The sequence below is a fragment of the Passer domesticus genome, chromosome 3, assembly GCF_036417665.1.
Source record: "Passer domesticus isolate bPasDom1 chromosome 3, bPasDom1.hap1, whole genome shotgun sequence".
Classification (NCBI taxonomy): Eukaryota; Metazoa; Chordata; class Aves; order Passeriformes; family Passeridae; genus Passer; species Passer domesticus.
This window is the reverse complement of record NC_087476.1, coordinates 18,814,048-18,886,136: the sequence shown is the minus strand read 5'-3', so window position 1 is coordinate 18,886,136 and position 72,089 is coordinate 18,814,048. Positions and strand designations below refer to the sequence as shown.

The 72,089-nt window shown below is 37.6% G+C and overlaps 2 long non-coding RNA genes across 3 annotated transcripts; one reads left to right on the top strand and one right to left on the bottom strand.

Annotated features, from left to right (window-relative positions):
* Positions 1 to 4,245: 4,245 nt before the first annotated feature.
* On the bottom strand, positions 4,246 to 13,911 carry LOC135296100 (uncharacterized). The gene is made up of 3 exons (XR_010358147.1): positions 13,696 to 13,911; positions 12,258 to 12,355; positions 4,246 to 5,704 (listed from the first exon to the last, which is right to left on the bottom strand). It is a non-coding gene; the product is annotated as an uncharacterized LOC135296100 (long non-coding RNA).
* A 20,496-nt stretch (positions 13,912 to 34,407) lies between these two features.
* Positions 34,408 to 61,583, top strand: LOC135296098 (uncharacterized). 2 transcript variants are annotated; one of them, XR_010358144.1, is made up of 3 exons: positions 34,408 to 34,479; positions 60,446 to 60,578; positions 61,450 to 61,583. It is a non-coding gene; the product is annotated as an uncharacterized LOC135296098 (long non-coding RNA). The 2 variants fall into 2 exon arrangements; XR_010358145.1 differs by lacking the exon at positions 34,408 to 34,479 and adding an exon at positions 35,258 to 35,402.
* The last annotated feature ends 10,506 nt before the right edge of the window (positions 61,584 to 72,089 follow it).

The following is a 72,089-nucleotide window of genomic DNA, read 5'->3' as shown; positions in this document are numbered from 1 at the left end:
GATTCAGGAAATATTCTACTTTTAATTATGGTTTAATTGGTTAAGAAAAACATTCTAACTTTTAAAAGTTATATTAATTAAATTTTCAATTGGTGCAGGTTTTAGAGAAGGCCCATTATTAAAGAGCAAGTAGATTAAAAGGAAAAGCACTTGATCAAAACTGATCATGCCACCACAGGCATATGAGTTACCAGCCATCAGTGGTATTACAGTAATTTGCCATGTGCTCTCTCCCAACTGTATCTAATTAGCATTTTATTTCAGTATTCACTGTAAGTTATTATGACATAGCTTAAATGAAATGAATACTTTTCACACTGCAACAGCAAACTAAAAATACACATGCAGTAGATTATGGCTCAGCTGAGGTCCTGAAGCTCATTGCTCTATGGTAACCTCACCATTTTCAACATGTCCAACATTAACATGCCTCAGCGTGTTCCCTTTTTCACTTCTTCCTCCTCCTTCCTTAGACAGAATTTCAGGATTGGTAAGAAGAAAGAGGAGAGAAATAACAGACTGGCCATATGACCAGGATTTCCAGACACCCTGGTTAGTGGGATCTGGACATGCTTTGTGGAGCTGATCTATACAATTGCTAACCATCTGTGTAGTATGTGCATGCTAGATTGGATTTGCACATATGTAGCAAGTTCAGTGCATGGCACACAGCCCATATTTCCCTCTGAGATTCCCTGGATGTGTGCCCATCCCTTAATTCTGTACACCTCAAACAACTCACTCTATTCTCCTTTCTAGTGGCATACAGAAACTTAGGAAAGTTGTCCTATAAAGTAAAAAAGGTTTTAAGAGAACAGCAGCCATCAAACACATTTTTGAACTTCCTCAATAGCACTACATTAGTCAACAACATTAGCTGCAAATTATTTATTACAAACAATAGCAACCTATTGTATATATACATACAACAGCATGAGAACAAATACCAAACACACTTCATCACAATGAGCGTTTACATAACATGGCTCAGGTTCTCAGTGTTATGTCACTAACGTGCCTCTTTCTGTAGCCCCTTGAGTGCCTCTGGCTTTGCAGAGCACATCCTGCTAAGCAGCACTGGTATGGCCCTAGGACATGTGCAGTCTGGCCTCCTGCAGCCACTGCTCAATCGAGTAGGCTGGAGTCAAGCGAAATAACAGCCCTCAGCATGGTCGGCGGAGGGGGCAAGCACAAGCACAAAGAATTAATCATGCAAGCCAATCTAAATCGTACAAATTCTGTCAAGCAAATATCTATAACATATTCTGTCACTGAGACTGTCAAAATGTGCTAAATCCTCAGTTTAAGTGAAAATAGTGCAAATATTCTAAATTACAGCAATTATGGCAATATGCACCAACAGAAGATCTTGCCTTACCCTACAAGGATTTTAAAAATTCCATGCCACAAAAGGGTTCAGAACACATACTTTCTGCTTTGTACTCTTTCCTCCATTCACCAAACTTAATTTTTCTGCATGTTAGAAAGTCTCTTATTTTCTGCCCAGGAGTAAAAGCTGCACCTGTCCTGCTCTTGGCTGGACTGTCAGTGCAGCGCTAACTTTATCAGCTCTGGGAAAAAGATTTGTTACTTAACTCGTACCCTAAGGCTCTGCAAATGATCTGTAACAAGTCATTGTCATTTCTTCTTCTGCTGCTGATTCTGAAGTATTTTCACTATTTGCAATTTTCATCAATTTCTTAATTTATGTATTTTCTGTAATTAACTCAAGTATCCATCACAGCTATATAATTATATATTAAACAAAACCCAGATTAATTTGATCATGAATTTCCTGTACCAGAAGAATATTTAAGTGTTTTTGGCAAAGCTGAAGCAATTAAACTTATTTCACAGTGCATGGTTCCCTACTTCAAAGCAATTTAGGTCAAAATAATAAATAATAGTTTACACCATTTTCAATGGAACCACAATGGTTAGTTTCAGCAACTCGTTAAACAGCTAGGGGGAAAAAAACTCCAAAAGATTTTAAGGTGGCAAATTCTCCAATGAAAAACAAGCAAAATTTTTCTAGAATCCAAGTTTGAACTACCTATAAATTCAAAGTCAAGAGATCAGGTTATAACCCTCTCTCTGAAATGAACTTTTTATGCCTATAAATAAATAAATAAGGAATTTATTTTCAAGCTCTGCTTTACTACTATCTGAAAAATGGCATATAAAAATTCTTTATCATTTACAGAGATTAATTAGCAAGTATTAGTGGCAGAGGTGCTAATAAAATGGCACTTTTTTGTGATCACAGCTGTTCTCAACCTGCCACTATTTTGGCATTGTAAAACAAAAACCATGGTATTGTCCTTTCTTGAATTTTGAGAGTACACAGAAATGAATTAACATCCAAACTGGATTTCTGAATGGCATACATTTTTTAAAAATCCCTAAGGAGTAAAGTAACCAGTTATTGCCAATTCAAAATAGGACCTGCTTCCTCTGAAGCTGGTAAGACCTAGAGTGTCACCAGGTCAGAAGCTTGTAAGAAGCTGAAGATGCAGATGAATAAAAGCAGAAGCAGCTTAACACCACAAATACCATTTTGAGTTTACTGTGGAAGTATAGCAAAATCAGATGTGTTTGTTCAGCAAGAATAAGGTCAAGCAAACACACAATTATATGAACATCTTGTGTAATGTCCTTATGGTTAAACCCTCTCCCTTTTATTCCATAAATATACTGGTTACAGCCTGTCTGTACAGAACAGGCTCAGGTGTAACCCCTCTGAGACAGGGGCACAGCATGCAAAACCCACAGGTTAAAAGAAAAGCATGCATATGTATGATGCTGAGAATGGGGAGGAAAGAAAATTAATGAAAGTTGATCTGATACAAGGCAAGCATGAAATGAAAGGACATACAACACATGGAAAGGGGATGGATACGTGAGTACACCAAACAGAAAAAAAAGTTCCGTGCATTAAAATGGAGAGTATGGTAAAATTAACACTCCCCCACTCACTTGTATTAGAAAGATTATTTTCTTCAAAAGGAATTACAATTGTCAACAGGTTATAGGATATCACTTTACTTCAACAAAACTGGAATAATTAAAAACAGGCTCTTTTGTGAATCAACTGAAAAATGGATAAAATACCTGAACTCGGAGGATACCCAAACAGAAGATGCACTAACAAGTTAGGAAAAAAAACCCTCTCATGCTCTTTATCACTTCATCTTTAACAAAGTCCATCTGTACAAGAGCTCTCATTTCTCTGCTAAAGAGAAATACAATGATTATACAATGATTAGAAGCAATCACACCAGCAGAAATCCCACAATAAATCAGGATGATGATTCAGCATTTTCTCAGCTCACTTGAATGAGTAGGAATTAATTTTCAAGAGCACTGGAGAGATTAGCATACTTCTACATTTTATTCAATTGCCTTTTGTTTTCTATATAAACTGCCTTTATTTATCCATTGTTCACAGGCAGGACACTATTTTTTTTACACATAGCAATGAACACTTCAGAGCTCTCTGACGGAAAACTGAAAGACTATGGTTTAATGTGAAGCAAGAATTGACCTTTAAGTCCTACTTTGTTCTATTTTCATATAAATTGATCAGAATCTAGGGAGAAATTAATCATTTTTCATTTCACTGTCCTGTCCAAAGTCTCTGTATCATACACAAATCTACAAAGTTCATGAAAATAAAAAAACAATGAAACAATGAAATAAAATATTTGCTAAAGTTATGAGGGAATTCACAGATACAACTGAGCTTCTTTATCTGTTTTGAAAATGTACCTATTCTGGAAATAAAGACTTTCATACCCTCATATTAAAGAAGTATCTCTACCTGCAGTTCTCCACAACTCAATGGCAACTTGACGTAGGTTTCAAGACGAAAACAAATCAACAATGTACTTTTAGAAAAACCAACTATGATAAATTGGAACAAATCCTCTACCAGTGTTCACTTTCAAGATATTTCTAGAATAGAAAGTATCACGCATAGACTCCAGATTCTCTCTTTTAGTTATTTCCAAGTGCCATTTAATGTTAACATTATAAAATGCATAAGGAAGTTGAAAGGAGATGAGATGTTCAACTTTTTCAACTGAAAGCTATTTTCTGTTTTGGTATAAAACTTCAGAATTCTACCTCTGGTTATACTGATAAAAGTACAAACTATGCAAGCAAGTATTTGCTAGTAGTCACAATTTTTGAGAATTAAGAGCTTTCTTTTTTAATAATTTCCATTGGTCTTTTAATTTACAAATATTTGTAAATTATTAAAAAACTAAAAATTATTAATTTTTACAAATATTTTGTAAAAAATAATGATTTTTTTACACAAACTATTTTTGCAGAACAGTACAGGAAAAAAATTACAGCTCTTTCAATTAATCTGACATTGTCATTCTAGGGGTGGGGTGACAGCAAAAATTTTCTATTTAGACATTTTAATTTTTTTTCATTGGAATTAAAAACCCCAGAGCCTGTATTTCTTTTAACCTGCAGATTGTGCTATATATCTTGTCTGTAGGTGATCATGCAGGTGGGAACACATGAGTCAAGCTTGTTGATATTAGTTACATGCAGCTATTAGTTTGATCAGCATACTATTTACAGAATAAAAGATATGGATTGTCCATCAGCTTCTGTACAGCCATACTGTGAGCCAACCCCACTGCACACTGAAAACATATAAATCAACGAAAAACTTCTCTGCATATGCAAGAGTCACATTCTGGTAAAGAGTAAAACCAGGTATGAAAATATTCTACTTTACCACATTCCTATATTCTGTTTTGTGGTTCATTGAAGTAATGGCCTTGTACATAAAAAACCCACATACAACAGCAAGGCGACTGGAGCTTTTATTAGGAAAACTTACAAAAGTTTATTATATTTGAGGAATTGGTATAAATTGAGTTTGAGTTTTTACAATCCCTACAGAGTAAATTCATTACCCTCAAGTTAAAAAAAAATTCTCAGAGACAAGTGAAATACAACTTATCCAATACAGAACAATCCATGAGGAAAACAGAATTAAACATCCTGGAATTTTGGCTCTTTATATAGCATGGTCTACATGACATACCATATGCTGAGAAAACACATATGAGGAAAGAGGTTTCTACTGGTAAGATTATACCTTCAACCACACAGTCATAATGTAAACTAGTATTTGGTGTATGCACTGTTATGTCTGACATATGAAACTTATTGGTAACTCCATACATCTGAACTCTGACACAGTCTAAAATAAAATTATCAATAGGGATATAATCTCTACTTTTACAAAAGGCAAAATCTTATTGGGGAGAAGTCAGCCACAAGAAATATAAAAAGGATGTGAAACAGGATGGGATACAACTGTTCTTTTCCTAAGAGACATTAAAAACAAAGTGCTCGAATTAATTGGTCAAGAAGTAAATAGAAAAATTAAAGAGATACCTAAAATAGAAAAATTAATGAGATACCTGACCAGTGACCAGACTCAATAGTACATAGCTGTGCCAGAGGAGGTTTAAGTTGGATACCAGGAAAAGATTCTTCACGAGGGGGTGGCTGGACACTGCAATAGGCTGCCAGGGCCAGTGGTCACAGCCTCAGCCACGTGGTGTGACTCTTGGGGTGTTCTGTGCACAGCCAGTGGTTGGACTTTGATGATCCTTCTGGGGCCCTTCCAACTCAGGATATTCCATTATTCTATCATTCGGTGGAAGAATGCAAACTGAAAAAACGTATATTGTTAGCATTGTTGTTAAAGAGAAGCTACCTTTGAGATCAGTGTTCAATTTTCCTGATTTTTACTAAGCAGCTATTTATAAACAGTCCAGCTTTTAACTGGCTATACAAGTAATAGCTTGTACACAGTCAGTTCTGAAACCTTATGATAGCTAGCCTCCTATTAAAAATAAATAAATAATTTAAAAAACCATTTAAAAAGGCACAACAGAAGATAAGGAAAAAAGACACTACCCATTTACTCCCCTCCTTTCAAACTTCTTTCTGACCTTCATTTTCTCTTCCTCCCTTCCTTCAGTTCTTCAGAGCACCCAGTATTTGCTACTCAATAGAAACTGCTATTCTCATTTTCTCCTCCATTTCCTAGCTGCTGGCATTCTTCTTCTCCTTTTCCCTTTCCTATTCCTGTCCAGGTGTTTCTTTAAGCTCATAAAGTTCTACTACACACAAAACCTTCAACTAACAACACCTTGCTGCGACCCTGAAGGAAGGCTGTATCAGTGTTGTGTATTTCATTCACAACAATCAGCTGCCTGTGACAAACAGACTATATAAAGAGCCCCCTGACACATTTAAAATATCCCCATTTTTAAGAAAATCAGAAATCAAATATAAATATAGTTTACATCACTCATAATAAAAATAGCAGCAACAAAGTAGCGTGATTTCACAGGGAGTGAGGAGGAAAAGGTGAGTGGGAAAGGCACTATAAAATGAGAAATCCTTTTGTTTCTTTAGTTTGCTGCTGAACTTCTTTTTTCCTCTTTCTTTGCATTTTTTTTTCCAGACAGGGTCCAGAAATACAATAGTATACACAGAGAGAAAACTTTTGACTCATCTATTTCTGTTAATTCTATTTCTCCTTCTTTAAAATGACTAAATGTTCATTTGCAGATATGAGTGGAAGCGAAGGACAAGTGGGAAGTCTCCTTTCAAAAATAAGAAATCTCTTTTCAGGCAAATATAGACAGTATAGGGTACAATCTGAATGAGTAAACAAAACAAACAAAAAACCCCAATATTAGAAAAAAAGGAGGCACTGTCTTTAGAGAATTGAGAAAATGTGCACAAAACATGAAGATAATTCTCATCCCAAATCCATTTATTACTGTACAAAAATCTGAAATATCCCACCTTGAAATAATCACATCGCATTTCAATTTACAACTTGGCCAGACTAAATGATGTTCATGAACAAGTAAATGGTTATGCTGTGCTATGGTTGCATCAAGGACTGAAACACACCCTGTCACATAGGTCCAATGATACTTCCTCACTTCCCATCTCAACCTCTCACATTTTAACTTTTTCTCTTGCTGCCTCTTCCTCTGACTTGCAACATTTTAAGTCCTACATGTTTCCATACTACATGAGTTACTGGCTTCCACAGATAAAGTCAAAAATTACATTTGGGCATAATTTAGGTAGGTGTTATATAATCCAGTTCCAGAAGTTAAATGAGGGTAGAGTAGAAAGCATTTTTTTAAAAAAAACTTATTTATGTATTTATTTATATGGGTAAATAGCCCTGTAACTACCACAAAAATCTGCAGTGAGTAATGAGATGGTGGCAGAAACATGAAGTTGTTTTTAGAAATACTTTAATGTGGGCTATTAAATAGGATATGCAATATAGTATTTATCTAAGTACATAAAGAGTAACTGTAGAGCTGTGAAATAAAATATTTTATCTGGCTGCTAGCAGTATCCTGTATTCCTTTCAAAGCAAGCAACTGGGCAGTTTAGGGAAAAAAGCAGCTGTTTACTTTGACCTGGAAGATTAAACCATTGGGAGAGAATAAGGGATACCTCCTTCCCCCAAAAAACCTGCTAAAACTATATACAAATAAGCTTCCGACATAGCTGGGGCTAAGACCAGTATGCCCATAGCAGAGAGGAATAAGAGTGCAGTGGCAAGATGCACAAAAGCAATGAGGCTTCAGAGAAGATGAAAAAAAAAGATATTTTCCCAGGGATCAGACAGGATCATCTATAATTTGCTGCAACCCAGGGAGCCTCCAAAAGTCACTGAGATAAGACCAGGACTGAGAGTAAAACCCATGAAGACACAGTTGGTGAGGGGAAGATGTGTTGTGTTCTGTTTCACCCAGCTGATGCATTTCTCTCTGCTTTACTTATCTTGCTCTAAAAATAGATTTTCATCAGAATAAGAAATATGTTTTGAAGACCATTTTGCATATACCTACTTTAAGGATGGTGACAAGCAGAACAATACCAGACTAATGATCAACCCAAGAGTCCCATCAGAATAAGAAAACACATTGTGCGTTCAGCACGTACATTGCTCAGGAACTTATTAGTCCTGAACTATTAGAAACTGCATGATATTTCCCTATGAAATTAAAATTTGCAGTTTATTCTACTACCTCATATTTTAACAAAGTGGAAAGAATAATGTTATTAAAAACCCTTACAACATACTTTCTGTTTGTTTTGCCTTCACAGCCAAGTTTCCTAATTCAGCATACTCTCAAAGCAACAGCCAGACAGAACTTTAACAAGGCCTATCACAAGGTTAGGTATCTTGTGATATCTATCCTTGTGGCTAGAAATTAGGCATTCATGTTAGCTTCCAATGCAAAAAACTATGTAAAAGCATGCTTAAGAACAAAGTTATCTTGGTATTTTAGAACTTTAAGATACATATTTAACCACACAGCAGGAGTGGTTAGCCTATTACATAGAGGCATTGTTAGAAATTGTTAGTGGTTAGCATATTACATAGCATATTTCACAGATGCATTGCTAGAAAACCGTCTGTGTTTGTCTTGAGTAATAGAGATAATTCATGTTTTGATATTTCTATTCTTCTTCACGCTTCATACTGTGGAATAGGTAAAGGATTCAGAGTTAATCCCCAAAAATAGTTCCACCAAAAAGCATGCACTGCTGTTTGGATGGCTGTAGCTATTTTACCATTTCCAAGGAGGGCAGAAAAATACATAGGTACTTTCAAAACAGAGATACAGTAAACCAGACTGACTGGTATGCCTGTATGCTTACATAAAAATATTCTTCATCTTCAGGTCCTAACTCAACATTTTTTCAAGCCAGCTGTCACCTAAAAAAACCCCAAACTCACAAATCACCAGGATCAGGGGGTGAGTCCTGGTGAACAACCTGAACACAAGGCAGCAATGTGTAGTTGAGGCAAAGAAGACAAATGGTAACCCAGGCAGAAGGTGGAAGTTTGTAATCACTCCCTTCTAGTGAGGCCACCCCTGGAGTGCTGGGTCCTGTTCTGGACTCCTCAGTGCAAGGACCACATGGACATACTGGAGAGGGTCCAGCAAAGGGCCACAACGATGAAGGTATGGAAATGTGTCTGGTATCTGCAAAGGCTGAGAAAGCTGAGTGTGCTCAGGCTTGAGAAGAAAAGGCTCACGGGGATGTAGATACCAGAAATGAGGGTGCAAAGACGATAGAGTCAGACACTTTCCACTATTGCCAGGATGAGAAGCAATGGGCACAAACTGAAATGCAGGAGCTTCTGTCTGAACATCAAGAAACACTTTGTTACTGTGAGGATCTAGCACTGTCACAGGTTGCGCAGAGAGGCTGTGGACTCTCCCTCCCCGGAAGACATTTAAAAGCCATCTGGATATGGCCCTGGGCACTAGATGCCCCTGCATGAACGACAGGTTGGACCAGATGACCTCAAGAGATCCCTTTCAATCTCATCTGTTCTGTGATTCTGTGATACACAGAGGATTCTTTCCCTACATAGTGTTAATCACTTGCAGGACTGTGCTTAACACTTTTAATTGCAGTTGGAACTTATTTCTTGGAAACACCCTTTCTAGGGCCAAATTTTTAAGAACAACTACAGCAACGAGCTATATGTTTGTCATTTTAGGCCATGTCTATTAGAAAGTAATTTCTCTGCGGGTGAAATTTACTCTTTAGCCACCAGAATTTTCTCACTGAATGTCTCTACTGAGCTCCTTTTCCCTGGCAGGGCTTTGTTCAAAGGTTGTCAAATGTAGGATTTCAGAGTTCAGATATTAAGAGACCTTTGCTGACTGCTGAATGTCACTGGAAATCTATGTGTACATAAATCTCAAATTAAAAGATACACTGCCCTTATTTTATATTTGCGAGCAAAAGAGGAGCAGGTGAGGGACTTTAAACCTATTTCAATAAAAGAGAGGCAAAGAAAAGAAAGATAAATGACATACAGAGAAGGTGAACATGATGTAGGAAATTAATTATGGATCTGCAAAGAAAAGCAATGCACTTCTGTTTTGGTTCAGTCTCAAATGAAAAGCTTATATCTTCATTTGTGGAAGAGAAATATGTGGCAGAAAAGGTCAGATCCAATTTTTAAACCAATAATAAAAAAAAATAAACCAATACTTTAATAAGTGTACCCTGTGCAGGAAGAGTGAAATCTTTACTGGTACCACACAGTGATTAAGAACCTAGCAGCTCTTTTCCTTCCACTTGGTCTCTGACTCTGCCCATGCGCACACTTGCTCAGATGCTATAGAACAAATCAGGCACATGGTAGTCCCCATTTTAAAAGAAAGCAAGCATGAAAGCCTGCAAGGCCACAGATATTTATTATCAATAATTGCAACACTTTGATAAGAAGCCAGGTACAGACATTCTTTACAGATTGCAACCCCTTCCCTCTATCTAATACCATGCTTAAAAACTTTTTGGGCATTTTAAATGCCAGATATGACTGTGGAAAAGACTCTTCATGCCAAACCTATGTCTAAGGTGCCTCACAAAAAATGTTTCTCTTACTTGGCAAAAACAATTTGGAAGTGCTCTGGACTGAATCTCTCTATCAAAACACTTATTTTCGAGGGAAGCATATAAGAGAGTAGTCATTTTAGAATATGATTATGCAATGAATATCTATTAAGCCCTTTAAATAACATATGTTGAGTTTTAACTAATACATGTTTTGTTACAGCTATATGTCCCACAAACATAGCTGTATTTTCCCCAAGTAAATTTATGCCTACTAAAAAGTATCATGTGTTTCCAACTTCATCTTGCAAATGCAAGCAAAATACACATTTTCGACTCTTTTTATTTTTTTTTGTGAAAAATACATATTGCGGTCTTTCAACAGAGGCACCACTGCAGCAGATTAGGTGGCAGGAAAAGGCCATCAATGAAACCACAGGACAGGTTCTTTAAGGTGGAGCCTTCCTCATGTTCTAAACTATGTCCTTCAGGCTTACCCAGGAAATCAGCTTCAATGGCATGTGATGCTATATCCTTGAGTGGGAGAGCCCATGCTAAAAAATACAGCATTTGGCAGTGTTCCTTTAGACTTACTCATACGGACTAAAATCAGAGGCACTTACTTTTTAAAATAAAATGAATTGCATGCTAAGCCCATACTTAAGATCAGTGGCGTTTTCTTCATTATATTCTCATTTTTTAAAGGAAGTTTAATGTCTTTCTACGGAAGTAGTTTAAGCTGTATCTTAATTTGTGCATGGAATCTCTTAGTTCTCAATATAACCTTTTTATTTTTCCCGTAGCCTTTTGAGAAATTATTCCAAATTAAGGAGTGAAACTGGAAAAAAAGTATTTTAACTTCTGAAGTTAAAATAGATGTAAGTTCCACTGTAGTAAAAGCCAAGATACATTTCTTTTAAATGTAGAGTCCATTTCTACTGATGTAGATAGGCTGTGCAGTTATGTTAACTAGAACACTATTTTGCCAGCTTTAATCACATTGAAAATCTCTCAGTACCTGATACTTTGCAAGCTAGATGCAGTGGACAATGAAAAGTCTCATGTGTTTGAAAAAAAAAAAAAAAGTTACTTGAAATGCTTTGAAAATAATTCTTTTTTGTATAGCACCAGGATTTCTAACACCAGTTCTACAAGCAGTTAACTGCATCCTAAAGGGCACTTCAAAGCCTTTCCAAAACTCTCAATGAAACTGTGCTCCATCCTTTGCTTACTCACTCTACCTCAACTCATAACTCTTCAGGGAAACAACAGCAATGCCATCACTAGAAGACTAAATTTTTAGGGACTGGAAGAGAGAAAATAAAAGAAAATTAAGTAAAAAAATTCTTCAAGCACTGTGGAATTTTTTTTGTTTTCTTTTAAACTCAGATTTTCTGAGTACTTAAGGAATAAGAACTGTGAGGGTAATTATCACTGCTTCTAGAACACTCACATGTATGTGGAAGAAATAAGGACATGGATTTTTTTTCCAGTTAATGGTATTTTCAGCTAGAATGAAAAAAGATTCTGCATGTAAGTAACCAGGTTTCTTCAGGGATTTCTGGAGAAATGAAGATCACTGACATGGCATTTTTTCCAGTGTAAATACAAGCATTGCTGGAAGTTCACAGCAGAATAAAGAACATGTCCATTTTTGTGCTTCCAAATAATGTTTTACTAAGACTGCAGGAAAGGACCCCATATGTTGCTTTAGCTACACAGAAGAAACGTGTCAGCCTGTGGGAGCAGGCCAGGGAGCCGTCAACATGTTTTCCTTGCTGACACTAGCACACAGCCAACTGTGTGTTCAAACTTACCTGTGCATGGGCAGAGCTCTCCAGATACTTATACAGAGCATTGAGACATACCAACCAGCTTGTAAAACATCAGTCAGCAGCTGAAGACACCTCTCGTCCTGACAAAAAGATAAGGAAAACAAAAAATCCCGGAGCAGCCCACTGGGACCAAATTAAAGGGGGCAACAAAGGGGTATCATTCCTTTGAAAGGCTAACCCTGCTGATGGCTGACTTTAAGCACTCAGATCGAACAGATAATGAGGTTTCGAAGTCCTACTCAAACCCAGTGAAAAGACAAAACTTACAGAACAAATTATCCAAATCAGTTTGAAGAACCATACAGAATGTCTTCATAGGTTGTGTGCTTCATGTGAAGACGCAAAGCATTAAGAATAGGCAAATGATGCCTTAGAATGACAGGTGAGCACTTCCCAATTAACTGATTTGACTGGTAACAGATGACTTGGCTGCTTTCACGTATCAGTTGGTCAAGTTTCGTGTGTGATTTTAGCCACCTTCACAGTCCAGCAGAATTTGTAACTTAATGCACTCCAAGACTTGCCCTTAACACAGCCCTTCGGCTTCCATGGAGTAAACCATTTCTAGGGCTACCCTCACCCCTGTGCAGTCCCTTTTATTCAAAACTGTCAAAATTAAGGCAGCTGACAGAAATGGGTAAAGATCATCTTTGCAACCCTACAGCAAACCAAAACAATTATTAACCACACTGCTTCTAAGTAGAGCCTGTTTTCACCATATCTTTGCAGGTTTTGTCCAAGGTAGTGCTTTTACCTCATCACAATTCTGTCAGTTTATGGCAACACCCTCACAGCCCCTCAAAGGGTCTCTCACCTTCTGCCTGAACTCCTCCTAGACCACCTTAAGTTTATCTCATTTAAGACTCCACAAATGCTCCCACATCTTTACTTCTCTTTGTCCCCAGAGGGTTTTCAAATGTTTGGAAATACCACAAAATATCTCTCTAACTCTGTCCCGGAACTCCGTCTCTCCCCTCCTCACACACCCGTGTAGGCTGTGGCACCGAGGCTCTGTGACCTCCCTTAAAGGAGCGGCCGCACAGAGGAGGGAATTTTCCAGCTTTACAGGGCAGCAGCGAAACAGCGATGCCGGACTTGGAGCCCCACCCACACAGCATGTTGTGCAGCCTGTCCCAGCCCACATGCAGGGCTTGTCCCCATGGCACGGACGGACGCTATTGCCCCGACTGGCAACAGCTCACAGCAGCGGGACAGAGCACTGCTTCCCAAGTCTCTGCTACAACTGTGTCAGCAGAAAGTGAAATAAGGAGCTGGGGTTTGTACAGAGATATTCCGAAGCTGTTCACAGGGCCGTCCATCTGCCAGCCCCTCCGCTGTGGTAAGGGTGAAAGGAGACATTCCAGAAGGGAGCAGCTGTCCCTGAGGTTGCCTGTTCTTCCCACTTGAACATTAAACTTACCTCCTAATCCACTTCACCTCGAGGAGCTGCACAGCAGAAAGCAGAGCAGGGCTGCGTGAAGCAGCTGCCTAACTTGTACCTGAGCTCCGGCCCTGCTTCTAGGAGAGCCTGCCATGGTGCTGAGGGCGTGGGAAGCCAGAGGCATGGTTCCATGCCTGGGACCACAGGCATGGAAGGAGACCGCAGGGCTCCGGAGCAGGCAGGGGAGCTGGCCGGCACACAGGGGAGCTGGCCGGCAGACAGGGGAGCTGGCCGGCAGGCCCTCCTGAGGGGCAAGAGCACCGCCATTCCTGCCTCTGGCAGGCCCTTGCTTGTCTGTAAGAACCTTCAGCAGTCCTTCTAGTCAGCCAAACCAAGAAAATGTAAAGAAAGATTTTAAAAGTCAGAGGCATGTGACATTCCTAAGGAGGTCTTGGAAAGCCAAATGATAATTTTTAATATATGGAATTGGCAGAGTGACCGGTTGCAGGTTTACAGTGCTTGCATAGCTTTCACAGTTGATTTGTGCTTCATGCTTTCCCACAATAAAGACCATATTTCATCGATCTGAAATGAAACGGTGCATTCTTCTCTATGTCTCTGATGCCATGTGCCAGTAGCAGCTCTTCAGTGTATATTTTAGTTTGCTGCAACTTTACCTCACATGTTCGTTTATATATTATATGAGAGGCTACAGCTCCTTACAACACTGGAAGAAAAGCAAGGACACATTTCCTACTAGGACCCCAATTTAAGGTGGCCCTAATTAACTCACATGCACTCTTGTAGCAGTTGAACCCTGCACATCCTACCCCTCCCATGAACCCTAATGTGTGAAGAGCATGCCTTTCATCTGACCATGTATCCTACTGCTTCCTATACAGGGAATCCAAGGCACTTCACAGAACATCACTGGAATCATAGAATCATGAAATGGGCTGAGTTGGAAGGGATCTTGAAGATCATCATCTGAAGTTCCAAACTCTCCTGCCACAGGCAGGGACACCTTTCACTAGGCCACATTACTCAATGCCCCGTCCAAACTGGCCTTGAACACCTCTAGGGATGGGACATCCACAGCTTCTCTGGACAGCCTGTTCCACTGCCTCACCTGTCTCACAGTATAAAATTTCATCTTGGTATCTAATCTAAACCTACTGTCTTGCAGTTTTGAGTCATTCTCCCTTGTCCTGTCACTATGTGCCCTTGTAAATAGTTTCTCTCCATTTTTGTTGTAGGATCTTTTCAGGTAGTGGAAGGCCTTGGTTAGGTCACCTCAAGACCTTCTCTTTTTCAGGCTGAACAATTTCAATTCTCTCAGCCTTTCCTCATAGCAGAGGTGCTCCATTCCTCTGATCATCTTGGTGACCTCCTCTGGACTCACTCCAACAGGCCCATGTCTTTCCTGTGCTGGGTGCAGCACTCAAGATGGGGTCTCATGAGAAGGATGCCTTCACACCCTAGAAAATATATCTTCATTCAGTAAAGAACATTGAATATTCAGAAGGATCTATTGGCAGCTCTGGATTTAAGAGAGTACTTTAGATTTAATTTTCCAGTATAAAGGTCTTGATTCAAAGCTTTGTTAAGTTCATTGCAATCTTTATTTCTAGCAGGCACAGGCTTAGTTTAGCTCTTGATTTAGCTGACTGACCATCCTGATGCCAGGTCACAGATCCAATTTAATTCTGACTTCCTCTTTCCCTATTTAGTCCCCTCATTTGTGAATATTTCCAGCAGTCAGGAGTTAGACATTCCTGTATGTGGTGAGCTGATGTAGACTGTATGCCAGGGTCCCACCAAGAAGCCTTGGCATTCCCCCTCCTCAAGTGGACAGGAAAGAGAGAAAATAGAACAAAAGACTCAGGGGTCAAGATAAGGGCAGAAAGATCACTGAAAAATCACCATCACAGGAAAACGAACTCAACTTGGGAACATTATTGTAATTTATTACCAAGTGTTCTGGTTTAACCCCAGCTGGCTACTAAGTCCCACAGTCACTTACTCACTCCCCATCTGTAGAATGAGAAGAAAAAAATTGGTAGGGTAAATATTGTATACATCCAAGAGATGATCAGATAAAGAAATTTCTCTTAGCAATGCCAGTTTGACTGTTCTTATAATGAGAGGTTTACCAGGGTTTACTTAGAATTCAAATCAGATACCAAATTCAGGTAACATATAGTGAGAATTAATTAAGTATGCAGCTTGACTCACATAGAACTCTTGGTTTAATTGTTGAACCATAGCTCTGTACATTTTGTTTTTCACTGTATGGGAAAAACAACCAAAATTTTAATTACAAAAGGTAGAAACCATTGCCACAAAATGCCAGTTACAAAAGCAGCTAGTGAAAGAAAGTAGTCCTTCTTGAACTTTTTGAAAATTAGTAAGAGAATTTCTAACATTAGTATCTTGCTTTTGATATGTTAAATTAATTGTCATTTTCTGTTTTTCCTTTGATTTCCATCTGCAAAGAGTAACAGTGGTCCCTTCACTGAGCCTTTATATTCACTGAATCATAGTCAGCTCTTATAAATGAACAATGTTAATCAATATGAGGAGGGAATGAAGCAAAGGAGTATCTGCATCTTGCAGTAAAACCTGAGGGTTATTATGTTTAGGCAGGATACACAAGATCAGAGAATTCAAAGAAGAGGGAATGTGACATTTTAGTTGCACAGTGTCTAAAGGCCATTTGGGTTGTGCTGCTAGTTTGTATATATGCCCAAATCAGTAAAGCCAGTATAATTTTATAACATTTCTTCACTCAGTAACATTTGACTTACTGCTCTGGTTTTTCTGCCATGCATAGGTGTAATTTTTCATTGCAAAAGAATGATGGAGGTCATATCAGCCAAGTGGAGTTAGTGTTTTCACATCTTAAGGTGGGAAGCAGTAGCCCAGTATTAGGAAGCAAGATGTTCTGTCTAAAAGACTATTGGATACTTAAAACAACTTATGAATTTCCCTTTCATCTCTGACACTCATATTTGAATTGCTTTGGTGATATGAGCAGCCATAAAAGTGGCCTGGTAGGAAAGTGACAAATACAAAAGAAACTATCTGCTGAAAAATACTGACATCTTTGAAAAGTGCAGCTGGTCACTTTTAAGTGCAGCCAGGGTATGTAGAAACCAGAGATACCATGGATAAGCACAAACCCAAGGGACTTCAATGGCAGTTTAGAATCTGATAAGGTGGAAAATCACCTAGCTCTGAAAGAACAAAAATCACAATCACCTAATGGCTGCTACAGGCAAAAATATATCAAAATTAGTGGTTGCTCAAAGTAGGATATCTTTCACTATCTCAGTGTTACAAAAAGGACCTATTTTTTATTCAAAATGGAGCCTCTTGATCTCTGAGAACTTCACAGTTGACTCCCACGTGAACTTTCTATCAGCTTTTGGGCTCTCACTGGGAACACCTGCCTGACTCCAGGCTCTATAACATGGATCCATTTTGAAGTGAGACTGTTACCTTATTGGTTCAGTCTGTCCTCCCCTTTTTTGGGGTGACTGGATCCCTCTGGGATCCTGCTGCCCTCTTTTTGGATAGTGTGGCCCCTTCTGAAATCTGTCCAATTCACTTCCTGCTGATATGATATGGTTATTCTCATAGGTAACCTATCGTATCTGCTGTTACACTGGTGGTATGTTTGTTCCATAATGATAAGTTATAGTAACCTGTAGCAGTGTTTGATTATTGCTGTTACTGGTTATACTGTAATGTTGATTGATAAGATATTATTTATTGATAGTAATTAATGATTGCTGACAGTATATTTAACAGCTTGTGTATATATATTTATAGATATTAATTTATTAATTACATGGATTTCATTGATGATGTGGATTTCCTAGTAGCAATGTGTGTGGTACTTGTAGTAATTTGTAATAAAGTAGAGAAATTTAGGGGATAATGCCTTCATGTTGTTGTGTGTTACAGAACCTTGTGAACCTGTGATTGCAACTCTACACACCCAAAGGCCAGGTGACCCTTTAAGTTGAGATGCTTGGGAAAATCACTTCATGTTCTATGGTCCTTCGCTCTTTCTATTAAATTGTTCAAGTTAAAACTGTGTAGACTTCCAACTTTATGTCTAAGTCTTCCTTCCTGACTTTCTTTACCATGGGAAAGGGAAGAAAATTTTCATTGTGCCATCTATAGAAAAGAACAGGTAGAGGATAGTTTTAATACAAGACCTTATAATTTACATTTTGTCCCATTCCTTTACAGAGGAAAAAGAAAATACTTCACATGGAGAGGCTTCAGATGTCTCGTGGAACAGAAATGTGTACTGACATTTTTCTCTCTACATAAAAATGTTAGTCATGTAGAATCACCTACTACATATAACATTTTCATTTCCCAAGAGAGGAAACAAAAAAACAAATACAACATCTCTTTTAAATATTGATAAAACCCAAGGAATAATATTTACTGTAAAGAAGAAAATATTCCTAGGGTAACAGTGGAATACAATGAGATCACGCAATTACATATATACATGCAAGTAACGTGTAAAGTCCTTCTCTTTTGTTCAAAGATATTTTTTCTACCAGTTTAATTCTAATGGCATGGATCAGATTACAGTGATTTATTTTGAAAGAAATATGACTGCTAATCATCTATCAGCATAACAGTATTCAAAGGTCATATATTTATCATATGTTAAGAGAGGGCATGGGGTTTTTTTAATGTCTTCCATCTTCCTTAAGTATTGAAAGTAAATGATTCTATTATTCAGAAACCTCTTTCCTACACATGTTTCCTTAAGTTTTCTTCTGTTCAAATCAGTCTAATAAAAATAATGGAGCAGGTGATATTTCACCTCTTAATTTGTTTAAAATTTTAGGAATTATGTGGTCCAGAAGACGATACACTAACTGGTGAGAAGTTTACACTTGGGGTTTTTTAAGGACCTGCTGCAATCAATTTTCTTGTTGCTGTTTCCTTTCTTTCAATTGTCTGATATTTCAAGCAGTTTGGGGCAGATGCATTCTATTATGTTTCTGTAATCCCTGGCACAATTAGGATTTCATGTTATTTTATATATGTAAGAGAATTTTAAAGTTAAAAAATGCAAGTCAAGGCAAGCTATTATATATTTTAAACTTGATTATAACATACTAGTGTCAAAGCTCATGTGGGTATGAGGTGAATACATTGTATGAACCATTAGCTCTTTTCTCAGTACATGCCTATAGAATTTGCAAGTCTGTGTGTTTGTGTGAAAAGTACAGAATTAAAGAAGCTGTATAGCAAAGACTGGAATCCACAGGACATGACAAAACTTTAAGTGTCCATCTTGAGAAACAGAGAGACATTGAAAACAATTGGAATTAACTTATCACAAATGGTTTTAAAAGGTATTAAGTATGTATAACCAGTGTGAGAAAAGTTCTTTCCTTTTGATAGCCTTAATAGATTTACTACTTTGGTTTTCATTAGTATTTTGCTGTAAAGAGTTTCTTTATTGCATTAAGGAATGTAACCTTAAAGGCTAATTTTAGCTAAGGCATGCTTTCCTCCCAAGGCTCCATTGACAAATGGTTCTTCTGGAGGGCAGTTTAGACCCTACTTCATGTGCTTTGAATTAGTTTACTGAAGGAACCTTTCTCTGTCTATTGACTCAGCCCTGGAGAAAATAAGTTAGACTGATCTCTGCAATGTAAGCTTAGTCTTCAGTGAATACATGGAAAACCCTGTTAGCATTCAGGCTGTAATTCAGAATAACTCTTTTTAGGTCACATTATTTATGAAAATTTTTATTGAGTTTTCACAGCTTGATAACAGACTAAGATGTGTTCTTGGAATCAGGCATCTCCCACCCCCTGCAAGTGTTATGCACATCTTACAGACTAATATTGGGCCTCAGATCTTTGTGCCATCTGCTTTAGTATCCGTTTTTCAGCAGAGTCTGAAGCACATCAACAGTATTTGATTGCTTTCTGCTGTGCAGTTGCAGTGGTCCTGATAGCAACCAGTTACCATAATCTTTTCCCTGACACTCCATTGACAAAAAGCTATGTAGAAGGAGTTTCTTGGAATCGCAACCAGATTTATCTGGGACCCCTTATAAGAAGGCAAAAAATGCTGAAAGTCAGATATTATTCTAATTTTGTATGACTACCTCACTTAGGAAAATTTTCAAAATACAATGACATACACAGCAATGCCCATCCATAGCAATGTCCTCCCCATGTAGAGGACATGACCTCTACCCTCTGGCAAGAGATATTTCATATCTGAGAGTACCTTGTCCAGGAAGCTCTTCAAGATAAAGCAGTAATATCCATTGCAACGATGTAATTATGTTACTTTGATTTTAAGCACTTGGATCTACTAATAAGACTCAGGACAATTTCAAACACTTGGTTGGGCATGTACTTCTAATGACTGCAAGTCTTTGATTGACACCACATGCATGAAATTCTCTTATATGTTGTGGTAATATACACGTGGCACCTGTGAATATAGAAATGGCACAATCTCTTACATATAGACTGGGGAATTTATTAATATGAGGATTTTTCAGTTCTTTCATTCACTGTACATGAAGTGACTCAGACATGAAATTGAGATTCAAAGAATATTTTCACTGTGGAGAGAGCTTTAAGACACCAAGTCAACTTGCTTCAAGCTGTACACAGAACTGGGATATTAATTGCCATCTTCAGGCAACAGATGATGTCGTCACACAAGTCATACGATTTCATTTTCAGAAGAGCACAAGATACCTGTCATTCTGCAGTGAAGTCTCTTCCTCTAGAATCCTGTCAGAAATGCTGTGATATCTGTTAGAGAGCAAATGTGATAAGCTCTCTTTTTATTCTGTAACCTTTCTGGTGCATATTTGAACACTACCCTCACCTATGACAAGAATTATTTTGCACTATCACAATACAGATGAATTTTAGAGCAACTGTAAATTCAAGACAAAATTAAACAAAAATGGACAGATAGAGTCAAACAAATTCCAGAATAATATTTTGCACATGGTCCCAAAATTTTTGTGAAAACATTTTGCCTACCTGTATAAGTGAATCACAGAACTTTTACAGTTATCTTGCTTAATATTTTTCCATCCATTATAAGACTGCTTCCAGTCTTTGTCCTTAGCTACAACTGGGACATTCATCTAATAATATTTAATATAGTAAGGCTAATTGATACAGTAACTATTACCTTGATTAAACAATTTAGCCTTTGCGTGCCTGCTTTGCCAGATAAACATTCCTGGTGCAACCGACTCTTCATTTCTTCTTGCTGGATTTTCGAACTCTGAAGTCATGCGCAGCCTCTAATTTAGGCAACCACTAATCAGGCAGAAGTGCATTTACGTGTTGAACCTAGGTTGATCAATGCCCATGACATGTCAATTGTGTTTGTACTGTGGATGTTAACTTCAACATTTATGTGCATTTCTCCTCCTTTTATCACTAGCTAAATTTAGATGCAAGGTTTCACTGCAGGATAAAGAACAACAACCTATTGTAAAATATCCATCCATAAAATTAACCCAAAATGGAATTGCACTTCAGTAATCTGAATACATGGATAACAACACAGCTGTTGGACCATAACTGTACATGTTTTGCATGTACAGTTTGCCTAATATGCATTTAAAAATAAAGGTATCATTTTAAAAATTTGCAAGACTCTATCTACAGGGGTTTTTTTGTCAAGTATTATTTTTATGCTCTGTAAGTGAAATTCAAATCAAATGCTAAATATTCGGTGAATCAGTACCAGTGACAGCGTGGCTGTTATTTTCTCCAGTTATACTCACCTATCCAACAGAAAAAAATCTGCTGTATTGGTTTGTGTACACTCACAGACATTTCTCATCTCTTTAAACTTTTTTTTGTTCAATAAAGGTAATATTCATCAGTAAAAATGGTCAAAGTAATTCCATTTGTGTTAGGTTGTATTATATTTTAAAATTCTGTGTTCAGATTTAGATAGCAACAGCACTGACTGGGAAGCAGTATTAAATACCTGCCAAAAATTTACTTTTACATTACTTTCAGTGGAAGTGAAGCTTGAGAATTGCACATGTATTTATTTTTGTGAGAGGAAGAATTAGTTAGAATACAACCAAACCATTGAAAGTTATTCTGAGCTGACAGAGTTTTCAAGCTACTTAATAAAGAAGCCTAGAATGAGGTGTGGCGTTAAGCACATTTTCAAGTATTTTTATTTCAGTATTTTCTTAGTGGGTCCTTTTGGCCTACAAGAAGAGTTTCTATTAGTATGAGCCAGTAACTGCAATGTGCACTAGAATTTCTTGCATATACTTTTATTTTCTGCAGAATTTGTTTGCTCTGCAAATATCACTGATATTTAAATTTAGAATCATCAGATTTTATATCTACAGCTTACAATTAAACAAATTATATAATGAAGATATGTCTCAAAAATAAATCACATAAGAGAATGAATAAATTAAGTCATCCTCCTTAGGTTTTGCCACCTGCTTCTTCTTGAAGCTGTGTTGTTGCACTGTATGGTGTTTTGTCTGGTATTTCCTCCTGCAGTTCTCTGGTAGCTGCATACAGCCAGACCATGTCATCAAGTCTTCTAACAACTTTTAGCTCACACACTCCAAATACTTCATGATTGAAGGAAAGCATCCATGAGTTCTAGATAAATAGTGTTCTAGTTATGACAAGTGAAGGTATATGTGAAATAAAACTCATGATTCAGTATTTTGCATGTACCTGTGTCTGACTGAGAGGCTATGCATGTGGCACTAGTGAGCCTCAAGGGCTTAGGTCTTAAGCTCCAACCACAAAAAAACTTGGTTAGCTTTTAGGTTTTCATTCATGTCCTAATATTGGATGAGGAGCAACCATCAGAAAAGGAAGCAATGGAAATTTCTTCACACCTACCTCTTGTTAATGGATATTCTAAACAAATGTCACCTTCATCAGCTACAGGGCTAAGGGTTCCTCTACACAGCCACTGGATCCCAGCCTAGAGATTCAGGGGTCTCATCCTAAGCTGATGGACGTGTCTACTTCTTTGCCATTTGCAGGTTCAGTAGGCTGAGCACGTGCTTTGCAGATAAGTGCAGTCACACAGAGAAAAGAGGCAGAGCTGGCTACATGTACCGCCACCGACCAGACGCAGCACCCACATGTGACAATGACAAGACTACAGCCAAGTCCTCTTCTTCCTCTTGAGCTGGTATGGAGTCAAATTCACTAGCTGGAAGCATGTGTGTCCCTACTCACTATACTCACAAGGAGATGCACATGTGGAGGTCCGTCCTAGTGCTGTAACTAGGAATTGTTAGGGGCCCTGCATAAATATGGTCTGAGAAAGCAAACAGGCCAATCATAGTTCTACCATATTACTGCAGGAACAGTACGCTATTCCTAACTCCAGCCATGCTAATACTAATGAATGGTATAGGATAGGCTTGAAGTCTGCTTTATTTTGCTTAGACCAAATCTGTAAATCTAAACGTTTACATTTATATTCCACATTCAGGAATGTATATGTTTGGTGGTTTGGTTTTTGTTTTTTTTTAAATTCCAGATTGAAAATGTAGGTTTTAAATAATGAAACCGTTACTTGAATGAGGAAAAACTACAGTTCTCTCTCCTTCACTCACTCCATCTTTTCACCCTCTAACCTTTAAAGAAAGCTGCAATTCCAAATCTCAAATGTCTCAAATGTCTCTATTGTCTACACAGCGGGGAAAACATTGATCTCAAAATTACTTCCTGTTCGCATCCTCATTCTGAGGTGCCACTGGAGATAACAGACTGTGCTAGGATGTGCTGTTCATAGGACTCACACCTATTCTCAACAATTAAAAAAATATTTATATAGGATATTAATTTCTAAATTGTTCTGTCCATAATTTTATCACCAGCCTCACTATGTGAACTAGTTGACCACTAGATATAAAGTCCTGTGTAAAGGCACAATATAGCAATTTTTTTTTTTTTTTTTTTTTTTTTTTGCGTGGTTCAGTTGATAAATTGATGAATAAATTGAAAAATGTTTGAAGTTGCTCACATGCAGCTGACTGCTGCAGATTCTGGTAGACACATTCTCCATACAGTACACCATGAACAGAAATGTGTTTAGCAGTCCGTTAATGGCAGTAGTTGATGTAACCAGCCAGTCAAGATAAGAAATATGGAAGCTAAAGTAAGCAACTTGAATCACTGTAAGAGCCAAAGGAAGCTTGTAGCTCCATACTACACAGTGCAAAACTAGACATAAAAGACCTGCAGCCCTGCTGCAGTATGGCAAACAAGAAGACCTCAGTGTTGTAAACAGTCTTTCTCCCATGCTGAGATTGACTTTCCCAGTCATAAAAAAACATTTGCACTTTTAAAGGTGATATAGATGCAGAATCAGTAACAAACGACTGAAGAAAGAGAGGACATGGTTCCTACAGCTGTAGAGAAAACTGTACATAGCCAAAAGTAATCTTGGCATGTTTTTACAGATGTGACACTGAGAAAGAAACTACTGTGAATGTTGTTATCCTCTATTGCTAACATGAAGTTTTAGCTGCTGATCTAGCCTCTATGTAACCAGATTTGTTTGACTTCTGGATGAAGGAACCATAATGTTATCATCAAAACACTCAATTGAATATTGAACTTCGGGGAGAAAAAGATTCTACCTCCCACACTTCATCCCACATCTAATATTCTGAAGCTGTACAATGCGGACATGAATATAACAGATCCCTGCCCCCTTCACAAGAGTATTGGAAGTTGAAGTGTGAGTAGTTTCTCTTCACAGAAATTAATGACTTTTTGCTAATTAACTTTATTTTTTTGGTCAAAACACAAATTCTAAAAAAAAAAAATCTAAAAAAAATTCTAAAAAAGGATTTTTAAAAATCATGAGAATTACCTAAACAAAATTAACCTTTCCATCTCAACCTCTAGTCATATTTTCTTTCAGTAGTTAATCCCTACTGATAAACTAAGTATAGTGTAGTCAGGTGGTTTAACTACTTTTGTAATACGTTTTGCATATACTTTCTGAAAAAAAACAACTTATTACTTCAATGAAATCTGAATCAGCGCAATTTCAGGGACTAACTAAAGTTAGCTACTCATTCCTTTTTGGACTAGTTGAATATGTTTTACTGAGTGTTCATAACAATAACAACAACAGAAGCAACAAAATATTGTTCTTTTCATATTCATTGTCTTCACCGTCATCAACATTATATTAAATTGTATGGATTTATGGAAAATTTGATTTTTCAAAAGCTAAAAGTTTCTCTTCACTGAAACGAATATTTTTCAAAAACTATAACTTAACTATTTAGCTATTTATGAGAAGAGGGTGAAGAAAATAATGGCTATCTAATGGATAATATATAGTCCTTTATGAACTACATTCTCAGGCCAGAATACATCTTCAGAAATGTACCAAGGGAGACATAAGACTATGGCAAATCAGAGGGGAGGAGAGACTAGAATTAATAGAAAAAATAGGACTATAAAGATTGAACAAGGATCTTGAATCATTCAAATGCAAATATTTGGGGGTTTAGAACAATTAAAGGGTTATTTCTGTTCCCTTCTTCCAACTACATTAGTTTATGAGGTTTTGTATGGATTGCAGCTTCTTTAGGTCATACATCTGGAACACTTCTTTTCCCTTAAGAAAAACTTCAAATCATACATTTTTTGGTGTTTCTGTGGCTGAATGGAAGTTCTGAAATATTAAAATATATGTTAAGTATATTATGGAGTTAACTGTATCTGGGAGAAGGTTAGCATAGCAATTTTCTGTTCTCTTTAGTATGGTGAGTGTTCCGTCAAAGAATCAAAGAATGGGTAAAGTTGGAAAGGACCTCAGTGGGTCATCTGGTCCAAACTCCCTTCTCAAGCAGAATCACCCCAGAGCACACTGCACAGGATTGCATCCAGATGGTTCTTGAAATCATCTCCAGTGAGGGAGACTCCACAGCCTCTCTAGACACTCTGTTCTGGTATTAAGTCCCATGCACAGTAAAGAGGTTCTTCTTCCTCATGTTCAGGTAGAACTTCCTGTGCATCAGTTTCTGTCTGTTGCCTCTTGTCCTAACCGTCCTATTAGATGTGGAACATTTAAAGTGGTATTAGATTAAGAAACTAATGCATAGGATATAAGTATTGGGAAAGATAAAATAGAAAAAGGAAAAAAAGGAAACATATGTACTAGGAAAGTAAGTAATAATTTTCTAAGTCCAAGATGACCATGAAGCTAGAATGCTAGAACAGTTGAAGGATATGGCCTTCTGAATATTTTTGGAAGATAAAATGAACCATGAATCTTCATATTTTCACTTTTTTTAAAAGTGTTTGTAAATTTCAGGAAAAGTTGAATAGAATGTGTTGGAAAGACAACAGAGAAATTGTAGAGTTGTTAAAAATATAATAAAGAAAATCAGAACAGGAAAAAAATATTCCAGAATGAACCCACCCTCCAGAATGAAAAACAAAAATAAAAAGGGTAAAATTTTACAAAATCATGGTACAGTTTTGGTAAATCTCAGAGAGAAAAAAATACCTCAAGGTATTCAGAAATGTTGGGAAGGTTCAATGAAGTAGAAATTTCTAAGAACATGTATAAGAAAAAAGCTGTGAAGTAAAGAGAGGTAGAGAACTTTTCTTTCTTCAACTCAGATAAGCATAGCCACTGTTCAGTAGTTCAAAACTAGTACTCAATCTGAGATACAGGACTTTGACCTTGTAATGTCATAAAATGTAAAGGACAGAAAACAAAGAAATAGATCATAACAATAAATAATTTTAAATAATTGGCTCTGTCTGTTAATTGATGAACGATCATTCCTATTAATTTTTCTCATCCTCATTTTAACAGATTTTACATCTCCTTAAAAATTTAATATTTTAAGGTGCAAAATAAAAGTATTTTCTGATATTTGTTCTCTTTTAACACTTAATTTAGACTCCACTTTTCCTTGTGTATTTGTAGATTGTATTAAAAATTCCTCCTTCCTACTTCCTGTCTTCTCATTAAAATCTTGGGATTTTTAGATTATACCCCTCTGTCAGTGATTGATTGAAGCTGTTGAAGAAAGCTGGCAAAAGCTTTTCCCAAGGACAAATGTGAGAAATAGTTATGGTGAGTTTCGTAGTAAGATATTACAGCAAAATAAACCATTGCCCAAACAGAGGTTTGATCAGAAGCATATCTGTGTCATGCTGTATTGACATTCATTGCAAAGGCAGGAAGTTATCCTATTTGACTTGGTTTCCCAAAGGTATACAGAGAGCCTGAACAACCTGAGAGTGGAACACAGAGAAAACATAGAAGGACCATTTTGATAGAATGTGCTACAAGAAAAAATACTGGAGAATTCTGGAAAAATAAATTTCTCCCAGTTTCATTCACACTGCCTTTAGTGTCATGAGAGAAGTAATGTGACTGTATGTCATCAATAATGTGACTGTCTACACAGTTTCAACTTATAAAACTGATAGTAAAATTACAATATTGACTAATTGTTCATGTTAGGATTAGGAACATCTTCTTAGGTCACTGCATTTTTAGGACACAGCAGTCTAATTCTTCTCATATTTATTAACTTGCACTTTAGTTTCTCCTCTGCCTTGACTAGTGTTTTGTAAACACTTCATAGATTTCTGACATTTCTTGACCCTCATTGCCTCAGAACTCACCTCAGTGATCCCACTTAAACAAAGAGAGAATCAGCTTCTGGATATAACACTACATCTGTAGGCTGAAACCTCTTTTATCATGGTGTCAAATTTAACGTCTGTGACTGTCCTTATATTTCATTTGATATTAATGTTTTCTAATTACAGTTGCTCAATTCCATAAAGACATCCACTTGGAAAGTAATATTTTCATTTTAGTATATACTTTCCTATTTTAAAAAGTTTTCATTTGTGACATATAGTAGTACACTTTACTGTGGGAAACGACAAGTATTGACTTTTAGCAAAAGCACAGTAAATATAGGTCTTTCATTTTCAAATTGAAATTTCGTTTTGGTTTTTGATACCATTTCCATGAGAATGACTTTGGACTCTTCATATCTACTTGAATTTGATTTGCAACTGTGCTCTTTATTTTGTCTAGTTTCCTTCCCTTGCTCTTGTATCTTGCTACTGACTTTTCTCCTTTTAATAGTATCTGCAGATTTAAGTTCTGGTATCATGAATAGCACTTCCATAAAATTACCTTCAGGTTATAATTGGATTACTCTCAGGAATTAAATCTGCTGACAAGTTTTTCCAGATCTGAATATCAGATACAAAGGCCAAAGGGTCAGACATACTGTATGCACAGGAGGTGCTGTGGCACACCTTACACTCAGCTACCCTACCGAAGCCCAGTAGCTTCCTCCTGAGTTTGGTTGTATTTCTTCTAAAGACTGTGTAGATCTGGGACATGAAGAGATGGGGAATTCAAAATTTGCCTTAGTATCTTTGCAAAAGTTAATCAGATTCCTTTTGAAATTTATTTGGATTTCCTTTGCCCAACTTTCAGCCAATGGTTCCTATCATGATTTCTTTTGCTTGTTAAAAACACCATCTGTACATGGTGTTTTTATACATGGATGGTAGCTAAGCACTGAGAAAAATATTTATTGGAGGCGAAATCTGTGGAGCTCATTAAGACAATGTAAAGGACCATCCTCAAATTTCTTATCACTTTTTGTCTCTGTTTTGCCTTCCCTTTCCCACCTTCTTTTGTTTTAAGCAAAAAGTGAGCAGTTCTGAATTTCTTCTCAATAAGTAAGTATGTGTTTGCTCCTAAATTGCCATTAGCTACACTGAATGGATGCAACTTTGTGCAAAAGATGTCATATGCACCTATATATTGTTATTTTTTTTCCACACAGAAGATTTTTGGGATAGTTTTCATTCATGTGATGGTGTTCCAATCCAAGATGATTTGAGTTCAGAACACAAGAATTAATAAGAAAATATCACTAACATGGTGTCACTGCATTTGTGTTTTCTGCTACCCAGCCATTGTCTCTTGCATTACAATATAAATTCTTGAATTTTGAGTTGCTACAGTACTTTGAAAAAAATTAAGTTTGTGATGAGGATTCCTCTATAATACAGCAATATGTGGAGTATGTGTAATAGAACTTATTAAATATGCAGGGTATATATGTGTACATCAGCTGTTACCCATTTGGCAATTCTGTTGAAAGCTGTAGCCAGAGGCCAGAAATGGCAGATATGAGGGAAAAAAAACCTCAGATAGTGTAAATAGTGACAACTTCATTGCCCATTATAGAGCCATGACAGTTTATTCCAGTGGAGCAACTGACTGTAAGAACTTGAATCCCTGAATTATTTTGATCTCAAGAGCTTCACATCTCTGTGAAAGGGCAATATTATTATTCCTGGATGGTAGTGTCAGGTGGATTCAATTTGCTCCAATCAGGCTGGGAGATGCGTTACAGCCTCTTTGAAATTAAGGTCCTGGACAAAAGACCTTAGGAACAAGACTGGGATAGAAATAAATGACAGCTATTTCCTGCAAATTGGCAAGAGTAGGTTCTTGATGTATTTACTTCATTTAGAGTTTCAGGGTCAAAGATTTTATGGGATGAATTGTTCTTAATTTTTCATCCTGTAATTTATGGGGCTTTTTGTTTTGGGGTTTTTTTTATTATTTTTTGGGGGGTTTTTTTGTTTTTTTTTTTTTTTTTTGAAACATATAGTTGCCTATTTTACTTGGAAACTACTCTTTCAATATGGCAGTGTGTCACTTTTTATTTTAGTGAAGAAGAATACCATGTTTGCTTCTCTGATTCCTCCAATATTTCCACTCTTTTCTATGAATTAATGAACTATTTATTCAGGTCCCTTCTTGCAAGAAAAAAGGCAAATATTCTTCATGTTTTGCTATTGATTAACCCAAATATTCTTTTTTATATTTTTATCAACAGTTATAATTCCAAAAATCTTCCTTCCTTTTGATTGCACTTTCCTCTATTACTTTTCTTTACAAGAGTTTCCCACAGGTAGCATTTTGCAGAAGCTCTAACATGTGAGTTGGACAGTGCATTACAAAAAATGAGTGTTGGAGAATGCTGAGGATCAAGAAAGTGCAACATAATTTTTTTTTTTACTGCAAAAGCTTAAATCAGAAAAGATTTTTATGGAATTAAAATGGAATCTTATCTGAATCCTGCTAAACATCTACACAATACTTCTCAGCTCTGTGTTGCTCACTAAAGGCAGGCAATTTATATATCAATATAGTTGAATATTCCACTTAACCTATTAGTGTACTTGTGGTGGCTTGAGCAGCTGGCTGCCAGACGCCCACCCAGCTGCTCTTTCATCCCCTCCTCAGCAGGACAGGGGGAGAAAATACAATGGAAAATCTCATGAGTCAAGGTAAAGACAGAGATATCACTTAGCAATTATTAGTGTGGGCAAAACAGATTTGACTAAAGGAAAATTATTTTAATTTATTGCCAATTAAAATAGATGTGGACAGTGATAAACACCAACAAATAAAACAACACCGTCCTCCACCCCACCTTCTTTCTTTTCCAATGCTCAGTTCCACTCCATCATTGCCAATTCCTCTACCTCACCCAAACTCAATCCCTGCATGCATGGCACATGAAGACTTTTCTCGATGCTATTAGAAGTTAAAGATCAAAAGTATCTTTAATTTGTATTATGTTTATTGAGATTATTAATATTTTGGGGCTTTTCTTCTTCCATAGCCTTTTTTGCATCATGTTGCCATGATGAGGAATGTGTTCTGTGAAAGTTTTAAGAGATTTTGTGGTCAAATCTTACCCAATTTGTACATCAAGCACAGCATACCATGAAAATATTTCATCATTTTAGGTCTCTCAGGAGTTTCTCAGGGTCACTCTGTGGCTTGCCTACATCAGTGTCTTACCAACATAATCAGTAAAAGGGATCATGCCCATTACAAAAATAATCTCATGAAATAAGAAACTTTCCTGATATTTGTTCTGAGCTACCATCACGAAAGTCGTGGGGATACCATGGAGCATACACAGGTTTTTTTGGATGTCTTCACGCAGAACAAAAAGGGTTAGGGTTAGGGTTAGGGTTAGGGTTAGGGGTTAGGGGTTAGGGTTATGGTTAGGGTTCGGGTTAGGGTTAGGGTTAGGGTTAGGAATGACTAATCTCAATCTGAATTACTTTTGTTTCTGATTAACTGAAGATCTTGGCTCCAAAATTATTACCTGTCACAAGGAGTCACAATCTTAGTGACATACCAGGACGAGGTACCATATTCAACCTTGAATTTTGAATCAGAGCTTCTTCTGACCACCCTAAATAGGATTTCAGTCAGATTCTAAAGCATGTATGTGTAAATGTTGTCTGTGTTGCAGTTCCTCAATCTTCCTTTGAATTCCATGCATCCATTTAGTCATCCCTGCCAAGCCAGTCTCTATTGCCCATACCTACTAAGATGTGTTTTAATGGTGACAATAACAGACAGACTTAAAAAAAAAAAGCTGCCAGTGACACCAGGAAACACTTGGGTAGTAAAGCTCTGGAACAGGTTGCCAGGATCATTGCTGGAGGTGTTGAAGGCCAGGTTGGATGGCATTCAAAGCAACTTCATCTAGTGGGAGGGGTTCCTGCCCATGTCAGGGAGTTGGAGCTAGATGATCTTTTGGGTCCCTTTCAACCCAAACCATTCTGTGATTCCTTGGCTTAACTGAAACAGAAAAATAATTGCCTCAGGAGAGCTTTGTCCTTTTCACAGGTCCCTGCTAGGATCAGGCACGTAATTATTAAAAGGAGCCAACTCAATAAATACAGTTTAAACTAATGTTTGAGAACACAGATTTCCCTCTGAACATGTGGCAGGCCAGCTTCAGTTTCCAGTGCCTCAGTTTGCTAAAATATTTGTTAGAATAGAACTGTGAGTTCTTCTTTCACAGTATTATCTAACACAGTATTATCATAATTGTGTAATCAGTATAATGGCAAGAATATATATATAGCATGAAACAGTTGAGATTAATCACTACAGAAACTATGGGGTTAATCACAACCAACTCTCATCTTGGTAGTAAACTCAAATTGTTCCTGTTGACACTAATTTTCCATCTGATAATTAACATGGCTCTGTTTTTTTCCTTTAACCTACTTTTCTAGTGAAAACTTTTCCAAAGAGATGCTAGAGGCTGTGACAAAGAGTTCTAAGGGAATTGGCCACTGGATTAAAATTCACCTTTATGTAAAAAAGCCAGATCCTGAGAGAACTACATTTTTTATGTACATGTATTAGGTTTTTTTTTTCAGTGTTTTATTGTGGGTCTATATTATTTAAACGACAAGAAGCTTTCTGTTTTGACTGACTTAGCTGAGGCTACTTATGTCTATGACAGATATGCTGCCGTGAGACAGAAGAGAAACTGTCAAGCAAATGTATAGGCAGGATGGAAGAGCAGCTCTATTCTTTTTTCTTCACTATAATGGGCTTAAGGGGGCAAAATCCTTCATGTCCATCCCTCTCTCCTCTGTGTATCTGGCACATACGCCATTTCACTGAACAGATAACAGAGGACATACTTTTTTTTATGGCAACATTTTTTTGCACCATAGGCATGGTGCTCTTTTGAGACCAAGACAAATGGTGCTGTGGACATTTGCTGTTAGGAAAACAGATTTCAGTCAAAGTCAAGAAGATGTATCTGTTTGGGGAACATTTAATGAATCACTTTTATTTGAAATCAAGGTTGTGAATAAATACTACTGGAATATTATACAAATTCCATGTGTTTACACGGTATTACACCTGACCTAACTGCTCTTTCAGTCTGACATCCATGTTTTCCATAATTCCCATGAGCACAGCCATAGACACACTATAGGATCTGTGGCCTCCAGTGTCCCTAGAAACCACATAAATCTGAATCTGGCCTTTGCTTAAAATAGATTGTCTCTAGTGTAAGAGAGATAAATCTACCCTGAAAATGTCCATATGTATGGAAACAAAGTGTATCTGAGCTTTTTTTTTTTTTTTTTGGGGGGGAAACTAAAAGAGCTTAATAAATATGACTCATACAGTGTTGGGCCTGTTCGATTCAGGTGGGGTTGCTTTAGTGTTCACCTGAGGTTTTTTTTAATCTTTAGTAATACAAATTTAAGTGCTGATAAAAATTTAAAAATAATAAAAAAAATCAAACAGCATGAAAATTTTTAGTAAATTCATATCCAAAAAATCAAAGTTGAAAAATATCTATAATGCATTTATATAATAACATCGACAGTACTTCCCACTGTGTTTATTGAGTTGGCTCCTTTTTATAACTATTTGGCTGTTTCTAGCAGGGACCCATGAGAAAGAGGAACAAAGCTCCCATCAGGTCATTATTTTTCAGATTAGTGAAGTCCCAGCATTCCTTGGTGTCACTGCCAGCATTTTTATTAAGTCAACCTGTTACTTTCACCATTAAAACACATCTTGGTAGGTAGGGGTGATAGAGACTGACTTGGCAGGGATTACTAAATGGATGGACAGAATTCAAAGGAAGCTCGAACAACTGCCACATTACACACACACGCTTTAGAAGTCTGACTGAAATCCTACATCCAGGTGAATGATAAATAAAAGCATTTGTTCTTTTGGTGGTTGCTAGTGGCTCTGTTTTATTATTTTCATGCTGGACAGCTAAAAAGTAGAAAGTGTGGCAGCAGGACATCATTATGATCGGCGAACATCTGAAAATGTACAGCTTTAGCTAGGTATCCATAAGTTTCTTCCTTGCCCAATTAAAGGTTCACCCTTTGGTATATACTAAAATTTGGATGAAAGTTTCATGTGTTCAGGCTGTCTCACGGGATCTCTACACAGAATTTTCTGCTCTCATTCAGGCTGAATAGGTGCAAAGAACACTAAGGGATAAAAAAACAAGAGGGAGAGTGGCAATGGCTGTATAAGAGTTATATAATTTCAATAAATTAAATTGAAATTAATTAATGATAAAAATAATAAATAGCATCAAAGTGCCTTCCTTCTTTTGTCCTCTGCAAATCCTTGGAACTACTTTTCTCTTTACTCCTTGCCTTATTGTTGCTTTCCAGTGCTTGGTAATATGTTTCCTTTGACCTTTATTTGCAAAGGTAGGCCAATATTTTTAATCAAGTGTTTACAGTCAGACGCCTAAATCTATATTAAGCATCTAAATAAGGCTTGCATTTTAAATGAGCTGAGCACTAAGTCAATAGCAGTTGCAGCCTCTGACTGCTACTGAAAAGCAGTCCAGCTCTTTAGGTGCCCCGTTCTCTACCCACAGGCTGGAAAATATTTGCAGCCATTTTGGTATAATTCTTACCTTCACTGTGCTGTGCAGTCCTTACGTTAAATAAAATTCTGCTATCATGCTGCATCTTTGATATAAGAACCCAGAAGCATTCATGTCTGACCCAGATGTTAGAAATAACTGTACATCTCACAAATATTTATATATTTTGTGGTTACACTTGCTGTCACAAAACTACTCGAAATCTTATACTTCCATTGTATTCGGTGCATGACAAAAGAGCTAGCAATACAAGAAGAAAAAAAATGACATTATTTTCCTTTTTGTTAGGGAAATGGTGTATTAGTGGAGAGGCTCTTGCTTCTGCTGAAAATGTTCGTTCATCTCTTGGATATGATCCTCATTCTACCTGTCTCGCAGCTGTCAGTTCATGATTCAGGCAGGAGCTTGCAGGGATATGTGCGTTGGCTGGAGGGGATGTCTGGAGGAGCTGGGAGGTAACCAGATGAGTGACAGCGATTCACGCTCCATGCCTTATGGAGGGGGTAGGTACAGAAGAAAGCTAATCCTATAGAGGGAGTTGAAGGTTTTTTTGAGGGAGGATGAGGGAGGTAGAAAGCATCTGCAGGATTTGCTTTAGAAAGAATTTAAGGTTACATCTGCATCTCTGCAGCTCAAAGGACCTGAGAGCTAGCAAGTACAGCACATATTATCAGTTACACCAGCACAGTCAAGCTTGTACAGTTATGTGAGTGTAACAACCCATATGAACACACTTACTCCAGAATTAATGCTGCTTTTTTTTTTTTTTAATAGTTTCACAGAGATATGGTATATAACTGAAATGTTTGGTTTGGTTATTTTGTTGTTTTGGGGTTTATTTTAAAGAAAAAACCTGCATTTTTCCAGTACAGTAAATGATGCAGAAATTTAATTTTGCGTAACTGTGGCTGTTTAATTCAGCCCTTAGTGTGTCCAGTTGTATTTTCAGCATGTGCACAGCTCTGAGTATTCTATTTTCCTTGCTATAAGGTTAATATTAGTCAGAAACGGAGACCTGCTGGAGATAACACCAACTGCAGATGAGCTTAGCTAAAAGCAAAAGCTACGGTCTCTCAGATAATACCACAAGACAGCTTGAAAGGCTAATATATCATGCAAATGGTGGACCAGAATCACTTAGGCATAGATGGTATGTGGGCTGTACAGAAGGAGTGAATCTTTCTGCATTCAGCTGCTCGTGTACGTGCCTCGCTCCCCCTCCACCCGCTCCTCTCCCTCTGTCTCTCCCAGACAGGCGAACAGACCTGCTCCTTCCTTTGTGTTGCCAGTCAGGTCCTCCCTCTGCAGTCTTACACAGGAAGAAGATTTATAACAGCTGCATGCAATGCCAGTGTCTCAAAGAGACAGTATCACGCCATGTGGAGGATTTTTGTTTGGGGTTTGTTTTCTCCACTGAATTGGAAAGGTACATTTTTAAAATATTGATTATTTTAAACACTTAATTCCTGTGGCTTTTATTTCCTGCTAAATTCTGACCTCCAAATACTGTAATCTTTAAATCACAATCTGTTGTCACAGTACTGTAATGGCTGTGATGTCTTAATTGAAAACATGGGGATGTAAGGATTTCAAAAGTATAATTAGGGTACATTTCAATGTGAAGCTGTAAGTGCTGTTCTGTAAGATGGGCATCTGATATTTCTGACATACTGTATTAGAAATATAAGATTGAAACTAGAAAATGAAAATACAGCACACATGCAGTGCAACTGTGTACCATATGTTAAGAAATGTGCACCTCTTAAACAGCGGGCTAATTAGCTAGAGAAAACAGAGATGTCTGAATAATGATGCTAGAAATAAGAAGGATAATGAAATCTCGAGACAGACTTGTGTAGGAGATCCACCTGGCAGCAACTTGCCAGGTTTACCAAATTAAATGAAATCAAAGGAAAATTTATAGGTGGGGAAAAAAAGAATGTAAAAGCACTACTTCTCTTTGTTTTAAGCACTTGGTGGCTTGCTTTCTACCTCCCTGACTAGTGGCATGTATTATTATTAATGGTGAGTGAAGCATCAGAATCAGAGAAGCCAAAAAGCTTAGACTAGACTGTTCCCTAGGCTTGGAGAAAATTTCTATAAAATTTGACAAGGGGTAGTTTCTTGGGGTATCTCTCTTCCCAGACAGTAGCAGGAATACAAAATTAAAATAGATTTTCTTTTGGCATTTCACCTCTTAGCCTCCCTGTTTCTCAAAAATTAATGGACAAAGTTGAATTATTTGATTTCAAGAAACGCCTAAAAGGGCTAGCCCTTGTTGGTGTCTAGGTTCAATATTAATAACAGATTCCTTCTTCAGAGGATCATACAATCTGGAAATATAGGAATAGAGGCAGTTGCACTATAAGAAGTAAAACACTGCACAGCCGGCCATGGCAGGGAAAAGTCTGTATCTACTTCTTCTAACTCAAATACAGGCACTAGTTTCCTTCTTCTACCGTGTTTTACCTCATTCCATAAACAGCAAATCTGCACATTTTGCTCAGGATTTGGACTTAGGACTTCTCTTCCCAGGCCAATGAGCTCCAGTAGAGTGTCCACTGAATTCACTCACTGTTGGTTTTCAGTGGTAGGAGGTCCAGGATGTGCTTACTCTTCTATTTGGAGAAACATACCCAAGATTTAATTCCACTATTCATTCATGCCTGAAATAATTCCTCTGGTTTTCCTCAAATGTTAGTATGTCTACCCAGAACCACTTTTGTTGCATTGCTTTTGAGATCTACTATTAACCAGTATTACCAGTACAATGCTTACGTTTGTTCCTCCTGATAACCAGAGCCTTTGCCCTTCAACTTCTACAGCTAATCCACTGGTAGTTTTGGTTGATGGATCCTGCAAAAGGGCTGACATAGAGGATTCCTGACCCAGTGGCATGTTAAGTTCATATACTTATAGCTGTTTAATCTGTAACACTAACTATATCCATTCTAGTGTGCCAGAAATACTATATTTGCTCAGCTTGGAGTAACATTAGCGGAAGTGCTATGGCATCAGGGAATTGTCTGCTCCCTCACTACTATACAATTGGTTGTTGTTGTTTAAAAAAGCTTAGAGCTGATAACAGAAAGGCTTCCACAGAATGAGCTTAAAACCTAACAGCCTCCAGAAACTGTTCATAGCTGTGTGGTCTGCTTTTAGTGTAGGACATAATTTTCTCCACTGCTAATTAAATCTGTAGTATCATAACTATTCGCATTAAGTTCTTTCTTCAAAGTACTCTAATCCAACAGATAAATCTATGCACACTGTTTACATACAAAACAAAACCTCAACATTTTTTAAGTTTACATGGTGTTTAGATGTCATTTTTGATCTAGAAACAATATCCATACAGTTATTTTCCCTTTCCCTCTCTGGTCCACTGAGGTTTACACTGCCTAAATAAGTCACAACTTTTGAGAGCTTCTTGGGACAAGATTTGGACAGCATTTCATTGAAATCTGGACAGAAAAGGTGGTGGTGCTTCCTTGAGAAGTACCAAACACATCAAACAACAAGGAGAGGCAGAGGCTATACAAAAGGCTTCAGTGTGCATGTACCTGTACAAATACAGAGACACAATATCTGAGCATGCATTTTCATTAAGCCTATACAGCCATAATGCTGTGTAAACAGAGCTTGACTTCCAGCACTGCACCCCTGGTTACACACTGCTTGACTGCTAAGAGAGTTCATTTTCCTCAGTTTGCCTGGTGCTGACTAGCACCCTGCCAGACAATGCCCAGGCATGAGGATAGCATTTGCCAGGAATTTCCCCCAATACCCAACTCTCCCATCACCCTTGATGGTTTCTCTGAAACTGTCTCTGAAGGTTTGGGACCTTGACACACACCTCCTGCCACACACAAAACATGCAGCAAATTCTGTTCCATAGCAGAAAAACCCCTGTGTTAAAGGCTGCAATATGACTCTCACATTATTTCAGACACTTTGTCCCCTTGAGGTGACACTCAAGGCCAAGTGTTATGTAGTATGCCTGCAGCCATTGTGTGCCATTTAGCCTCACAGCCAGAAAACAGCCCTTGGCCCTATTTTATTTATTGATGTATATAGCCAACAAGACCTTCTGAGTTAAAAGTTAGGGAACACTGAATGAGTGGAGTGTTGAGTCAGGAGAAAAAAGGAAAACTAAAACAAATGTCCTATGTCTCACATATTTATCAGCAAGGTTAAAAAAAGCGTACAGACCCTATGAGAGACAAATGTTTGCTTCCCTCTGTGCCTCAGAGCACCAAAATATCTCAGTGGAATAAACTGAGTTTTTCTACAGACTTGTCACACCACAACAAAATGCTTAATCTCCAGAGAAATCACAGTCAGGCAGCTAATGCTCAGTTGTCTAGGAGAATATTCATGTACAGGAGTATAGTCACAGAGCCAGAACAAAGACCCTCCCATGCAGTTTGTGGTGTTGAATGAAATGATACAAGTTCCCTCTTTCCATGTCAGAGATAAATATGGTGCTCAGAAAGGGGAAAGAAAACAACCAACCACCTCACAACCTTAAACTTCATTCTACAGGAAGTCAGGATTAAAGTATACTGATTAAATATATACAGCTTTAAGACCGTCAGTGATGCAAACAGTGTGCTTTATATGAGATATGGAAATATTTAGCCAGTCTTAGTCTCAACTAGAGGATGTGAGCTGAATTTTGAGGAAACAGTAGAAACATTGGGAATGCATATAATTCTAGAAATTCCATATAAGAATAAAATCTCTTCTGACTCACAACATGTGACAAGAAATGCTAGCAATGCTATAGTTTTTTGCAAACAGGATTTGTTAAAGAAATGAAGGTGTGCAATAGAAAGCTATTGGCCCATCAAACTAAAGAATCAAGACTGTAACCCCACAAGGACTTAACTGATTCCATTCATCAAATGTACTGTTGGTAATGACTGATATAGACACAGTATTAAAAATTGTGTTAGGCAATGGCCAAAAGACAAAATATGTCCTATGTACTGACCCATTCTTGAGAACAAATAGTATCAAATAGCACTATAGAAAACACTATAGTAACATATCAGTTCAGAATACAATCCAGAATGCTCATAAATAAAGCTTCAAAACTGCTAAAAGTAGGATCATGTTCTTCATGTTCTTCATATAGTTAAGACATGTATAACAGTTGTTTTGTAGTTCCATGAAATCTGTAACTCACAGTTGCAGAAGTTAAAATGTGCTTCTTTTAGAAACAGCCACAGATAACAGTCAAATACTTCTTCATCAAGTCTGGGAAGTTTAAACTTCCATTCTTACAATCTAGATGGTTCCAATGTATTAAAATGGTTGGAAACATCAGGGCATTATGCACTTTTGGAAAACAGAACCAATGAAGAACTCTTTCACTTAAAAAGAAAAAGAGTACACAAACCAAGCTTCCACAAGTTTCAGAAATAAAAGTTTGGGGTTTTTTCTTTTAATAGAGATATAAGATACTTCAGGTTGGAAGGAACCGCGGGAAAGATTTAGGGTAAAACCTTGCTTTAAACAGAGTTGCATAGAGATTTACACAACCTGGTCTTGAAAACATCAAAGTAGGCTTTGTGTACCTAAGTAGCCTACTTCACTTACTGGGTGTCCTCCTGCATTATACCCAGCTGGAAACATTATTTTTCTCCTTCATGTCTATTATTTCTTGTTCTCCTGACCTTCATCACTGGAAAATCTGCAACATTTTTATAACCTCCTCCTAGGTATTGGAAGGCTTCTGATCTCCTCAAAACTGTCTCTTCTTCAGACTGGAAAATTCTACTTCCTTCTATCTCTCCTTCAAGGGCTTTTGTTCCCTGAACCTGTTGTCCATTTATCCCATAGGTTCCTCCAAATGGCAGCCTGCCCCTCAGTCCTTCAACTGTAGCCTCCATATGCATTTAATCTGAAAACTTGATGAAAATGTTGTCTACCACATTGCTCCTCTGTTTCAGGTTCCCAGAAATATGTTCCTAGAGTATTTGCTCTGGGTATTTGCTTGGCATTGAAGTAAGGTTGAGCTGCCTTTAGTTCTCTGGGTTGTCCTTTTGGAACCTTTATAAAGTTTTGATACAGCTTGTCAGATCCATGAGCATTTATGAGCTGAGTGCTCATAAGTAGCCTCTGACTTGATCCTTATCCACTGCTGTTATTGTCTCTCTTCTCTCTCATTAAGCACACAGGCCCCAAAGAACAAGGCCCTGAGCACTTCAGCCTTACCAGTGGCCACTGTTGTTAAATCACCCTTTTCATTCAGCAATCAGTACATACATTTTTCTTTGTCAAGCTTTTATTAGTAATGTACAAACTCTTCTTGTTGCCTTGATGTCCCTGGCAAGCCTTGATTCCATTTGAGCTTTGGTTTCCCCAACATCCTCACTGCACACTAATGCAATGTTTCAAAAATTCCTCCTTTGGACCCTATCCTTGCTTCCATCTTATGCTGCCTTTTCTGGTGGATCTCTCTCTTGAGTTGGTCTATTGAAAAATGTACTTGATTTCCTGACTAACAGCAAGAATATTCATAGGCTTGAAAGGTGATGTCCTTACAGACTTGCTAGATTCCCTGAACTCATTTGCTTGTCAGAGCTGCCTCCCATGGAATCCTACTTTTCAACTTTTCAGATAAGCTGAAGTCTGCCCTCCTAAAGTGCAGGCTCTGTACTGTGCTGCTTGCCTTCTGATGCCTCCTCAGGATTTTGAGTTCCACTATTTTGGTGTCATTACAGCCAGGGTTTCTATTGATTATCATAGTCCCAAAGAGCTGTTGCTAGCTAGTGAATGCCAGAGTCACCTTGTTGGCCCTTCCAGTGTCTGTATCATGAGTTTACCACAAATACAATCCAGAAGCCTCCTGGATAGCTTGCTTCTCACCACAGTGTCCTTCCAACAGATGTTAAAGTTCCTATAAGAAGCAGCATCATAGAATCCAAAGACTTCCTTGAATGTTTTAAGTAGACTTTATCCACTTCAACACATTGATCAGGTGATCAGTAACACACTTTCTCCTCAATGTCACCCTCACTGACCATTTTGAAACCCAAAAAGTCTCTCATGCAGCTTTAACATAACTTTTAATACCATGTCTACGTCAGTCATTGCCAATAGTTTGTTTGTTGAATGGAATCAACTAAATCCTTGCAGGGCTTCCAGTCTTTATAGTTTAGCTTGATGGGCTGAAACATTTCCTCTGAATGTTTAATTAAAAATAAAATGTTTCTAAAAATTCAAACCAACTTTTGAAGGTACATTTGCTAGTAAAATTCTGCTAGAATTATATCTATAGCCACAAAACTATTAAATTTATGATAATGTAGTATTATCATCAGTTTATTTGAAGTATTTATATGACACCTGGCATGCTATTTAAATATTTTGTAAGAAATTATTTGAAGGTGAGGGAGGTGCCTAGACCACCAAGTCCACTTGGTCTTGCAAGTCCAAGCAACAATATCCTTTCAAGACTGTTCAAAGGCAGGTTAGTCATTACTGTTACCTTGGGGGAGGCTTGTGAGTGTGGCAGAAAACAGTGTTGGTAGAAAACTTGATATCCAAGGTAAAAATAGTGTCCTAAATATTTTGCCCACAGCATTTTTGTGAAGCAGTGATAAAGAAGGACAAAACTACAAAAGCATTCTCTTAAATACAGCAAGTAGGTGCTGTAGTGACTTCAAATCATTTTTGTAAAGGGCAGGGAGAAACTCCTTCCACTTTATTATGAAAATGAATACATGAGATACTGAAATGTGCCAGCTTAGTGTACCAGCTTGCAAGAAGGTCATACAGCCAGTAAGAAGGGGGATTACAGGCCTAAACCTTAGACTAACCAACATAAGCTCCTGACTTAGGCAGAAGAGACTCAGATATTTAACAGATTTGCAATAAAATTAATTGAGATAGTGTGGAGGCTGTCAGTGTAAGGTAGGATGTAAAGGGGGAAATGAATATGTGCTCTTTTTTTCATTTTCGTTTAGATTCTCGGGAGTAGATTAGTCTGGCTTACACATAGCCATATATTTAGCTATGGTGACAAATATTGCCTAACAGAGGAATATTTCACAGTTAACACAGTCTCTTTCCCAAACAGTAGGCCTTATAAATAAAGAAAAACTGGCAAAAGAATTCAGATTCATTAATATTGGAGGAAGAAGAGAATTACAAAGCAGTGTTCATGATTTTGAACCTTCTAAGGACAGACTGGCAGGCTAACCAGTAAAGCAGCTAATCACTTGGGGTAACCACTTAACTAAGACTCTTGTTTTCTTGATCACACATTTCTTTCTGTTAAATAAACACGCTGCCTTTCCAGCTGGTCAGTTTTGTTTCTCTTGAAGCCTAAAAGTTCTCAGTACATTATTAAAGGCAAGGTATGACTATAGACTCCAAATACATGAAGAGTTGACACACAAAGGAAAGGAGCAATTTGTTGTCTTCATCACCAGTAGATGAAGCTGCAAAACAATGAACTTAAGTTACAACAGAGTTAGATGTTAGGAAGCAAATTCCAGTGCTAAGGATTGAGAGAACCAGGAAGCTAATGGCATGGGAGATTGTAAATACTCAGTCTCTGGAGATTTTTAGAACAAGCATCAGTCAGACAGATATAAGAATAGTTCAGTTTGCTATAGAGCAGAGATATGGAAGAAATGTCTTCTTAAGGTCTTTTGCAGGCCTGTGGTTCTAGTATTTAAAGCCTGCTTCAAAGACAAATAGTCTTCAATGTGTTTCAAATGAATTACATCTTGTTCAGATAGTTGTGAAATAGTCAAATGAAACATAAGCTTCATTAAAACCTGGAAAGTTAAATGAGTACACTAAATTAATCACTCAAGTAGCTCTTTGACCTCTTATGTTTTTCCTTTTGGCTTATTCCTGCCATGATGCACAAGAAAGCTGCAACCTGATAAAAAATACCTGGATGGCTGTCAATGACTCAAACTCATCCAGCTGTGTTCATGCTTGACCTGCCTTTTCTTAAGCAGTTTGATCTCATTTTTCTACCAGTCATTAAGCTTATTAACTAGTGTTTAGAGACAGTGACAAGCTTAAAGATAGTAAATCACACAGAAAGTCTGTGTACAACTGAGATGTGTTGCTTGTTTATGGTAGCACTTTTTCTGCAACACCTGGCCCTATCTCTGAACAGTGGATGTATTGACATCCAGCATATTTCATCTGAAAGATGGAATTTGAAGAGATTGTGCCAAATAATGAAATATTAGGAAGCAGGACATTTCCTGAATAAAGATTCATTACTTCTTGCTTATTGCTCCCAAGTAAGACATAATCCTTTTCCTCCAGTTTCCATTTTTTCAGTCAGCAAAATGCTTTGTAGTTTTCCTCCAGATTCATCTATAGCAGTCATGATTGACTTCTCAGCTGAAGTTGACAGCAAGGGGCAAGCTTCTTCTTCACCATTAGATAATACTGTAATCAATAGGAATCATTTGCCCCCTTAAAAATAGGGAGTATTTTCTAAGGGGAAAAAAAAAACTAACTGTCCATAGGAAATTGCATAAGCCCTTTCCAGCTCAGTTAAGCACAGGGGATTCTTCACCTTGTACTAGAACATAAAGGTCCTCTCTGTCTAGCTTTGCTATTCCATAGATAACCTCTTTTTTACCTAATTCAGATTTATTTAATTTTAACTTTAAACACATTTCAGTGAAACAGACTGCTACCAAAGAAGGAGTAATGAGACAAATCATGAAAGTCTAAATAGGTATGAATTTTTGACTTTCTAATCAGAAAAAATAATCACCTAGGTTTAAAGGTAATAAATCCTGTCACATTGAAATCACATGATTACTATAACACTTTATACTATTGCATATTCAGAACTTACATATTATTGATCCTATTTTTGTGAACAGCATAGACTTCCATTAACAGCAGTGAACTTGCACTTCTGTGCATTGTTACAATGAGTGAATTTATCCCAGAAGAAAATCAGGAAATTCACAATAAGGTCCAGCACAGTTAGTTACACAATGAGTGGTGTTAAAGATGCCAGCCCATACATGTGTAACTATGAACTTTGCAGAAGAAATGGAAGCATTCCAACTTCAGTTAAACTATTCAGAGACATCAAGATTCAGAGTATTGTATTAACTCAAAAAAGAAAAGTAGGTTAAGACAAAGTGAAATATCAGATTCAAAGAAAAACTTTGAAAGAAACAGATTGATTAGATGTGACAAACCAGAAAATCCCATATTTTTCAGCCATACTGTATGTCATAGGAAAAATATATTACCAAAATACTGTGGAGAAAATAGTGATTTGGGGAATAATTCAGTGCATAAGAATTTCTGGATTATGTTTAATATTCTTCAAAAAATTCTGTACAGTTAGTCACCTAGGGTTTGATTCAGATAAAAGACCCCAAACCTCTTTTTTTTTTAGACAAGTTTGGCCACCTTTCTAGTCTAGAGTAGATTCTGCCTTAGTAGACACAGTGCAATGCTTCCAGAGGGAAGTACATTCCTCTTCTTGAACTCCTTTCTTAGACACCTCTAAAGAATTACTTGTCCCATCTTAGTTCTTTCCATGTTCCACTGAGGAAATCTAGAAAATCAACTTAACCAAGGTACCTATATACTACTAAAGGACACTTTCTCTAAAAGTCTTTCTGTAGATACTTCTTGTGAGGTTATACATCTACAGCATTGTATTTTTTTTCCATGTAACTGATAAATAAGCCTCTAAAGTGAAAGAAAAGTTGGATTTTCATCAGTACCAGTCTTCTGGATTCAAGTTTATGACTGTTATTGCAGTGGGGTTTATTAATTGTGCTGGTACAACTCTGCTAGGGCAATGTGCAAACAGGTGTGCTATAATCATCAAAAATGAAAGAAATTATGAACCTAAGTTAGTTCTAGAGTACTACAAAGAATTAAAATATTACAAAACTTGAGAATATCATCTCCTCTGGATGATACCATGGTACTGATTCTTGTGGTAGGGAGCCCTTCCTTGCTGAAGGACTTGCAACACCATGTGCACAGTAATATTTTTATTTGCTTTCAGAAACAGCTGAAGAGACAAAATAGTGTGATTTTGAGTTTCTCTGTATTAAAAGTCTGTAAAAATCTGTTCTTCATTTGAAGTCTGTAAGAAACCACAAGCAACTCCATATGTGCCTTCCTTTTGTGTGCATTTGTCCTTTTTATTTTGCAGTGTATAAAAGTCACCACTGGAACCCAGTGACAGACCTTGATTAACTGTGCTTAATCTATTTCCACAGAAAAATGGACCGAAGAAAGTGCTCTAAAACAAGATAATAAAATGTTATCATTTCTTCACTCTCATTTTATTAAATATGCTCCTCTTATGTGCAAAGTAAGCCTATCCAGTTGGCATCTTTGTGATGAGACAGAATGCATAAGGAAAAAATTGGTTCCGAAACGTATGTTTACATATTCTATCTGCAATGGTAATCTTACTGACAGACATTTGTCACTGATCATTCTGTTGTGGTACAGTATAATTTGTACTCCTTTTCTCTTTGTTACTGGAAGTTAAATGGGAAAATAGATAACTGTAGAAAAGCCTGTAACTCTTTTTTTTTTAAACTACCATTCATGTCTAAGTCAGTTCCAAATGCAGGAATACCTCCCAATATCCATTAAGCCCTTTGTGACTGTATTTTTTGTTTTCTAGCACAAGAACAGAGATATTCAATGAATTCAAGAGGGGGCAAATTTCATCGTGCTAAAACAAAACACTCTGTAACAAGCCTTTAATTTTCATCAATGTCACAGAATGTTGTTGAAGGTTATAGTTGAGCAAGTTTTAGATGGTGGTTAGATATTTATATGCCTAGCAGGAAAAGAAAAATCTAGTCTCAGAATATTTACTAACAACAATAGAATTTTTGAAAGGGAGATCAAAATTCACATTTCAGGCCTTAAGGAAAAGGCATGAGCCATTTAATGAAGCATTTTCCCCATAGTTTGCATCACACATCTTCCTGTGAGAAACTTGCTGCTAGCCCTCAGAGCCTGAATGATGGACCTAGACAACCTGTCTTATCAAGAGGATTCTTGTGTTCTTATGTAAAATCCTGAGAAAGTGCCAATAATGGTCTCTGCTGTTATCTACCCTTGTGCACATTATGTTTATCCCTAGGAAGATGATAGATGTGTTGGAGTAAGGCAAGAGCATTGGAAGCCTGGAGCTGAATTGGCCTTCTTTTATAACCAAGAGAACACAAAGAAGAAAAACCGTTCAAGGGATAACTTACAACAACCCCAAAAGTCACATGTTATTTTCACTCACAATAGATAAGAAAAATCCTTGGTGTCTCTGGTGGGTTGACCATGTCTAACTACCACAGGCCCACCAAGCATCTCAACAGGGCTGTGGACTGGGGAGAAGAAAATAAAATAAAATACTTGTGGGGTGAAATAAGGATAGGGAGATCGCTGTAATGATCAGACAGACTTGACTTGGAGAAATTAATTTAGTTTATCAACCATTAACAATGAGGTAGGATAAGAGGGAGTAAAACCAAATCTAAAAGCACCTTCCCTTCTCATCCCTCTTTCTGGGCCCCGCTTCACTCAGATTTCTCTATTTCCTTCCCACAAGAGATGCAGGGGAATAGGGAATGGGGGTTGTGGTCAGTTCATTACAGATTGTCTGTGCTGCTCATTCCTCCTTGCACTCTCCCCTTGCTGCAGCGTGGGGTCCTTGCTATAGGAAAGTCCTCCAGGGTAAGTCCTTCCTGTGGGTTGTAGTTCTTCACAAACTGTTCCAGTGCACGTCCCTTCCACAGGGTGCAGTACTCCAGGAACAAACTACATCAGCATAGGTGCCCCACAGGGTCACAAATCCTGATGGCAAGCCTGCTCCAGAGGGGCTTCCTCTCTCTATGGGCCACAGGTCCTGACAGAAGCCTGATTCAGTGTGGATTTCCCATGGGGTCCTCCACAGAATGCAGGTGGATCTCTGCTCCTGCAAGGGGCACAGCTGCCTCACCGTGGTCTGCACCATGGGCTGCAGGGGAACGTCTGCACTGACCTTGGTGTCTGCAGGATTGTTTCTCTTACATGTTCTCAGTCCTCTCTGTGGTTGCTGTTGTGAAGCCGTTTTTCCCCACTTCTTATCATAGCTGCTGCCACTGCTGCTGATGGGCTCAGCCTTGGCCGGTGTCATGGGTCCTTCTTGGAGACTGCTGGTGTTGGCTTTTGTATGTGGGAAAAGCTTCTGGCAGCTTCTCCCAGAAGTCACTCTTGTAGCCACCATGCTACCAAAATCTTGCTACGTAAAACCAGATACTCCAGGATCTTTTCACGTCCATAGCCTTTTTCTATTACATCCATGTTATCATACATCCTGCATGACGGACACCACCTCAACTGCCACACCTCGCCTGTTACACAAAGACCTCAAAGGGTGCATTTGATACATTTTCATCCTGACATGCTGTAAAAAACTTTCCAGCATACTTTTTCTTCATCTCTGTGGTATTAGTTTAGGACTAATATAACTCCATGTCTTTCATTTAACTCCATGTACATACTCTATGTATGAAGAACTACATATGCCATATAACGTGTTATCTGTATATATATATTTGTTTGTATATGATTTAATATATTTTATATTATTAACTTGTATAATATATGCATAAAATATAGAATATTTACTATGTGTATTTGTGTATTGTTCAATATGTTACATGAAGTATAATCTGCATTTGGTGAGACAGCTGGGAAGCTAATCTGTAGGCATAGGTCTGGAATGCCATATGAAACATTTCTGTAAGTATTCTTCAAATATTGAACCAGTTTTAGTTGTGTAAGTGTGGAATTTCTTCAGGATGTAAGCAAGAGGCAGTACATAATTGGCTAGAAAATAAGAGCTTAGTGGCAATAGGACAATCTGTCTGTCTTCTTGAGCTGTACTCTTGACTTGAGCATTCTTCCAAGCTCTCTATTCATTTTTCTTCTTTGATTTTTTGTAAGCTTATACAACACAGATATTCTCCCTTTCTCTCCCCACATATTTTTCTTTTTAAAATTCCTTTTATTATGCCTTTTATTTTATTTCCTTAATTTCTCTATTTAAAAATTCGTTTATTTTCTTTGGCATCAATGCAAAATCTGGTCTAAACTTGATCTTCAGTTGCTTCATTTTCATGCTTCATCACTGGCCTTCCCTTGCTTTTTCTTTTCAGCTTCATCAAAAATGCTGGTCTAGCAATCATCTACATTATAGACAACCTCTATTATGATCTATTCATTAACCTCTCATTATCCCCATTCCTGACTTCCAAACTCTGCATAACTCCACTCTCATTATTGGCAATTTTCTCTGCAATTTCTTAACTTTGTCCTTTTATCCTCTACGTCATGTGCCCTTCATTCTATTCTTTCATTCCTGTCTTTGGGCCTCAAATTTTGGGGAATCTTTGAGTCAAGGGTGAACATATAAACCAAAAGTGAAAGTGCCTACAATCAAAGAAACTATCATGAACAGTCATGGAAATCATAGAAATCTACTGAGTGAATTTTCAAAGATTGTCTTCACACTCTCTTTTATCTTTTTTGCCCTGTTAAAATACTTTGCATTTTTTGTTTCTATAGTTCTCAAGGTGTTATAAAAAGTGCATAGGTCTTGTTAGCCTATTTACAGTACTAAGGTAGGGTAAACCTAACATACATGAGCAAGGCCAATATCTTGCTAAAGGCCAAATTGCAAAATATCATCAGAAATTAGATTATATTAGATTGGATTAGATTAGATTAGATTAGATTAGATTAGATTAGATTGTAATATCATAAACCTGGATTATCTACCTGGGTAGATAATCCCAGATTAACATTTTCTATCAGATGTTCATGTAAAATTAAATATATCCTTTTCTACTCTAAAGCAGCAAGTTAGGAAAGCATTGCTCATCCTCCACTGAGATACAGTGGTATTATACTCAGAGAAGCAGGGAGTATTCTTGTGGTCAAGGCTAAAAATATTTTCTTTTCAAGATGCTGCCATGGAACACAATCAGGATCAAAACTCACTGTTGAGATCAGTAATAGAAAAGAGAGTACTTTCTTACAGTCAGAAGGACTTTTCTTCTTCACTGCAATTGCAGCTGAGGTAGGTGAACCAATACTGGCCTTCAGATATATTAAATTATGTTTCATTGATGGTGAAATCCAGTTTCCAGCTAATACTCCATTTAGTAGATGGCTTAAAGTGCACCTTAATCTGCATCGTGCCCCAGGTTTGACATTATTTGTGTAGGGCATCGCAGGTTGATAGTATTTTTTTTCTGCTGACAGGCACAGTTCTCTTCTCCATTAAAGCTTATGGATATTTATAACTCAAAGTGTTCTTGTAGTGGCTGATAATATAGAACACTTCTCTGCAGTCTACTATTTGACAGTTTCTACTTACTGAGATCTAACTGATGAGAACATCCATAGCTCTTTTGGTAACTAGATAGTTGTGCCAAGGTGATCCTGATCCCTGGACTGAACGAAGCAAAGACACAAAAACCTATTTTCTTACCCAAATTCCTGTCAGAGTCTTTCTAGCAGCAAAAACACCACCTTACTGAGATAAATAGCAAATCAGCTCCAACTTCTTCATCACTTTTTCCTGTTTCTTCAAAACAAATATAGACCTCCAGCATCCCAGACTACAACACTGCCTGCATAGATATAAATCAAAGTACATTTTCTTCATGCTTAAGAACATGGAAACAGTATAAAACTCCAGTGCATTAGGAAGCAGAAAATTAGGTTTTGAAGAAGGGAATCATTGGAAGGATCTTTAAATTATTTCATCCAACCTCCTACTAAAAGCAGGAATATGTTATCCTAAAAACCTTCGTGAGAAGAGAATCCATAACTCCTCTGTGTAATGCTGTGCTAAACCATCATTTTCCAATGTTCCAGTGCTGAAAAAATGTATTCATAATGCCTTGCTTGAACCTTCCAACCTGTAGTTTATCGTTGTTGCCTGTCAGCAAGTCCAGGTGTAGAATAAATCACAGAACGGATTGGGTTGCAAAGGACCTTAAAGATCATCTAGTTCCAACCCCTTGCTGTAGGCAGGGATGCCATCCTCTAGACGAGGTTGTTTGGGGACCCATCTGACCTGGCCTCAAGCACTGCCAGGAACTGGGCATCTACAAGTTCTCTAGGCAACCTGTTCCAGCGTCTCACCACCCTCTGGGTAAAGCATTTCTTTCTAACATCTAATTTAAACCTGGCTTCTTTAAGTTTAAAGCCATTCCCACTCATCCTGTCACTATCTGCCCATATGAAAAGTACCCCCTCTCCCTTCCTTCTTATAAGCCCTTTAAGATACTGGGATGCCCGATGAGATCTCCCCAGAGGTCTCCACTTCTCTTCTCCATATTGAAGAACAACCTTTCTCTTTCACCAACCTCTTTCTTTCAGCCTGTCTTCATAGTCTGACAGACCGTTTCCAGTTCATCCACATCAGCCCTGAGCAGAGGGAACAAAAGCTGGATGCAATAGCTGAGATGTGGCAGTACATGATGCAGTAGAAGTGAATAATAAGTTCTTTGATCCTTTCTAGTAGAGAAAATTCTCCTTACTTAACCCAGAATGTAGTTTGCCTCCTGCGTAATGAGAACACACAGGGGCCTTAGATTCCAGGGATTCCAACCAGGGATTTACTAAACCTGTACAGCCACTTGGTCATCTCATAGCTGTATTGAATTATTCTGCTCTGGAAACAACTTTGAACTAGTCATGTGTGAGCTGCATGGGCATCCTTTTGGCCCAGTTCTCCAGCATCTTAAGATCAATTAAAGCTTTAATACTTTTTGTGTGAACCAAATTTAATATCTTCTATAGATTTACTGAGAATTATTTTCTCATCATTGAGGTTGTTGACAAAGATATCAAACAGTTGTGGAGCCATTGTCATCCCACCTAGGTCTTGTGCTCATTATCAGATTGACTGGGCATTGCGTGCCTGATTCCTACCCTCTGAGCACCAAAGTCCAGCCAATATTAAGCCTACCTCAAAGTGCATTCATACAACCCATAACTCACAGGTTAGAGTGCTCTCAGAGATTTCCAAAGCCTAAGCAAAGTTAAGGTGTGTTACTTCCACTATTACCCCTTCACTCATATTGCTAGTCACTTTATCACTGGAGATAATTGAGATAATGAGCATGATCAGTCCTTAGTAAACCTTTGTTACTTACTTGCCTTTTGATATTTAATCTGAGACAACAACTAAGGACCATGCAGTCATTCACTCACTCTGCCCAGTGCCAGATAGGGAAAAGAATAAGAAGAGTAAAAAATTAGAAAACTTGTGGCTTGAGATGAAAAAAAGTTTAATAACAATATTAACAACAACAACAATATAAGGAAAATGAAAAAAATAACAAAGACAGAAAATAGAACCCAAGAAAGACAAGTCATGAAAGTGAAAACAGTTGCTCACCACCAACTGACCAATGCCTAGTCAGTCCCTGAGCTGGAGGCCCCTCATCTTTATATGCTCCCCCATCTTTATATGCTGAACATGACACTATATGTGGGATATCCATTTGGTCATTTGAGATCAGCTGTCTTGGCCATGTCTCCTCTCAACTTCTTGTCTACTCCCAGCCTCCTCACTGGTGGGGTGGGGAGAGTCACAGAAAATACCTAATTCTGTGTTAGCACTGCTCAGCTGTAACAAAAACATCCCTGTGTTATCAATACTGTTTTGGTCGCAAATCCAAAATACAGTCCCATACCAGGTCCTCTGAAAAAAAGCCCACCTCTATCTGAGCTACAGCAGCACAACTGTTTAGAAAAACCTCTAAAAATCTGGTTTTGGGGACTAAGATGAATCTGAATAGTCTGTAACTCTCAGATGGTGCCTCCTACCATTTATAAAGCTTGGCATAATATTTTCTTTTTCTTTTATTTAATTTGTAAGGGACTTTTCCAGATTGCCTCAATTTTTTTGGCCAAAGGTAAATAGCAGTTTTACAGTCACCTCAGCTGTGTGCTTCAGCAGTTTCAGATGAATCTCGTCCAGGTCCAGGGATTTTAGTACATCAGGATCCTTCAAGTAGCCCCTAGCCTGAAACAATTCCACTCTTGACTGCTCTTCTTCTTTCCAAGCTTGACTGGCTTGATGCAGTGATCTGATCTCGGGCTTTTCCTATAGGGACTGAAGTAGGGAGGTGGGGAAAACATCAAGTACTTCAGTGTTATCTGTGTCATCCATCACTGGGCTGTCTCCTCCCTTTTGTCAACAGTGCAACATTTCCTCTGAACTTTTTGCTCTGAACCTTTTTCTGTGAGCAAACTGACAGAATTTCTTCTTGTTACTCCTTGTGTCACTAGGCAATTTCAGCTTCAGCTGGGGTTTGGCCTTCCATTTTTCCTCTAAGTGAGTAATGTTTCTCTCTCATGTCTATCCTTGACTGCAATTTCTTGTATGCTCTCCAGGTTAGCTAGCATCAATTTGATAATCATTAAAAATCAATGGTTTCACATGTTCTTATGTTGCTGTTTGCATTGCATTAGTTTTGTGCAGCCATTGTTTGGTCAGTTTGTGTTCTCATGGCATGTTTAATAAAGTAATGGTGGATTAAGATAATATATACGTATACATATTTATAAAGACAGATGAAAACTCACTTGGTAAAGCTGACCAAGTGCGTACACCAAACCTGTGGGCAGCAAGTCAAATTTGACAGGCAAAATGCATACATTAATGCTCATCAGGAAGAAACTGATTTCTAATATTTTAGGTAGTTACTTTCAAATCAAGACATATTTATTTTGTCCTAGGGCTGTGAGTTCCCTAAAACTTTCATCTGTAGGAGCCCACTGTTATAAATTGCACGGTCATCCAACTGCCATCATTTATATTTCACAAGCACATTACAGATATATGAATCATTAGTCTAGGTATTTTCTCTTGATCCTGGTTCCTGCACACCTCTTTCCAGCTAAGCAACTTGTTTAGAATCTTTCTAGTTTTTTCTTGATCCCTTAATTAAAAATAGCATCCAAAGGAGACACTTCAGCTAAAGATCCCTGAACCCTGTGAATATAAAACTCCAGTTTCACTCTATCTGCAACATTGTTTTTAGATTTTCTTACTATATCAGATAAGCTGGAATTTTTTTTTTTTTTTTGGTGAACATTTGTTTAAATATTTCATTTTCTTAGGCTTTGGAAAAATGCATTTTCTATTTTAAAGTGACATATCATGTCTAAAAGTTAATCTATCACTATTTTAGAGTCTAAAGTTTGAAGAGTGAAATGGATAGAAAATGCTTCAGTTACCCTGAGCTTTTTCTCCATTTATTTGGCTCTTAGATATAATATTTGTGACAACTAGATACACCTTTTTTGTCTCTTTCCTTCAGTTAAGGAACTTAACTTCTTAATTCTTCTTAGGGAAGAATGAGAAAGTATTTTCCACTCCCAACTTAAAGCATCTCTGCTGCCTAAAATCATAGACTTGTTAAGGTTGGAAAAGACATCTAAGATCATTGAACACAGTTAAACTTCATGTATTTATTATGTTTACATTTATTTTGTCAATAATTAATACATGAGTAGAAAAAAATCAAATTTCATTTTCCCTATGTATTTAAACACATAGGGGAAAAAAAACCCTGAGAAAAAGTGTTTTCTCTCTTCATTTTCTATCTGTGTCCCTCAGACATTGGGCATTTTAGCAGATAAACACATAGATTCTTTCCACTTCCCCAAGGAAGATGGAAGATGCCCTCATGGAGTCTCAGATGACATTTGGAGGAATAAAATTCTTGGAAAGTTACAAGAAGGTCAGGCTGAAATGCCACAGGGCCAGTACCTACAAGATGGCAAAGATAATGCTAAAATATGCAATAACCCATTCTCATATATATCTGTATCTACATGCTTTTCTCCAATATTATCAATTCTATTTTAAACTCTTTTTTTCCACAGGCATGATTGAATGTTAATTACATGGAATTTGTGAAGATTTGTAATATTTTTTAGGCCTTAACTGGCTTTGAGATATTTGACAATTTATTAAAAACAAACAGAATTTTACCATAGGCTTATGGTAAAAATAAAGACCAAGAATATGCCTTTCATGCTGACTTTAAAATACTAAAATTATTTATTTTTTTTTTTATTTTGCTTCTGCACTTTCATTGTACTGTGATAGGTGCCAGAGTTGATGAATGGATGTTAATTACTGGTGTATGTCTCAGCAAAACTGAGTGAAAATCAATGTTAATGTGTCTTCATCTAAACTTTTAATAATGTGCCTCTGGAGGGCCAAATTCAAATAGCACCAGCCAGCAACCTCTGCACAAACAGGTTAATTTATGATTCAAAATATATAACTACACAAATAGAGGTATGTGCACCTCAAGAGCAATCATGCTGTAAATTTATATTAGATAAAAATACTTATTTCAGCATTTCTTAAAAATAAAAAAGAAGAAAAGAAAAGAAAAGAAAAGAAAAGAAAAGAAAAGAAAAGAAAAGAAAAGAAAAGAAAAGAAAAGAAAAGAAAAGAAAAGAAAAGAAAAGAAAAGATTTAATAATTTAATATCCTGTCTTTGTTTGTCAGTGGAAAATGTAGGATCACTAAGGACTACACCAGTAGAGAAGAATTCCAGACAAATTACTCAAACTCCAATTTATATGCTTTCTTTTACTTTCATTCTGAAGGCTTTAGAATAGAATTAGTCTGTAAAAGTTAATGAATTTGTTTAGAAAAACTCAAGTGGATGGACTACCGCATTAATGAGATATTTTAGATATTTTAGAAGAAAAATAAGAACACACTGATACTGATCTTTCTCATATCACAAGCAGTTTTCAGAAAGCACTGATCTTACTATGTCCATGGAATTTTACATTCCAGCTATTGAAGACTTTGCATGGTAAAAGGAAAAGCAATACTGAAAGGTTATCTGTTAGAAAAAAGACCATTGAGGGGTCAACTGGAAGTAGTTTCAGGCTGAAAAAGCAGGCTTTTGGAAGACTTTTGAGGAGAGCATATTTATTATTATTGCAATTTTCATATATTGCCAAAGGTGCAGAGAAAATGAGGTTACAATGGACAAAAGGCACAAAACTGCAATTTCTTTTGTATCAAGGTGACTTTCAAAGGTTTTCTTAAACAAGAGTGGAAGATGGTGTTCATTATTGCTTTAGGATCCCAAGCAGCAAAATACAAGTAGCACATAGCTGAGGAAGCCACGTAACATTTCCCAGAACATGGTGTTGATCCCATGCATTTCACATTCCTCAGGAATGCAGCCTAAGCTCAGTTAAACAGCCTTGGACTCCATGTCTTCAAAAAGAGATTCCTAAGGAGACATATGGAGAAGGTCCTTAAGTTCTTGTTCACCTGCTCCATACAGCTCATGAAATAATTATTGTCTAGTTCTCATAACAAGGACTAGAAGTAGATAATAAAAATACCAGCCAAAGCCTGTGGAGTAAACAGAAGAGAATACCATTTCAATGAGAGCATATCTGTGCTGTGGAACTTACAGCTTATTGTCTGTTGCATGCCAAAAATACCAAAGGGAAATCAGACCCATTTGGATGAAGGCTGCATAGAAGGCTGTTAAATGAAGAACTGTGTACACAATCTTAGCATCCCTGAGTGAGCTATTCTCAGAAAGTGGGAAAATGCTAGTGGAATTATATTTGCTCTCTTATGGTGGATCCCCAAGCTTCCTTTAGCAGTCACTGTGAAAAACTGGTCAGGTGGACCTTTGCTCTCACTCAGCACAGCAATTTTATATTAACTATCCTTCCTCTTTGTGCTTTTGTCCTGCCTTCTGTATACTTTTGTTTAGGGCAGAATTTGTCAAGAGGAGGATGAAAATGCAGATTGCAGATCTCATTGACTGCCAGCCATATTACCTTTTGCATTTTTGAACTTTTTTCCATTAGTTTTTATTGCTGGACAATTGTTATTAGATTGATGTGTTATGGTTCCTGCTTATGAGATTCAATTTACCATTTATTGTTTGAAATTTTAGATTTAATTCTGGATATATTGAGAAGAAATATTATGTCACACATAAAAAATTAGAACAACTTTTTTTTTTCTAATACTAATATAGCTATTCATTTTTTCATTGGAATTACTCTCCATTTATGGAACTTTTAATTTTTTGAAGGTGATTATCTATAATTTCCTGGAAGAGTGAAAATAACAATGTCCACAATAGCCAACAGTTACTGTCCAAACCCCACATATTTATACTAAAGTGCTTGAAATATTTTGTGTCCATTGTGTTTAGTTGAAAGGTAGTGAAATAAAGTGTCAAAATGTGCTTGGATAAATTTTTGAGAACTAAATATCATAATCTTTAGACTAATTCTGGCCTGGGAGAAGGAGGAAGACATGTTATTGACAAATGGCACAATTTAACAACTGGTTTTCAAAGAATTTTTAAACAATCTCTATTTCAAAATATTTTATCACACACAGATTTTATTAAAAATATGGGATTTTTTTCATAATTACATGAGGCTTATTCTGCCAAGTTATTTATGCATTTCTACTTCTCAAGAACCCATATTGATCTACAGTCAACATTACAGAGGGAAGTTTAGGAATTCATCTTGAACGCTGGTGCTAAAAAACAGTTTTAGAACATATTTAATTTGCTTAATTTTAAATATGTGCAGCTCATGAAACTTGATCTGGAGAATTCAGAGTTTTTTTCTCTGAGCTTTTGAGGGGAAACCACAGACACGTTTAAATAGGAAGACTTGGAGGAGGAAAAAGGAGGCATGGTTATTGTGTCTGTTATGCAACACAGTCTCTTGTCTTTCAAAACATCTGGGTCCCAATTTATCTCTAAATAATGCTTATTCAGTGTTTAGTAGATTTCAAATCACTTTGTGAAAGGGATCAAAATCATTATCAGATAAAAGAGAAGGAAGTGACTTGTCCAGAATTTTGCACAGAAAAGAATACCTATGCCCTAAATTTAGTCAAGTCTCTAAATGGCACCAACTTTCTGAATTACCTCGTACTTGTAAATCAATTTCTAATTCTGGCTCAGTCGTGTTGCAATGCTTTTAAACCCAGACCATAGTACTTTCTTGCTTTATGAGGGCACAGATTAGCAGTCTGCAATGTGTCCATGATTCTTTATTAAGCAGTAATATTCATGATTGATTTTGTTAAACATACAAAATACAGTTGGCTGATAAATCTAAGAGTTAACTGTGGCTTATAGGCCCAGAGTGTTTGGATACCCTTTTTGTGTGAGTTTTCACACAAATGCATATGACTGTACATATATCTATATAAATGTCTATATATATTCACGTACATAAATATATGGATGTACACAGTCATATAACACAGTAATACAAATAATGAGTGATATCTGTAAAGTTGGCAAACCTTGACTAGAAATCTCAGTATAAGTCAAAAGGATTATTAAAAAGTTAGAAAAGATGACAGAGAGTTATTTTTAATATAAATATAAAATTTTAATATAAAATTGTTGGTTTGCTAAAGTCTCATTTCAGGTCTCTATAACTAATCTATCATTGACAGTTTTACTTTTTTGGGATAACTCTGAGAATTACTGACATTTTTGCAACTATTTTTTAAAAGATCTTTTGAGGTTGTTGAGCCACTATTAACGCAGTCTCCTTTTAGGATTACTTAGAGACATCTTCTATTCCTCTTTAGAATAAGAATTCCAAAGGATAGTCAGTCTTCTACCAGGAATTAAAATCCCAGTTTCCCCAATCTGAAGACCCTACTCTCTTTTGAGAACACTTTTTAAAACAATTGCACCCTGAGGCAATGGGCCAGAAGCAATAGTGTCTGCAATTAGTGTCACATTCAATCCAGACCAGGAATATAATGTGTTTTGTTTTTACAGAAACCTTATTGGCTATGTAACTCAATGTTATGATGATGTTTTAAGAATTCACAAGTCATGAAAAGGTCTGTATGCTCATTAAAGAATGGGTCTTACAGTATTTTAAGGAATTAGAACAGAAATTGAATTTATGTTTAAAGAAGTTTGCCAGAGAAATTTAGCATAAAAAATTGATGGTGAAACAAGAGAGTAGCATTTCAGTGGAAAAAAGCAGCAGCTCAAGAGATTGCCAGAAGCAATAGTGTCTGCAATTAGTGTCACATTCAATCCAGACCAGGAATATAATGTGTTTTGTTTTTACAGAAACCTTATTGGCTATGTAACTCAATGTTATGATGATGTTTTAAGAATTCACAAGTCATGAAAAGGTCTGTATGCTCATTAAAGAATGGGTCTTACAGTATTTTAAGGAATTAGAACAGAAATTGAATTTATGTTTAAAGAAGTTTGCCAGAGAAATTTAGCATAAAAAATTGATGGTGAAACAAGAGAGTAGCATTTCAGTGGAAAAAAGCAGCAGCTCAAGAGATGTTAGTATGTTCAGATGGCAGTAGAAAGAGCAGGTTAATTTCTACTATTGACAGGTTATTTTAACTGTTGTGAAAGCTAAAGATTTCCATCAGGATCCCACTCTGTGAACATCTGTAAAGAAATTCTCCTTCCCAACATGGGATGTTTCTGTCCTTCCAGTTTTCATGTGCTCTCATGCAAGAGCACATCTCTTCTCAAGACTCTACCTGACCCAGGATGCAACACCCAAAGTCATGCTTGGTACAAAGCTAAATGAGAGCATGCTGCTCTGAATATGCCAAAGTGGGTGTTTGAGCCTTACTTTGCTTGCAGTTCACACTGTCAAGCTTTTGTGTCCTTACAATTGAAGCTTTTGGTTGTTGTCACTTTCATATTTTCTGGAAAAATCCCTTTGCCAGGCATCTTCTCCTGGGAAGCTGAGAAGCCTTAGAGAAAAATGAAAACAATTGTCTGATTTGCTTCTCCTGTGTTTTGCTGCTTTGGAATGTGGTAGGTGATTGTTTCATTGGTTGCATGTTGAATTGGTTTTACTTATTGGCCAATTACAGCCAGCTGTGTCGGACTCTCTGAGGAGAGATTCACGAGTTATCTATCCTTCTTGGTAGCATTCTGTCTGTATCCTTTCTCTATTCTTTAGTATAGTTTAGCATAGCATTTTTTAGTATATTATAGCTCATAATTTAATAAATTGGCCTTCTAAGAACACGGGGTCAGATTCATCATTTTCCTCCCTTTGACAGGGGACCCTGAAAAAACCACAGATTGTGACTTTCACAGTAAATAATCTGGATATGTAAACAGTACATTTTGGTATGTGTTCTTCCTCTTGGAAGAACATTACCAGGACAAGAATTTAAGTACTGAGAAGCAAAAATTAGCAGTGGAGAGACAGTGCACAACTTTTAAAAGCATTTTTCACATGTGTTTGAGTCCTTAAGTAATCTTATACTTTTACAGAACAAAGTCATACAACTTAGATCAAGCATTTTCAACAATGGATTAATTAACCTGTGTCATTATTTTGAGCAGAAATATGTTATTAAGCACTCAACAATAAAGGCCTCTCCCATATCTCAGTTCTGAGCTGAGGACCCCAGAACTGAATGCAGAACTCCAACTGGGGTATCACCACAGTGAAGTAGAGGAGATGAATCACCTCCCTGAACCTGCCAGCCATGCTGCTTTTTAAGCAGCCCAAGATATGGGTCTGCAAGTGCACATTGCCAGCTCACATGCAAATTTGCATCCACGAGCACTCCCAAGTCCTTCTCGGCAGAGCTGCTGTGGATCTGTTCATCCTCCAGCCTGGACTGATGACCAGGATTGCCCTGACCCAGCACCTTGCACTTGACCTTTCTGAATATTACGAGGTTCCCATGGGCCACTTCTCAAGCTTGTCCAGGACCCTCTGGATGGCATCCCATTCTTCAGGTGGTCCAGCCCATCATTCAGCTTGGTGTCACCTTCAAACATGCTGAGGGTGCACTTGATCCCTCCATCTGTGCCACTTATGAACGTACGAAGCCGTGTTGGTGTCACTGCAGACCCCTGAGGGATGTCTCTGTCACTGATGCCCATTTGGACATGGAGCTGTTGACCACTATCCTCTGCATGTGACCATACTACCAATTCCTTATCCACTGGACAGCCCATCCATCTCTCTCCAATTTAGAGAGAGGGATATTGTGGTATACCCTGCTAAAGGCCTTACAGAGTCCAAATGAAATGTTTTAAATTGTGTAAAGAAAAAAAGAAAGGTAAATGTCAAAGATCTCAGTAGAGATTACACTTTTCTATTTTAACATATTAAGAAACATTTTATTTTTTTTTTTATTAAATTGATGTTTCTTCTTCTTTCTAGGTGCTTAGACTACATTTTAAGATTCTTAAAATCATGGAAAAGCAATAGGAGTACTTCTGTCTGACAAGCAATATATGAATTCATTAATTTGGTATTTTTGACGATGCTTAAGTCCCGAGAATATGAGCAAGAACTAGTTACTGCATAAAAGTACTGTGAAATGAGCTGCATTTATATGTCATTTATTGTGTTTATTTTGAGGAATCCACCAATTGTGACCACTGTTGATAAAGTCAACATTACACAGATCTCCAAGGACTGGTACTTCTTCAGAAAAAAGCTAACTATATCTTTATTGGAGACTTTAAAAATTGCATCAGCAGAGATGATAAAGGTAAGTCACTGCTGAAGTAAAAAATTAGCTTCCTTAAAAGATTTTAATAATTCATAATCTTGTTTTTAATCCTGTAAAAGGGTATTGTTACTTGTAATTTCCCATTGGAGACAAGAAAATAATGAAAAGGAAAGGACTTCAAGTGATAATACAAGCAACTTAGGTTTTACAGGTTTTGGCTTTTTTTTTTTTTTGACAGGACTCAAAAGGAGAAAAAAAGTAATGTATCATAGCCTCAAGGGAAAGCAAACCAGCTGTCAGCTTGAAGGAAACATTGGTTAAATTATCTCCTATAAAGCTTTTGTTAGACTGCAACAGCAAAGAAGCCCTGGCATGCTTTTGCATACACAGATTCTATTGCAAATCATCTCTGCACACTTATTTGTGTACAAAGTGAACCTATCTCATGGGTCATATACATGGTCCTACCTCAACTGCTAAGTTTAAAAGACCCTTACTATCTCAGCTCCTACCAAGTAACACTATCCTCATTCAACTTTATTTTTCTATCCCTTTTCTATTGTCCTCTCTTAGCAATACTGTTCTTCTGCTTTAGCACTTTTTTGCACACTGTGAACAGTCTAGACTTCTGTGCTTGCAATCTTATGCCAGTTTTTCATTCCCCCTAAGCAAATCTCATCAATCAATGGGTAAAACCCCAAGATGATACAAACCAGATACATTCTAAAAATAAATAAAATAAATCCAGATCATCAGCATCCTTAGTTTCTCAAACACTAATCCATACAAAGTGCCCGATAGAGGTGACTGCTTTCAACGTGAAAAACTAATCTGTTTGCATGCTGTAAAGGATTAGGTCTGATACATGTTCAGCCTCGCCTCAAGCATTTGTTTCTTCTTGTTCTTACAGATATTTGTCCACCCTAGGTGAGCCAAAAATTGCGAAATGATGCAGTGCAGAACACAGAGTTTTGTCATTCTGTTTGTCTTCAGTTGGACTAAGAATTATACTCTGTCTTGGGGAGCTACAGGCTAAGATTTTATCCAGACAATGTGCCTGTTCTGCCTTCAGTGAGACTTCTCACATGCAGTCACAACTTCCTTTTGGTTGTATCTTTCCAGTTGTGTGCACTACACTTAATATCTGAATCTGTCTGGGAAATTCAGGCTTTAGATTCCATCAGCATGGTACCTTGCATCATGACATAATCTGGCCATCAGGTGAGGGAGAGGATTCTGCCCCTCTGCTTCTCTTTGTTGCTGCATCCAGCTCTGGGATCCCCAGCACAGGAAGGACATGGACCTGTTGGAGTGATTCCAGAGGAGGTCACCAAGATGATCGGAGGGATGGAGCAGCTCTCCTGTGGAAAAAGACTGAGAAAGTTGAATTATTCAGCCTGGAGAAGAGAAGGCTTTGGGATGACATAATTGCACCTTCCAGTATCTGAAGAGAGCCTCCAAGAAAGATGAAGAGAAACTATTTACAAGGGCACATAGTGACTGGGCAAGGGGGAATGGCTTCAAACTGAAAGAGAGAAGGTTAATATCAGATATTAGGAAGAAGTTTTTTACTGTGAGAGTGGTGAGGCACTGGAATAGTTTTTCCAGAGAAGCTGTGGATGCCCCAGTCCTGGAAGTGCTTAAGGCCAGATTTTATTGGGCCCTGAGCAACCTGGTCTAGTGGAAAGTGTCCCTGCCCAGGGCAGGGGAGAAGGAGCTAGATGACCTTTAAGGTCCCTTCCAGCCCAGGCCATTCTATGATTCTATGATAGCTTGTTTCAGTCTGCCAGAAAATTCCCTTTGCAGATCATGCTGAGACATACCTTAGACAATGAATTGCATTTTAGAAATCTACCATTTGTTCCCATTGTTGAAGAAATTCCTGAAAGTAATGCATAATCCATGATCAAGGAACAAAGTAATTGATCAGGAGATATTGCCTGAATTTCAGTAACTAAATAGGCCAGTGTAGTGTTGCATTTTATTTAAATGGTATGCTCTGTCTCACCCCTCCAAAATGTATGGTAAATCCCAGGCCTGTGGTCCTGCCCTGAACCATCCTGTATCTGTAATCCTTTTGGCACAAGTCTGATTCTGCACCCACTTTGATTTTCCCTCTTAAGCTGTGCGGGAGATCAGGCTCCCTCTTGGCCCTTCTCCTTCTTTCTTTCCCCTATCCTTCTCTAGGCTCTCCCTCTCCCCCTCCATCCCCCTTTCCCCTTCCCCCTCAGTAACCATGCTGCTCCCGGGGGTGGGACCCCCAATAACCCTCATTTAATCAGCACCCTCAGAAGCCATGTGAGCCTCCTTGCCTGCCTGCTGCTGCCAGCGAGCTCACAGCCTAGGGGGACCTCCGGGGACTCCCCGAGTGCCCCCTCCCAAAACGACCTGCTACGGCCATTTCCTCCTAGACCTTCCCAATTGCTGAGCATTTCCTCCTCATGCTCTAACAAGCATGTGTTCAGTACTCCTCCCAGCAGCATGAAAACTGCTTGTTGATATTTCTGATACTTCTCTTTTGTTTATATCCATTTGAACAATTCACCGTGTAGAGTGTACATATTTTCTCTTTGAGCATCAAGATTTTTTTCTCAGGCCACTTTCTAAACTATCGTTTTCAGGATCCTAATGAATTTTAATGTCAGGGAAGCTAGGGTGGAAATAGGGTTCCTAATAATCTGTCTAAATTAGTCTCACAACACCCAGAAATAAAACTGCCCACTTTTTTTTGTTTGTTTTCAAGATTGCACAATGATATAAGTCAGCAACTGAGTCAGAAAAGAGCTATCTCACAAAGAAGAACAGCACATTAATCATGTTGACAGTGAGAGCTGTACTTCATAGATAGCAGCTCTATGCCTACTGCCGCTACAATGGATACTCATCATTTTAGGTACCAGACTGCATCCTTGTCTAAGGGGCAGCTGTTCATGGATAAGGATCCTGAGCCAGAATGCAATCCATAAACTTTTGAAAGAGGATCATCCAGGCCCAAAAAAAGCAGAACAGGTCTTCATCCAGGGACTTTGTTTTGTAACCAAGGAACTGAATCTTCCACAATTTTTCCAAAGATTTCACATTCACTTTTCTAAATCAACAGCAAAACAATTTATATTTCACCTTTATTTTACAAATTTATACATTATTCCAAGCCATGAGCTATATGTAAAGTCTGTAATTACCCAGGCTCCATAAGGGCAGAAGCACACTGCCATCTGCCAAGCACTGGCAAATGTATTGCCTCTCTTCGTTTGGGATTTTACAGACCTGTTACTGTTTCAGGCCACACAGAGCACTTCTGCAGTGAAAGCAGAATCTTTCTCTGTACAAGGCTGCAGAGAACCAACCACTGTTTTGCTTTGTGTTAATGTGATGGGCTGATATTTCAAATTATTTACTGAATGTGATAAGGATTCAGAGGAAAAACATCAACAAGACATGTTTCTGCTCACACCAAGGTGATCTAGTGTAGCCTCCTTCACACAAAGTCCCATTTCCTCACCTGTCTAAAAGGCAGACTGAGACTTGCCTGTCCATGAAGGAAATAAAAATATAAGCTCTTGCACACAAGGGTCTCAAAACAAAACGATTCTCGATTTTTATCACACACTGTCTTGCAGTAGGGATGTTAGGTACATACAATCAAGAAGCCTTTAATTTCCACAAGCACCAGCCTGTGGATTTTGTGCAGCTGACTGTCTATAGGCTTCATCTCATCCTCAGCTGTCCTCATGTCTCCTCAGTGAGTGTGTCTTTGTCCTACACGGGATATGGATTACAGCTCACAGTCACGTAACCACGACTCTAACCTGAGCGTTTCCTCTACAGGCCCTCAGCTCGCTTGGCCAAGCAGATGGCTCTTACACCTCATCCACTGAGAGGGAGAGCTGTTCTCCACAGCATGCAGGGGATATGGTGCTTTCTGCTCAAGCCTCCTAAACCTTGCTAAGTGAAATATGTTCCATTTGTTCAAGGAGATAGGGTTTGTCCTCTGGCTGTCAGTGGTTGTTTCACCCTGTTGGCTCTGTCCAGCTCAGGTGTCCTAGTAGATACTGCTGAAGATCCATTTGTCTCACAAGCAGCTCTGCTATTTTCACTAAAAATATTCCAAATAAAATCCAGTCAGTTATTTTTTTTTAAATTCTGCAGCAAATTTTTCAATATAGCAGAATTATAAGCAACTGACCTACCACCCTCCCTTCAAACAATTGAGGAATTTCTATAAACATTACTCTTAGTTCCCCATGTAATAAAAATAGATTTTCTCAGTGCACCACATATAATATGCTGTGGATCTTCCTGCTTCCTTGAGGCATTAAACTATGAGGCATTAAAATATGCCTCATATTTTCTTTTTGTTTTAATTTGCTTTATTTCCCAGTTTTTAAAAACTGTTTATTTGGAGATCCCCTAAATTGAAATCTCACTGGAAGTTATACTAAGATATTTTTTTAGCTTACTTACTGCTAAACTTATTCTTAATTTAGTTGACATGCAGTTTGTTCTTCAGCAGTTAATGGAAGGTGGATTCTGACACTTGGTGAATACTTTGCATCTGGCCTCCTGCTCTAATGCCTGCACACAAAGGGTCAGATTGAACTAAAAAACTAGATATGTCTGTGTTTTAACTCATGGTTAGGCTGCTAAAGAAAAGTGACTTGAGTTTTCCAAGAACTAAATGGTAGGCACCTAGACTTACACATTAGAATGGGTCATAACATGTGGTTTACTTCTGAGAAAATGTCATTAAAAAGAGTAATATTTAGAAAATATATAGAATGAAGATAAACAAAGATCTGAGTTGTTAAAAATCAGCAATTTGACAAAGGTTCAGACTTGAATGAAAGCAGTCAGCAGTTCTATCAGGTGTTTAATTCTGGTTCACAAAATCATAATTCAGATATTTTTGAAAATTAAAAAAAAAAAGATTTTTTTTCTAGTAGTGTATATATATAAATAATGAGAAAAAAACCCCATAAAAATATACAATTGTATTCTTCAAGGAACTCCAAAAAGTTTCTGTAGGATCCTGCCCCATTATAAATTGATTATATTTGAATTTTCAATAGGCATACCATAAAGATTTTGCTTAACTAGATTAAATTTCTGAGCAATCTGCAAAGCAGTTAGCAGCAGCCATTAAAATGACCACATAGAGCAAACAAAACTTACTTCTCTTTTTTGAAGTACCCATAAGTTAAAAATGAAGGTACACCTCTATTATGCGTACCTCCAGTTGTACAGAGCAAAATCCTTGATGATTTCAGGAAAAAGCATATGGTCTCCCTGATTTTTTTATCCTATTTTGCAGCTCAAAAAAACAGTTATCAAATGTTAGCTACTAATTTTGTCTCCATCTTTTTATTTATGAAAGCGTTCTGTATACAGATTAATTTTGCTCTATGTTTATTATTGTTTCATTTGCTAATAGACACAAAATTGCAAAAGCTTTAGGACTCATACATAACACAGTTTAGTCCCAGATTTGTAGAAAGAAAGAAGCCAAATACATCTTGATAGGATTAAATTCCAGCTAGTGTTTCTGAAAGTCTCTGCAGTGCCCTTTCAGCAACTGCACATTCAAGAAGCTATTGCTCTTTCTTCAGCAATCAGAAAATACCTCTGCCACAAAGTTTTGCTCAGTGAGGGCAAGGCTGCTTTCTGCAGTGATGTCAACAAATAAGTGCTGTTCTTCAAATGCTGACCTTTAAAAAGCACATTATTAAAACTAATACATTATTTTACAGAGACTGTAGAGCAAGCAGGAATGAGGCTTCTCTTTACTAGAAGAGTTACAATTGCTCTTCACTCAAAGCTTCCAAACTTTGTGAAAGTGCCAGTTTTTCATATTTAGAACTGCTCTGCACTAGCCGTGTTTGCCATGCCTGGATAGGCGGATCTGCACTAAGGAGCAGGTTTTTTCCCATTCCCAGATGAGCTGAGTAGCACAGCTGGTTGAAGACAGTTAATTGCTCTTCATGATGATTAGAATGTTGTTAAGGTTTTCTCAGAGGGAGAGAAAAGAACATGCATGTGGTTTGAAAGGTCATGGTGGAAACAAGATATAGCGGGCACAAGATAGTGTTATATTGACAAGTGTTTATCATAAGAAAACACACTTGGCATTAAAACCTGCTAGCTCTTCCAGTTGATTACAATGTAATATAGTTTCATAAAATGACACTATGATTATGTGTCCCTTTATAAAATCCCTTTATTTTTTTTCTACTCTGCAGAAGATTGCCATTTTTGTGGCTTAAAAGCAATGCAAATGTGATAGAAAGGTCTTAAAAAACCAATCAGTTTGTTGCCCTCATTAACTTGCTTCCAAAAGTGAATTATAATATTTTCTAAGCTGTCTTTTCTATATACACAGAAACAACATACATGTTATATTTATTTTTATTTTATCATACACAGTCATTAGGAAGTCTCACACTACTGATTTAATCATGGATTATGCTTTATAAAAGGGACACATTTGAATTGCCTGAACCAATGTTGAGAGCTGGGCTGCATTCGATTTCTTCTTCAATAGCAAGGCACAGTGGTCCATCCAGTACAAGAACTGGAAAACAGCACTCCTGGTGTGATGGATATATGCATATCAATGGAGTTTAACTCCAGAACATGTGCAGTAGAAACAATTAATGGAAGTGAGGAGTAAGATTGGTATGATTATCCCATATACAGTAAAAGGGTAACTTCTGTAAATTGGCAGGGCCTCTTAATTCCATTTGTCCATTCTACACACTAAAAATGGCTGGTTCCTCTATCCTTGCCAGATGTTTATGGTGTATCACATCTGCTTTTTCTCCAGGATACCATGGAATCCAGCAAAATAACACACACTCTTTCATCCTGGCCAAAAAATTCCAGCAAACATAAAGGAAATTCAAGGTCATGTTTTCAAGCATTCTTGTTCAGTCACGCCTGTTTTAATTGCTGTTGATTCTCTTTGTCTCTAGATACAAGTATTTACTGAGCAGCTTTATCTACTTTGTCCTGAAGGTTTCCCTTAGGCTGGCCGGGTTTTCTGACTCAGCACTAACTAAGTGCTTCTAAGTTCTGCCATTCCTGTGTTCCTGGAAGATTGTACAGAAATAATTTTGATGAAATCATAAAACATAGTATGAGCTGAAAAGAAACACCTTTGTATACTATTTCCAATCTTCACAGGATTTACTGTCTCATGACTGGCACTTCAAGAAAACACACCTATTTTCTGTGACTAATTATGTTGTTAACACCACTGAAAAAACAGGCTAATTGTACTCAAAGGATGAAAATTAGAAAATGTTAATGCATGACTTTTATGCGACATTGATATGAGAGATGAATATCTAAAAAATATATATATTTTAGAAATGTCATCTTTCTGGGTCTTCTTTGAGACTTTACCATATTTTTTGTTTATTTGGGGGTTTCTTTAATTTTTTTTTCAAGGCAATAGTTCTATTTTAGGGATAGCATTTACAAAAAACTCACTTTCATTTCTGCCAGGTATTCCATTCGTATTGTGGATTTAGTGAAGCTTTACTAAGAAAAGATGGCCTCCATGTTCTTATGCTGTGCATGCATTTAAAGACCTGCAGGTGTTAGGACTAAAAATGCTGTGGTTCTGCTGCCAGAGAAAACCCACAAGGAAAATTACTGATGATATGTCAACTAAAAAATCCTAATGATAGTAGTTCAAACCAGAGTGTTCAAAATATGATCATTTGCATTAAAAAAATGGTATATAACCTAGCTCTTATATAATTTACTAATTATGTTGGTTTAGCCCTTAATCTGAAAAATTAAGGTTGAGAGAAGAGTAAATTGCTCAGCTTAAACCAATTTAAAAACACAGAACAAATTTTTTTGTCATCAAAACAAATAATAAATAATTTCCCATTAAAAAATGTTCCACAGCTGCAAAAACGTTTGATTTGATGACCTTGCAATAACAAAAAAGTTAGTGAAAATTCAATATGTGATTCATGGAAATTTTCATGGGCAACCTGCAGGTCTGTATAAACACTGGTATCCCTGTCCTGTCTTCTGATTCTGCCTCAGATTAAGCAGGTACCATCTGAGGGGGTTTCAGCCAATGTTTCAGAAAATCAGAATTTAATCTGGTTTGTGGCAGATTTGTCTTTCATACCTTTTCTCTACACTGTTAAACTGAATTCGTACAACTCGGCCTTCAAGTTTTGAGTCTTTTTCCTTGTAGCTGTATGTCGAAGAAATTATGCTATTAGTTCTAAAAACACTGAGTTCAACAGGTCAAATTCATCTCGAGGGTGACTTTGACTTCAGTGAGAATGCCGCAGGGAGACATTGGCTCAGCGTGTCTCCCATGTTTACTAATCACAGGAGCAGCAGCAGTCCTCTCCATTTGAGCAGGGCTGCACAGAACTTTCATTACAAAATAACAAAGCACAGCTAACTCAACTTTGAATTTAGTTATGGCTTCATTAAAATTTTGCAAAGTTTCTGACTGAGCATGAATTTTTATAGTGGATGCTTTATGGATTCAGCTGAGTTTCAGTGTGCATTTTAATCCTAGACTCACAGTGAAATACAAAGAAATGCAAATGGCAAACAAACTTCGATATAAATGCCAACAAGACAAATGCTTGAAATTTTTCAGCTCTAATGCTGCTAACACTGACCTCACCCAACATAACTGTGATTTTTAACCAGATTCTGCTTTCCTTCCTCACTGGGTGGAGAGGGAAACGTTGGTTATCTAAATGAATATGCCTAGGTTAGGAATGTAGATTCTTTTATAATTAAAACATTTTGGTAAATACTAAGTGCACTAAAGCTAGGAATTGACTCCTGTCGTGATGGTCTGAATCACGGGAGTCCCTAGAGGTACCTCTAGAGATACCTACAGTATCTGTGTTCTCAGGTATAGCAGAGTGCACTGGAGTTGCAGTCTACAGTACAGTAGATTGTGTAGTCCTGGTCCCCATATATACCCTGTTTGTATCCAAAGTTGGACACTGACTCTGCCTGTACATCTGTGCTTCCTTGGGATGTGTGAGGAACCACAAAGGCAGGAGCCCTCTGCCTGCATCAGGACTCCTTGCCTCAAGAAGTTTAGGGCCTAAGATCAGCTCTAATCAGTAATGTGCACTGCAGTGCTGTGTCTTGGAATACAGAAAAACACTGGCTCAGTCTTCAGGAAGTAGAGGGCATCCACGGCACCTAATGTTTTGTTGTGTGGATATTTCATATGTGTACTGCACAACTCAAGGAGTGTGAGGATGATGAGAAACAGCACTTGATGTATCAGCAGACCTCAGAACATTCTGTACATCATACCAAGAAGACTGCCTTGCCTCTGGAAGATTTTTGTATTCTCAGAGAGGCTGTTTGACTCCACTAAAGTAATTACATCATCCGGCTTTTAGTAAACTAGCATAGAACATTTTCCATTAATACATAGTATGTATAGAGGTGTGTATTTACACACACATATGTGTGCGTGCACAAATAATACCAGTGTCTCAAAAATGTCCTTTTCAGATGAAATACACAAAAAATTATTTTACATTTTATCATATCTCTTTAGCACTTCTGATACTCTGCCTGAAGGCATGTAACATTAGATTCTCTGACTTTCTAAAGAAGTGCAATAATGTGCAGGAACAAATCTTGCTACTAACATAGGACTACATGAACAAAGTTTCTAACCTGCCTCTCTGGTTGAAAGCAACAAGTAACCTCAACACAGTATCCAGGACATCTCACAGAAATAAAAGACACATATTGGCTGAAATCGTTGTAGTAACTGGAACCATTGTGTATCTTTAGGTTAGTTCCTGCATCTATCCTTTCCTTTTTTGTTGGGGTCTGTACATGTATGCAGGTCCCTTGGAAAGGAATCAATAGGAGGTTGAAGATGCTGCTTGCTACAGGAAGAAGTATCCTGTGGGACTTCTTCAGCACAGCACTCACTTTTCTGTTTTAAAGGAATAGGCATGGAGCAGGTTTCAGTTGGTTTAGTGCACATTCAGTTGTGTTTGTATCTGCCGTGATCTTATTCTCTAGAGGCAAAAGCAAAGCTAACTTTGTTTCAAACATTGTGCCTTCTGAACTTTCTTTCTCGACCCTAAGCCAAACCAGAGGCCTCAAGAGATCTGTTATCAGTGAACTTTACATGTTGTGCATCCCCCTTGGCAGGGATATGTAATTCTGGAGGGGGCTGACTCAATCAAAACAGAAATGGCCTAAATGCTTGCTTTAAAGAAAACATAGAGATAACCCCAGCAGGAGAGCGTTTGAGAACACTTTCATGGTTGCCTAGCAAAAGGCTGTACTACTTGAGGAAAGGTATGTAGTCAATAGTGCAGTGCCTACATCTTATTTTACTTTCAGAAAGCCACTTCCAACACACCACTGGTGTAAAATCCAGCTGATATTTGGCAGGGAACACTCGTTCAAATTGGAAATGATAGTAAACAGCCAGCAGTTTCATTTCTTTCTTTGGGTGTTACAAGAACAGCACACACTAGATATTGCTGGTCAGTTCAAGAGCTGTAACATCACGACTGACCCCAGGAAGTGCCAAAGACCCTGAGGGGTCTGGGGGATGTCACTGGGCATTGATTGTGCATGGAAGATCCTCGGACACTGTGATAGTTGCACACAGCTACACAACTCATATATTTGCTGAAGGTCTCAAGCATATTGTGGCTGTATATATAGTCAGCATGAAGGCATATTTTAAAAAGGGATGCATTTCATTTCTACTGCAGGTATGGATTCAGCAAAATCATTGTGATGACAGCAAGGTGTTGCAATGTTCTTTTGCAGTGGTCAAAAATAATTTCTCTTTGTGGTAAAATATCCCAGGCTGCACTGATTGTGTTACTAGAGCACTGTCTCAGATGGCAACATGGCTACTGCTGAAGGCTCAGACATGTGGATTGCCTTGTGTATGTAGAACTTTTTGTAATTCAAGAAAAAAAAAGTTTAAAAATGCTTCATTTTATGCAGGAATATGGTAAAGGCTGTACAATCACATTGAACAAAACCATCTGCTAAATTCATGTGGGATTCCCAGACTGGCTTTTCAGAGCAGCTTCCAGCCTTCCCTTTACCCTCTCTTTGCTGAGACGGTCTAACAGGCAACACTCTTCTACTGTGCAGGCACTGGTGCCTGCCCAGAGTTCTCCCTCATATCTCCCCTTGGGTGCTCTCCCAGCTCAATCCCAAGGATAACAAAGCATGCATCCTGGGTATCTGATAGGAATCTGTCATAGAATTATACAGTCAGAGTATCATTTAGGTTGGAAAAGACCTCTAAGATCACCAAGTACAGCCATTAATCCAGCACCACCACATTCACCACAAAACTATGTCCCCAAGTGCCACATCCACACAGCTTTTGAACGCTTCTGGGGAAAGTGATTCCCTGGGCAGCGTCTTCCAATGCCTGACCACTTAGCGTGCATTAATTACCACATTTAGTATATCTGACTCTATTCTTGCTTACTTAAGCAGCTACAGCTTTGCAGGGTCATTTTGGAGTTGCAAATGCTTAATGTGTCCTAC